The following is a 72,089-nucleotide window of genomic DNA, read 5'->3' as shown; positions in this document are numbered from 1 at the left end:
ATGTAACATCGGGACGGGATGTTTTATTTGTTGAATAAATGTTATTTTAAGATATTACAGATGTTGAATGTTTCTATCCGCTGCGAATTTTTAAAGAAGTGTTTATGTTGGATTAAATAATGAGCATGACTGATTTTTACGGTGAATTATGTGAAGTATTATGTGACACCCTTGGTGCATGATTACTCTGAGATTGATTTATATGCTGTTGTTTTAATTAAATAATTGGGGTATTTAGAAGGGTGTTACATTAGTGGTATCAGAGCAGGTTGGTCTGTCCGGCCAGTTGTCGTGTCGTTACTGTCTAACAATTGTGTAATTGTTACTAGTCTAACTTTTAAGTTGTGTTGTAGTGATAAGTTGAAATGGCTGGAAGGAATGACGCTGCAATGGCTGCCGCAATGCAAGCAATGGCACAAGCGGTGCAGAACTTGCCAAATGCTGGTGGTGATGCTGGGTCACGTAGCTTGGCGACTTTTCAGAGAGAGAATCCGCCGTTGTTTAAAGGGAAGCATGATCCAGATGCAGCCTTGGGATGGTTGAAAGAGATTGAGAGAATCTTCCGTGTTATGGATTGCACTCCAGCTCAGAAGGTTCGGTATGGTACTCACATGCTAGCAGTCGAAGCTGATGACTGGTGGCTAGAGACTCACGAGAGGTTGACCGTGGCAGGTGAAGACATTACTTGGGATGTATTCCGTAGGGAATTTCTGAGAAAGTATTATCCGGAAGATGTCCGTGGTAAGAAGGAAATTGAGTTCCTTGAGCTGAAGCAAGGAAACATGTCTGTCACGGATTATGCTGCGAAATTTGTGGAGCTGTCCAAATTTTATCCTCATTACACTGGTGCTGGTGCTGAATTTTCAAAGTGCATCAAGTTTGAAAATGGACTGCGCTCTGAAATTAAGAAGGCTGTTGGGTATCAAAAGATACGCATTTTTACTGAATTGGTTGATAGCTGCAGGATATTTGAGGAAGACAATAATGCTCATTACAAGATTGTCAGTGACCGCAGAGGCAAGCAACATCAAAACCGTGGCAAGCCGTATGATGTTCCAGCTGGAAAAGGGAGACAAAGAGCTGCTCCGGCTCAGAGAGCTAGTGGGGGAGGTGCTCCTACTGGTATAGTTTGCTTCAAGTGTGGTCAGGCTGGTCATAAGAGTAATGTATGCACTGCTGAAGTAAAGAGGTGTTTTCGCTGTGGTAAGATTGGCCATGCAGTAGCTGATTGCAAGCACAAAGAAGTGATTTGTTTTAATTGTGGCGAAGAAGGGCATATTGGAAGTCAGTGTCAGAAGCCGAAGAAAGGGAATCAGTCAGGAGGCAAGGTCTTTGCTTTATCGGGTTCCGAGACTTCTGCAGATGATCGTTTGATCCGAGGTACGTGTTATATTAATGGCTTTCCTCTTGTAGCTATTATTGACACAGGTGCTACTCATTCCTTTATATCTTTGGATTGTGCTGTGAAACTTAAGTTAGAGATATCTGAGATGTTTGGTAGTATGGTAATTGATACTCCTGCGAAGGGTTCAGTGACTACTACTTCGGTTTGTTTAAATTGTCCTTTGAGTATTTTTGGTAGGGACTTTGGAATGGACCTAGTGTGTCTTCCACTAGTGCAGATTGATGTTATTCTGGGTATGAACTGGTTGGTGTTTAACCGAGTTTCTATCAATTGTTTTGATAAGACTGTGATATTTCCTGAGAGTGAGGAAGGAAAGAGTTTGTTTCTATCAGCGAGACAAGTGGATGAGGAAGTAGCTGATGGGGCAGAGTTGTTTATGCTGTTAGCGACTTTGGAGGCTAAAGATAAACTGATGATTTGCGACCTAGCTGTGGTGTGTGATTTTCCTGATGTGTTTCCGGAAGAAGTGAATGAATTGCCGCCAGAGCGTGAAGTGGAGTTCTCTATTGACTTGGTACCTGGTACTAGGCCGATATCGATGGCTCCGTACCGTATGTCTGCTGTTGAGTTAACTGAATTGAAGAGTCAGTTGGAAGATCTATTGGATAAGAAATTTATTCGTCCGAGTGTGTCACCGTGGGGTGCACCAGTGCTATTGGTTAAGAAGAAAGAAGGTACTATGAGGTTGTGTGTGGACTACAGGCAACTGAATAAAGTGACGATCAAGAATCGGTATCCTTTGCCGAGGATCGATGATTTGATGGATCAGTTGGTTGGTGCAAGTGTGTTCAGTAAAATAGATTTGAGATCTGGGTATCATCAGATCCGTGTGAAAACAGAGGATATTCAGAAGACTGCTTTCAGAACAAGGTATGGACATTATGAGTATTCTGTAATGCCTTTTGGTGTGACTAATGCACCTGGAGCATTTATGGAGTATATGAATAGGATTTTCCATCCGTACCTAGACAAGTTTGTTGTGGTGTTTATTGATGATATTTTGGTGTATTCGAAATCTGAAGAAGAGCATGCTGAACATTTGAGAGTGGTTTTAGAAGTCCTACGAGAAAAGAAGTTATTTGCTAAATTGTCCAAGTGCGAATTTTGGTTAGGAGAGGTAAGTTTTCTTGGTCATGTGATTTCAAGAGGTGGTGTGGCTGTTGATCCTTCTAAGATAGAAGCGGTATCTAAGTGGGAAGCTCCGAAGTCTGTTGCTGAGATTCGAAGTTTTCTTGGTTTGGCTGGTTATTATAGGAAGTTCATTGAGGGATTTTCTAAGTTGGCGTTACCGTTGACGATGTTGACTAGAAAGGGGCAAGCGTTTGTTTGGGACTCAAAATGTGAAGAAGGTTTCCAAGAGCTAAAGAGAAGGTTGACTACTGCTCCTATTCTGATATTACCGAGTTCGTCGGAATCATTTGAAGTTTATTGCGATGCTTCATTGTTGGGTTTGGGTGGCGTGTTGATGCAGAATAAGCAGGTTATAGCTTATGCTTCAAGACAGCTGAGGGTTCATGAGAGGAACTATCCGACGCACGATTTAGAGTTGGCAGCTGTGGTGTTTGTTCTGAAGTTATGGAGACATTACTTGTACGGGTCAAGATTTGAGGTTTTCAGTGACCACAAAAGTTTAAAGTATTTGTTTGATCAGAAAGAGCTGAATATGAGGCAGAGAAGATGGTTAGAGTTTCTGAAGGATTATGACTTTGGGTTGAATTACCATCCGGGTAAAGCAAACGTAGTGGCTGATGCATTGAGTCGGAAATCATTACATATGTCTATGTTAATGGTTAAGGAATTGGATTTAATTGAACAGTTTAGAGACTTGAGTTTGGTGTGTGAGAGTACTCACAATAGTGTTAAATTGGGAATGTTGAAGTTGACAAGTGGTATTCTGGATGAGATCAGAGAGGGTCAGAAATCTGATATGCTTTTGGTTGATAAGTTGACTCTAGTGAATCAAGGTCAAGGTGGCGAATTCAGAGTTGATGAGAATGGTATTTTGAAGTTTGGTAGTCGGGTGTGTATTCCGGATTGTTACCGAGCTTAAGAAGAGTATTCTTGAGGAAGGACATCGTAGTGGTCTGAGTATTCATCCTGGAGCTACGAAGATGTATCATGATTTGAAGAAGTTATTTTGGTGGCCGGGAATGAAAAGAGAAATTGCGAGTTTTGTCTATTCTTGTTTGACTTGTCAGAAGTCAAAGATTGAGCATCAAAAGCCGTCTGGGCTAATGCAACCGTTGGCTATTCCAGAGTGGAAGTGGGATAGTATCAGTATGGATTTTGTTTCTGGTTTACCGAGGACAAGTAAGAATTTTGAAGCTATTTGGGTGATTGTTGACAGATTAACAAAGTCGGCTCATTTCATTCCGATTAGAATGGATTATCCGTTAGAAAAATTGGCTGAGTTGTATATTGAGAAGATTGTAAGTTTGCATGGTATTCCGTCGAGTATTGTTTCGGACAGAGATCCTAGATTTACATCGAAGTTCTGGGAAGGTTTGCAGAGAGCTTTGGGAACTAAGCTGAGATTGAGCTCTGCATATCACCCGCAGACTGATGGTCAGACTGAGAGGACGATTCAGTCATTAGAAGATCTTTTGAGAGCTTGTGTTTTGGAAAAAGGAGGTGGTTGGGATTGTTATTTACCGTTGATTGAGTTTACCTACAACAATAGTTTTCATTCGAGCATTGGTAAGGCGCCGTTTGAAGCTTTGTATGGTAGGAGATGTCGGACACCGTTATGTTGGTGTGAGTCCGGTGAGAGTGCTGTGGTCGGACCGGAAATTGTTCAACAGACTACAGAAAAGATTAAGATGATTCAGGAGAAGATGAGGATTGCTCAGAGTCGTCAGAAGAGTTATCATGATAAGAGGAGGAAGTCACTTGAGTTTCAAGAGGGAGATCATGTGTTTCTTCGTGTTACTCCGATAACAGGTGTTGGTCGGGCTTTGAAGTCGAAGAAGTTGACACCTCGATTTATTGGTCCTTATCAGATTTTAGAGAGGATAGGAGAGGTAGCCTATCGTATCACTTTACCGCCGTCACTTGCGAATTTGCATGAGGTTTTTCATGTGTCTCAGTTGAGGAGGTACATTCATGATCCGTCGCATGTAGTCCAAGTGGATGATGTACAGGTGAGAGATAACCTGACTGTTGAAACATCGCCTATGAGGATCGAGGATCGAGAGTTGAAGCAGTTGCGGGGTAAAGAGATTGCCTTAGTGAAGGTAGCTTGGGGAGGACCAGCAGGTGGCAATGTGACTTGGGAACTGGAGAGTCAGATGAAGGAGTCCTATCCAGAGTTATTTGTTTGAGGTATGTTTTCGAGGACGAAAACTCTTTTAGTGGGGGAGAGTTGTAACACCCCAAATAAAGTAAAAGAATTATTTAATTAAGTTAATAATACATTTAATAATTTAATTAAATAAATTGAATTATTGGATTATTATTATTATTATTTTGGAATAATAATTATTATTGGAAAATATATAAGTGGAATAAGAGAAAAGGTTTTCACTTTTTGGAAAAGGTTTTTACGTGAAAGTTGAGAAGCTGCAGAGAAGAGGAAAAAGGGCAAGAGAAAAACTGAAGAGCACGGTTGAAGAACGCAAAAGCTAAAGCTTAGAGATTTGCCGGATTATCTCAGGTAAGGGGGGTTTATCGTCATTTAATGGGTATTATCGATTAACATGTAATGGGTAGTGATAAGCCGTCAATTGACCCTAATTGGGATTTAGAATGCTGAGAAATTATGTTGAATAAGTTGTATTAAAGCTGAAATTGAATTTGTGTTTGAGTGTATTGTGAAATTCTGAACGTATCGCTTTTTACGGATTTGGAATCGGAGGTCCGGAAGTCCTCCCACGGCGGAAAATGCGGAAACTCTGCATTCTGCCTTGTGTTAGCGCAGGAACTGCTGTTTCGTCTGCGTTAACCGGTTAACCCAGGGTGTTAACCGGTTAACACTGTTATAATTGAGAAAATGTGGAGTTTTGCCTGCGTTAACCGGTTAACCTATAGCGTTAACCGGTTAACACTGTTGCGTTTTGCCTGGAAGTGTAATTTTCCTGCGTTAACCGGTTAACCTATAGCGTTAACCGGTTAACACTGTTGCAGTATGTAAAAATGGTTGATTTTTATGATGTAAGTGTAATTGGTGATTGGCCTATTGTATCCAATTGTGATAAATAAATTCGTGGAGTCTATGTTGCGAAATGTTGATGCAAATATGTTGATAAGTTGTTTTGTGGAAAATATTAAGTTGTAGGCTGATAAGCCAAAGTTGAATATAAGTTGTTTTGTTGAAAATGCTGAGTTGTAGGCTGATGAGCCAAAGTTGATTTTTAAGTTGTTGTTGCTGAAAAAGCTGTTATGTTGTCGTTGTTATTATGTTGTGGAACTTTCAAGTCGTACATGCCATATACATTCATATGCATTAAGTCGGGGCTTTTGCTCACACCACGTTGGCCTGGATTGGCAAAAATTATGGGGCTTTTGCTCACACCACGTTGGCCTGGATTGGCAAAAATTTTAAGTTGAAAGTTGAAGGCTTATGCCTTGATGCCCACTAAACTGGCAATGATTTTAAGTTGGGAGTTTTACTCCAAATGGTACCACATGCATGAAGAGTCGAGTCTCATTTGAGTTGCATTTACGTTGTGTTTGAATATGATGTTGAGTTGAATATGCTGCTACCGAATGCATGATATGATGTGGGTGATTAACGTGTAAAGTTACTTAACATAACATGATGATTTATAATATTTGTTATATCGATTGAGGAACTCACCCTTACAGTTATATTTTTCAGGTAACGAGCAGTGAGTTGAGTAGAAGCTAATGCTTGAAGTCTAGAGTGGTTTTAGTGGGTCATGCTCTGATAGATGTAACATCGGGACGGGATGTTTTATTTGTTGAATAAATGTTAATTTTAAGATATTACAGATGTTGAATGTTTCTATCCGCTGCGAATTTTTAAAGAAGTGTTTATGTTGGATTAAATAATGAGCATGACTGATTTTTACGGTGAATTATGTGAAGTATTATGTGACACCCTTGGTGCATGATTACTCTGATATTGATTTATATGCTGTTGTTTTAATTAAATAATTGGGGTATTTAGAAGGGTGTTACAGGGAAGCTGCTGTTGGAGAAGAAAACGAAGTCTTCAACAACATCTCTGCTTGGGGAACAACCCCACCAACAAATCTGCTTGCGGAACAACCCCAACAACAAAGCAGGAGAAAGAGGATACAACCAATGCCAGGAATATGAACAAATGTCTTACCTGTAGGAAATCATGCCACCCTTGGGAGAGCACTGAGAAATTCTTGAGTATCCTTTCATCATTGTGAATATTCACTTTGTTTAAAACAACAATTTGAAAATTTTTATTTGTTTAAAACAATGACATTTTATCAATTAAAACATGCAAAAAATTTGTTGAATTGAAACAAATAAGAGTGCAAATAATTGGATAAAAGCTCAAATTGATTTGATGGAATGGTAGCCTGCAAATGGCAAGACTCCATAGATCTGTACAAATTTGAAATCAGTGATATATATTGGAAGAGGGCTACATTGAACATAATGATCCTTTCTCTACCAATTTGAATCTCGATGTATTCGAAGCTTCAGTCGACGATGAATCGAGAACCTCTGACGAAAAGACGATTGCGGAACAGAAAGTCTTGTCAGGATGCAGTTACTTGGCAAATCCCTAATTTTTTGGCTAGATTGCCCCAGAGTGAGGTACTCAATCTAGCGGGATGCAAATATACTCTTTTTTCAAGTCTCTAATTTTTGCCTGGATTACCCTTGCGGGTTCTCCACCGAGACGCTCATTTTTGCCTAAGCCGCCCTTTCGGGTTTTCAACTTAGCGAGCTATTCTGTTTTTCATTTGCATATACTTTTTTTTAGGCAAAGTATTTCTTGACTGCATATGAATTCACAGGACGAGTGAAATCCTCCCCATCCATTGTTGTAAGCATCAAAGCACCGCCTGAAAAGGCTCTCTTGACAACATATGGACCTTCATAGTTTGGAGTCCACTTGCCCCTGGAATCGGGCACGAAAGACAAAACTTTCTTGAGCACGAGGTCACCTTCTCGGAACACACGAGGCTTGACCTTCTTATCGAATGCTTTCTTCATTCTCTGCTGATATAACTGACCATGGCACATGGCAGTCAATCGCTTCTCTTCAATCAGATTCAACTGGTCATAACGACTCTGAATCCATTCAGCATCAGTCAACTTGGCTTCCATCAAGACTCTCATTGATGGGATCTCCACCTCTACTGGGAGAACAACCTCCATGCCATAAACAAGAGAGAAAGGGGTTGCCCCTGTTGAAGTGCGGACGGATGTACGATACCCATGGAAAGCAAATGGCAGCATCTCATGCCAATTTTTGTACGTAACTGTCATCTTCTGGATAATCTTCTTGATTTTTTTATTAGCAGCTTCAACAACCCCATTCATCTTAGGTTTGTAGGGAGAGGAATTATGGTGTGCAATCTTGAATTCAGCGCACAACTCATCCATCATCTTATTATTCAGATTAGATCCATTATCAGTAATGATCTTATCTGGACCACCATAACGGCAAATCAGCTGGTTCTTGATAAACTTCACAACCACCTGCCTGGTCACATTAGCGTACGAAGCGGCTTCAACCCATTTGGTGAAGTAATCAATTGCTACGAGAATAAACCTGTGTCCATTGGACGCCTTCGGTTCAATCATGCCGATCATGTCAATTCCCCACATAGAGAAAGGCCATGGTGATGAAATTACATTCAGAAGTGTCGGAGGAATATGAATCTTATCCGCATAAATCTGACACTTGTGGCATTTCTTCACATATTTGCAGCAGTCAGACTCCATTGTCAACCAATAGTAGCTTGCTCTCAACATCTTTCTAGCCATGGCATGTCCATTGGAATGAGTACCAAATGAACCCTCATGGACCTCAGTCATCAACAGGTTTGCTTCGTGTCTATCCACGCATCTGAGCAAAACCATGTCAAAATTTCTCTTATACAACACTTCACCACTGAGGTAGAAACTGCCTGACAACCTTCTCAAAGTTTTCCTATCTTTCACAGACGCCCTAGGCGGGTAGACCTGGTTCTGGAGGAAATTCTTGATATCAAAATACCAAGGCTTGTCATCATTGACTTCTTCAACTGCAAACACGTGAGCTGGTCTATCCAAGCGCATCACGGCAATGTTGGGAACTTCATTCCAATATTTGACCACAATCATTGAGGCAAGCGTAGCAAGAGCATCTGCCATCCGATTATCCTCTCGAGGAATATGATGAAAATCAACTTCTGTAAAGAATGTTGAAATCCTTCTTGCATAATCTCTGTATGGAATGAGACCAGGCTGATTCGTCTCTCACTCACCCTTGATCTGATTAACAACTAGGGCCGAATCACCATACACATCAAGATGCTTGATTCTCAAATCAATACACTCTTCCAGTCCCATAATACAGGCCTCAAACTCAGCCATATTATTCGTGCATTTGAAAGTTAGCCTTGCTGTAAGCGGAATATGTGTGCCATGAGGAGTAATGATTACTGCCCCAATTCCATTTCCGTACTGATTTACAGCGCCATCGAACACCATCGTCCATCTGGAACCAGGTTCCGGACCTTCATCAAGTGTAGGCTCATCACAATCTTTCATTTTCAAATACAGAATCTCCTCATCTGGGAAGTCATACTGAACAGGCTGATGATCTTCAATCGGCTGGTGCGCTAAATGGTCAGCCAAGATACTACCTTTGATAGCTTTCTGAGCTCGATACTCGATATCATACTCAGACAACAGCATCTGCCAACGGACAATCCTCCCAGTTAAAGCAGGCTTCTCAAAAATATACTTAATTGGATCCATTCGGGATATCAACTAAGTAGTATGATTTATCATGTACTGGCGCAAACGCTTAGCAGCCCAAGCCAAAGCACAGCACGTCTTCTCAAGCATAGAGTACCGAGACTCACAATCAGTAAACTTCTTACTGAGGTAGTATATAGCAGATTCTTTCTTCCCTGATTCATCTTGTTGACCGAGTACACAACCCATCGAGTCTTCAAGAACAGTCAAATACATAATCAGAGGTCTTCCTTCCACAGGAGGAGTCAAGATCGGAGGTTCAGACAGATATTCCTTGATACTGTCGAAAGCTTTCTGGCAATCTTCGGTCCAATCATGAGACTGATCTTTCCGAAGGAGCTTGAATATCGGCGCACATGTGGCAGTCATATGGGATATAAATCTGGAAATGTAGTTCAAGCGGCCAAGAAAACCTCGGACTTGCTTCTTAGTTTTGGGTGCAGGCATCTCTTGTATTGCTTTGACCTTGGCAGGATCAACTTCAATACCTCTCTCGCTGACTACAAAACCCAACAACTTGCCAGAACGGACTCCAAATGTACATTTGTTCGGATTCAGGCGAAGTCTAAACTTCCTCAAACGCTGAAAAAGCTTCAACAAATGCTCAACATGTTCAACTTCCGTTCGGGACTTAGCAATCATATCATCAACATAGACCTATATCTCCTTGTGTATCATATCATGAAACAAGGTAGTCATAGCACGTTGATACGTGGCTCCGGCATTCTTCAAACCGAAGGGCATCACTCGATAACAGAATGTTCCCCAAGGCGTGATGAATGTTGTCTTCTCCATATCCTCGGGTGCCATCTTGATCTGGTTATATCCGGAAAATCCGTCCATAAAGGAAAAGACTTTGAATTTAGCTATATTGTCTACCAACATATCAATGTGTGGTAGAGGAAAATCATCTTTGGGACTAGCCTTATTCAAATCTCTGTAATCAACACACATACGGACTTTTCCGTCCTTCTTAGGCACATGCACAATATTGGCCACCCATTGCGGATATGTAGAAGTCACCAGAAACCCCGCATCAATTTGCTTCTGAACTTCCTCTTTGATCTTCACTGCCATATCTGGATGAGTTCTTCTGAGCTTCTGCTTCACAGGCACGCACTCAGGCTTCAAAGGCAGGAAATGTTGCACAATATCTGTATCTAGACCCGACATGTCTTCATATGACCAAGCGAAGATATCGGAATATTCTCGTAGCAACTCAATCAATCTCTTCTTGACAGACTCTTCAAGAAGTGCCCCAATCTTCACCATACGAACACAATCTTCAGACCCCAAGTTGACTGTTTCCAGATCTTCAAGGTGCGGCTGAATGATCTTCTTCTCGTGCTCAAGGAGACGGGTAATCTCATCAGGAATCCCTTCAACATCATCTTCCTCTGCCTTAAATACAGGGAATTCAAAATTGGGAGATGGCGTTGGATCATTATGTTCAATGGCTTTTAAAATCAACCTGCATAATGATTTTGGTTAATGAAAAACTTTAGAATTTAAACAAACAAATCATTATGCAGATGAAAAATGTTGCTTTTATTCTTGTTTTTATGGGTTTTTTGTGATCACTGATTTCATGCAAAAAGCAAAAAGTGAAAACAAATGGAAAACAAATGTTTAACAATGCATTAATTGAATGAAAATCATTGTATTAAATGCTGCCAACAATGTCATCACTTCTCCTTTTGGCATGGGATAAGGGTTTTAAACAAAGTGAACCATTACTCTGATCTATGGATGATCGTAGGAACATCTACAGCGACCCAATTGTGGCAGACACCACCAGGTATGATGAAGTTGTTCAGATCTTCTGCATCCTCTTCCAAGATAGCAGCAACCTCTTCAGGTTGATCAGCATGGATGAATCCTCCACTCTTGAACAGCCCAAGCTCGTTAAATGCCCCAGAACAATAGCCAATGCCAGCCCGGGATTTATTGTCTTCAAGCTCAATCATCTTCCCCAAACCAGCAACTGCACCACATTCAATGGCCAGCTTCGCATCACGATAGGAAGTAAATGAAGAAGACCTCTTCTCAATTGGTTCATCAATAGATAAAGCTTGGAACGGAGTTCCAACTTCATCCTCAGCGTCAATATATGAGAAAGAAGACAAGTGGCTAACCAGGAGAGCCTTTTCTCCCCTACCACAACCAGTTTCTTGTTCTTGACAAATTTCAGCTTCTGGTGTAGGGTGGATGTCACGGCGCCAGCCTCGTGAATCCATGGTCTACCAAGGAGACAGCTATATGATGGGTGGATATCCATAACCTGGAAGGTAACTTGGAAATCACTTGGTCCAATCTTGATTGGGAGATCAACTTCCCCAATCACAGTCTTACGCGACCCATCAAAAGCCTTCACGACAACCCCACTTTGCCTCATAGGAGGACCTTGATATGACAATCGAGAGAGTGTGGTCTTTGGCAATACATTCAAAGATGATCCAGTGTCCACCAGCACGTTGGACATGGCATCAGATTTGCAGTTCATGGAAATGTGTAAAGCCATGTTGTGGTCTCTTCCCTCCTCAGGGAGATCAGCGTCACAGAAACTCAAGGTGTTGCAAGCAATGATGTTTGCAACTATACTGTCAAACTGTTCTATGGTGACATCATGATCAACATATGCTAGATCCAAAACTTTCTACAGAGCCTCCCTATGGGGTTCTGAATTCAAAAGCAGAGATAATACGGAGATTTTGGACGGTGTTTGTAGGAGCTGGTCTACAACATTGTACTCACTCTTTTTGATGAGCCTCAGCATCTCATCACATTCTTCATTCACAGTGCCACTCGGGCCAACGGAAGAATCAGGAGTCTTTTGTACAGAGGAGGGTTTGGCAACAGCAAGTGCCGGGTTCTGACCATTCACAGTAGTCCCAACTGGATGCTCGGCAGAATCAGAAGTAACAGCTCTAGCCTGAGGCTTAGGAGCAGAAAACACACGACCAACGTCGATCATATCCTGAATCTTATTCTTCAACAACCAGCAATCGTTTGTATCGTGCCCGGGGCTATCGGAGTGATATGCACACCTGGCATTGGGATTATACGGAGGAGAAGTAGTGTCGGGATTCGCAGGAGGGTCTCTGAGGGTGATTAAATTTGCCTTTAGCATACCCTGTAATGCTTGTGCTAAGGTCATGTCGATCTTGGTAAACTGCCTTCTCGGCCTGTCTTGTCTGTGCTGGAAGTTTTGAGATGGCGGTGCTGCAATCGTAACTGCTCCAATGGTATGGCCACGGTTTTTCTTGTTATGACCCCTTTCACTGTACACAACATTTGATTCATTCTTTCCCTGATAGGACTTTTTGGCGCTTGCAGAGGTAGTCGCCTGTATCTTTCCACTTTGAATGCCGCTTTCAACACGTTCACCTATCAATATAAGCTCAGTGAAACCCGATGAGGAACTTCCCAACAGATGGCTATAGAGTGGGCCAGTCAGTGTACCCATGAACATGTCCACTAATTCTCGATCAGTCATAGGGGGTTTGACTCTGCCAGCCAAATCTCTCCATTTTTAAGCATATTCTTTGAAGCTTTCTTTAGAGCCCATAGTCATATTCTGCAGCTGTAGTCGAGTAGGCGCCAATTCAGAATTATACTGGTAGTGCTTGTAGAAAGCTGTCGCTGAATCAGTCCAGGTGCGGATGTCAGAGCTCTCGAGCTGATAATACCACTCTAACTGTGTGCCAGACAGACTCTCTTGGAAGAAATGGATCCATAGCTTCCTATCAGTGGTATACGGCTGAATCTTTCTCACATAAGCTCTCAGATGCATCTGAGGACAAGACGCACCATCATACTTAGTGAAAGCGGGGCCTTGAATTTGCGGGGAATGACCACATCAGAGACCAGACCTAAGCTTTCGAAATCCAGACCGGGCACCTTCTGACCCTCCATAGCTAGCATACGTTCTTCCAGCAACTTATACTTGTCATCTTTTGGAGAGTACTGTTCGTTTTCATAATGGTCATCGTCGTCCTCAGGGTTGAAGGGATCAACATTCTCATCTTCCGAATCATTTTCTGTCTCATCTTCTTTATCCTTCGGAATTCCAATCTTGACTCCTGCGGCCTGTCCTTTAAGTCTTCTTCCCGGGTTAATATAACTCACAGCTTTCTTGTCTTTCTTCTTCTCGAGCAAGAGAGCCTTCAGCTCCTCCTGCCCCTTGGATAAGTTCAAGATCATCTCCTGGAATTGAGCATTCTGAGCCTGGAGATCTTTGACAGTTTGTTCGAGAGCCATATTTCTGTTTAGAAGGAAGACCGTGAGAACATTGATCTTTTAGAGTACCTGCTTATGCGATGTTATGTTATGAAGTGCAATGTATGAAATGTTTTCAAGGACTTTTGGAATTTAACTTTGTGTAAACCACCAAAAAAAAGGGAAACTTTTATTAATAATTTCTTTAATCAATGTTCATTACAAAAAAAAATAAAAATACAATGAAAGTTCAAGTATCCTAGGGACGGCTTCTTTTTGGGCGGAGATATGCATTGAGTCTTCGTTCCTCATTAAGCTGGCTGGTAAGTTCTAACACTTTCTTCCTTTCAGCACTGAACTGAGTTTCAAAAGTATCCCTTTCCTCTCTAAACTGGATCCAGGATTTCTTCAATTCTTCAACATTGGTAGGCATATCTGGATAAGGAATGATCTGAGGGGCACCTCCTTCAACTTTTGGCCCGACAATCAGAGGTCCAATTGCAAGATATGGCATGACAAATTCACGAGCTCTTGCGCGTACCCATCTGAGATAAGGTTCCATAGGAATAGAGTTTTTCTATCCTAAAGTGCTTCTTTTCACCATGCTCTAAGCTCGTACAAATCTTTGACGAAGACCTTGGGAATCGTTGTCATAGTCAAACACAGTGCCTTGGATAATTATCTCATGTGGACCATCTCTTCGAGCATAACCAAACTGACGTAGGGCTAAAGCTGGGTTATAAGTAATACCTCCTCTTATCCCCAGGAGTGGTACGTTAGAGAATTCTCCGCAACGGTCAATGATGATAACGTTTTCTTCGAGATGAGGACACCAACGGATGTCTGAATGGGAGAGCGACATTATCCTTTGAGACCATTTCAAATTTTGCTCACTCTTCAAGACTGATTGAGGAAGGTGCGAAATAAACCACCTGGATAATAAAGGTACGCAGCACATAAGAGTCCCTTGCCTTTTCATAGTACGAGTGTGAAGGGAATGCAAAATGTCTCCAAGCAAGGTAGGCACAGGGTTATGAGTGAGAAATATCCTAATAGCATTCATGTCTATGAATTGATCCGGATTAGGAAATAGCACCAAACCATAGATTAGTAGTGCTAAGAAATCTTCGAAAGCATGAATATTCATAACTTTTAGGAATTCTCGGGCCTTATTTATTAGAAATTTGGCAAGTAAACCCTTAACTCCACTTCTTGTTACCAAATTAGCTTCAATGTCGGACTTTGGCATGTGTAAAGTCGCGACAACTTCTTCAGACTTCGGAATCTTTTCTAAACCACTGAAAGGTGTTTGATCAAGGATAGGTATCCCGAGCAGCCTGGAGAATTCTTCTAATGTGGGTACCAACTGATAATCTGGGAAGGTGAAGCAATGATGTTTAGGATCGAAGAACTGGAATAGAACTCTCATCATATCTTCTTTGAAACCGGTGGTAACTAAATTGAGGAGAGAACCGTGTTTCTTGATGAACTGAGCATGATTGGGCAGTTCTGACATTAAATCCTTGAGTTGAGGAGAGATCGCTACAAGATTGATCCGGATAGTCTTCCTGGAAGCCATAGCCTGTTTAACAGAGCAAAGCTAAATCCCTAAGTCCTTGAAATGGTTAGTACAATGTCATGATGTCATGATGTCATGATGTTATGATGTTATGATGTTATGATGTTATGATGTCAACTAAGTAACAGACACAAACAAGTCACACCGCAATCATTCCTAGGTTTTAAGGCTTGCATGAGTTCCATAGGTAAGTACCCTCCCCACTGAAGTTTGATTGGTTCCACCTGTCCTAGAATAGTAACCGGGTTCTAGAAGGGTCTCAAATCATCGACCTTTCCTTAAGTCCACTTCAGTGCAACACCAAGCGGTTGACCAAAATTTCCCTAAAGTCCAATCTCAAAGAGTGTAGTATCGAGTATCAACCAACCCTAGTCGGAACCGAAGTCAGTTATCTCACTACTTTCTAATGGCTAGGATGAGTCAATTAGGGTTCTAAAGGTCTGGTTAATGCTTTGATGACACCACGCAGACGCCAAATTTTTCCTCAAGTAAACATGAGGAGCATCAGGACATCTAAAGTGTCACATTAACCGTAGTCATCATTTTAACCATTCCAGTATACGTCGGATAGTCGCGATGATCTCTTGCTACTTACCTAAGGTACACTAGATCCGGGTGTAGGATCTTTCACTCAAGCATAAAATACCCGGGAAATCCCTTAAATGTAAATCAGACAATTCAAATAAGTGATCTTATTTTTTTTAAGGCAACCTCTCTTTTTAACTCCCCAGCAGAGTCGCCAGTTCTGTCATACGGTGAACTGACTTTGTGTGTTTTTGCTTTGGAAGGCAAATGTCGCGGATAGCAAGAGTCGCCACCGACTTTTCTTTTATCCAATAAGGAAAGGTGGAAAAGAACAGGAAAGACCTTAATTAGATTTTGGGTTCGGGAGGTATATTATACAAAGGGAAGGTGTTAGCACCCTTTGTATCCATGGTTATCCATGAGCTCTTAATTGCTGGATCACTTATATTTTTCTTGTCTGAAAAAGTGTTTGTGAACTACTTAGAAAATGTTTTGAAAAGAGAGTTTAGCTTTGTAATGATTCTTGTATGAATGTATACAAAGTATTTATCTCGTTTAATTTTGAAAGCTATTTAGAAAAATATAACTTGGCAATGATTCTAGTATGAATGTATACCAAGTGGTGATTTTCTAGTAGATGTTTTAAAAGTGTGATGTATGAAAAATGTTTTAGGTTGTGAGTCAGCATTTAAGAGTTATACCTACCCAAGGTCTTTATGGGCATTTCCTATCCTTATGAGGGTAAAACTGTCCTTACTATTGAGAAGTAGGTAGTTTTATCCTTTGGATGTAAAAGGGGCATCGTAGGGTCATCGATTGGTCATTGAAGGCAACATTTGTGAGGATACCTTAGCATTCGAAGGTACGATCATCATTTAACCGTTGGCTACAACGACGGGCCATCGAGGGACAAAAACCATATATTCGCAGGCAACATCCGAGTGACTATGATTTATTTTATAGGGACATGATGATTTAACCGAAGGGTCTTTGCTAAATGCATCCCCACATTCGCGGGACATGACCGTAATACCGTAAGGCAACAAAAAGAGGTCCAAGATCACATATTCAAAGGCAATATTTTATAATCAATTAGGTAATTAGGATGAATCTCCACATTATAATCAATTAGGTAATTAGGATGAATCTCCACATTATAATCAATTAGGTAATTAGGATGAATCTCCACAGGGGTATCCCACAAATAAAATGGAATACCTAGCGAGCTACCTTTTCCAGGAGTATGTGAGCCCTTACAATATTCAGCACACAGGTCAGAATACCAAATCAGGGTGCAATCGAGAGTTGCACCAAACCAAAAGGAATCACAACAGTAATAATGTCAGGTAAACCATGCATGGTTACAATAACACATGTCAGATTAGCAAAAATCAGAACAAAAAAAATCAGCGACTATCATGTTCGCTGCTGCCTCGCCTAGCGAGGGCCTGGCGAACCCTCGCTACATGTTCGCTTAGCGATGTGCTAGCGAACGGCTGCGGGTTTTGAATTTAAGAACAATACGATTTCAGCAAGCTCCACACCCTATGGCATCCATTACAGAAATTTTATGGTTAAACATTCAAGATATCCATACATATTCAAATCCACATGCAAAACCTAAGATATATTTATAAATTCAATCATAATACCACATGTAAATTGGAAGTATAAAGCGGTAGTGGTAGTGCAAACCTGTTGGCAATTGAATTGCAACGTTGAATTGGCAGATCACTCTTAGGATTGGTGCCAGATTGAGTTGGGCGGAGATAACCTTTGTGCAGATGAGTTTCCTTCAGGGTTTCCTTTAGGGTTGCTCTGAATTCTCTTGGTTAGCCCCCAGGGTTTGCTGTCTGTCTCCTTGCTAGGGTTTCTGTCCGTCTTCTTCTGTCCCTCTTTGTGAATGAAGCTCTGCTATTTATAATAATTTTTGTGACCTGATGGGCTCAGAATGAAGCCCAAAATTTCTGGTATTCGCAAGCTTCGCTAGACGAGTGGTGCAGCGAAGGATTCGCTAGGCGAATGATTTTGCTCGTCTAGCGAGCAAGCCATTTTAAGTCATTTTTTAGATTTGGCCACCTGTGTGCTGGGTCTTTGTTCCCTTAAGATCAATGTCTTGAAAAATGTCTTGCAAGATTAACGGGATAAGAAAGTTGACGGCTGATAATGGTGTAAGTGCATATTTTTTCTTATATCTATTTTTTTACTTATCTCTTTTTTCGATAACTTTTTAACCAACTTTTTTTTCATAGGGATTCTTCTTTTATCATTTTAAAGGTCTTTATGAAATCCTCAATATTAATGCGAAGGAAGATCATATGCCTAATACGCCACTATTGGCATATTTGATAAAAGATCTTTTCAAACTCGGCCTGCATGATCAGATTCAATACCGTACTATCGTCGCCCCATTGTTTTGCTACAACTATGTGGAGCCTCAATATCCAAATGTTGTAGCAAAACAGTTTGAGGAACTTGATGGTATTAACTTGACCGATGTTGGATTTGATATGGGAGTGATTATTTCAAAGGGAAATAAAGTCAATAATCCCATCAATTTTAAAGCACATTTTAAAAAAGAGCTGAGACAATGGGAGGATATCGATAGGCGATTTGCACAAAACTTCCAAACTATTGAAACATCCACTTTCGAGACGGCAAGTGATATTGAAGCATCTTCCGAGACGGCAAGTGATCACCAATCACCCAATATTGAGAATAGCACTAGTGGAGGTAAAATATTTAATTATGTTATGGTTTTGATTATGAATAATGATAAGTAATCAGCGGTGCATGTTATCTTATGAATATATAATTACGTTTATAATTAAGAAAATTTGTTTTTGATTTGCCAAATTTTAACAATGTGATAGATGCATGTGAGATGTTGACGGTTGATTTTGAAGCATATGGGATTTCGGTGGTTAATTTTGAGGAAACAAATAGTCAACTTGAGGAGAATGAGGTTGGGTTGAATGACAACGTGGAAGATAATGCTGAGGATATTGGGGATGAAAATGTGGGTGGGATGGGGGGGGATGGTTCCAAAAAGGTGCCTCGGCGCGGCATAGCGACTCCTCCACCACCTCTTACAAGTGACAGAAGAAAAAGGAGTTATAATAACTAGTGATATAAGAAAAAGGTCTTATTTTAAAAGAAAGTTGAGCAACTTTACCACAAATGATTGAGAAGCCACATCGAGCAAGAAGTACTGTGAAGGTTGTCAGCTCTACCCAACCTTCACAGTACCTCTTGCTCGATGTGGCTTCTCAATAGTTTGTGGTAAACTTGCTCAACTTTCTTTTAAAATACGACTTTTTTTCTTATATCATTGGTTATTGTAACTCATTTTTCTTCTGTCACTTGTAAGAGGTGGTGGAGGAGTCGTTATGCCGCACCAACGCACTTTTTTGGAACTATCCCCCCCACACATTTTCATCCCCAATGTCCTCAACATTGTCATTCAACCCAACCTCATTCTCCTCGAGTTGAGTATTTGTTTCCTTAAAATTAACCAGCGGAATCTCATATGCTTCAAAATCAACCGCCATCATCTCACATGCATCTATCACATTGTTAAAATTTGGCAAATCAAAAACAACATTTCCTTAATTAAAAACATAATTATATATTCATAAGATAACATGCACCGTTGATTACTTATCATTATTCATAACTAAAACCAAAACATAATTAACTATTTTACCTCCACTAGTGTTATTCTCAATATTGGGTGATTGGTGATCACTTCTCGTCTCGGAAGTGGATGCTTCAATATCACCTGCCGTCTCGGAAGTGGATGCTTCAATAGTCTGGAAGTTTTGTGCAAAACGCCTATCGATATCCTCCCATTGTCTCAGCTCTTTTTTAAAATGCACTTTAAAATTGATGGGATTATTGCCTTAATTTCCCTTTGAAATAATCACTCACATATCAAATCCAACACCGGTCAAGTTAATATCATCAAGTTCCTCGAACTGTTTTGCTATAACATTTGGATATTAAGGCTCCACATAGTTGTAACAAAAGAATGGGGCGACGATAGTACGGTATCGAATCTGATCATGCAGGTCGGGAGGCAACATTTGTTCAGTATAGGGATGCCAAGTAATAGGGAAATTTCCTATATCCCGTGTTATACAAAAAATAAAAAATAAAGAATAAAGATCACAAACTAAAAATTAACCAACCATTATCCCACAAAATCACAACCTACATAAGCTATAGAAATCATTTCTTACCTCATGATCCATATCCAAGAAGTTACGTATCAACCGAGTCCTAATTGATGATGGGGTTTTGTGCGGCGGTTTTGGCCGAGTTTGAAAAGATCTTTGATCAAATATGCCAATAGGGGCGTATTAGGCATATGATCTTCCTCCGCATTAATAACATTAATATTGAGGATTTCATCAAGACCTTTAAACTGATAAAAGAATCTCTATGAAAAAAAAGTTGATTAAAAAGTTATCAAACTAAGAGATAAGAAAAAATATGCACTTACCATTATCAGCCGTCAACTTTCTTATTCCGTAAATTATTCTCCTTCAGACCTTGATATACATAGGACAATATTGTCGCTCCCAAGGCATAGGAGTCAACTTCGTCCAATTTTTCAATAAATTGGACGTAGGTGGTTTTGTAATTTTGTCCATCCCCACTTGAAATGATCAGACATGACACAATCATAAGGAGGACGAACTTGATCTTATCATCATCATTTTTATTTATATCGCAGCAAAAAAAATTCAACATTGTTAACTTAAGTTTATCAGTGGCAGATAAAGAAAAAACTCTGTTAAAAGCCATAGGGTCTTTATTGCTTTCAGATATAAGTGTTCGGCCCGTAATGGGCAACTTGGTCAAAAACATAACGTCCTCCAATGTGACGTTCATGTTTTGACCACAAACATGAAAACAATAATAATTTTCTTGGAGTCTATAATAACTCATGAACAATCTAAACAATGATGTTGAAAATTCAGATGAGTTATATTGGACAAGCCTTAAAACTCTTAATAATGTATAACTTTCACCATAATTTTCTATTATATTGTTAATCCGTGCTTTAAAAGGTTCATCTAAATCTTTGCACGGTGTGCACAAAGTCTTTAGTTTAGATGATTCTTTTGTTGACATTTCCTGCAAAAGCAAAATCCCTTGTATAAATAAAATAGAATTTGTGCAAAATCGCTTAATAATGTATCTCTCTAACCTGATTATCTCTAACCTAAATCCGGGCACTCACAATTTATCTTTAGTTACATCATACAAACCAAATTTCCTACACATACAGTTAACAATTCAAAAAGGGAAAGTTTAATTTCAACTTACCTCAGGATTCGGCCGAGTGAGAAGGGAGAAGACGAGGGAGTGCGAGCGGCGCGAATGGAGAGAGAATAGAGAAATAATTCTTGCGTTTGATTATTGAAAGGTTGTGTCTGACTGTGAATGGAGAGGGAATAGAGAAATAATTCTTGCGTTTGATCATTGAAAGGTTGTGTCAAACTTCCTTGTACTGAACAATCCATCCAATGTCGTCGGATTCCTCCGAAATTGATATGATCCGAAACTAACAATGGCTTCTGTTTTGATTTTTGTTGGATGGATTGTTCAGTACAAGGAAGTTTTAGGGTGATACCGATACTGAGTTCGTCGAAATTGATCCAACCGGTCGATATGGCCGGGTGCGCTGTCCTTGTACTTTTTTGTTGTTATCATTTTTTATTAGCTTTGTTATCTGACTTGATCTGATCCAAAACTAACTATGGCTTCGTTCAGTACAAGGAAGTTTGACACAACCTTTCAATAATCAAACGCAAGAATTATTTCTCTATTCCCTCTTCATTCTCAGTCAGACACAACCTTTAAATAATCAAACACAAGAATTATTTCTCTATTCTCTCTCCATTGGCGCCGCTCGCACTCTATCGTCTTCTCCCTTCTCACTCGGCCGAATCCTGAGGTAAGTTGAAATTAAACTTTCCCTTTTTGAACTATTAACTGTATGTGTAGGAAATTTGGTTTGTATGATGTAACTAAAGATAAATTGTGAGTGCCCTGATTTAGGTTAGAGAGATACATTATTAAGCGATTTTGCACAAATTCTATTTTATTTATACAAGGGATTTTGCTTTTGCAGGAAATGTCAACAAAAGGATCATCTAAACTAAAGACTTTGTGCACACTGTGGAAAGATTTAGATGAACCTTTTAAAGCACGGATTAACAATAGAATAGAAAATTATGGTGAAGGTTATACACTGTTAAGAGTTTTAAGGCTTGTCCAATATAACTCATCTGAATTTTCAACATCATTGTTTGAATTGTTCATGAGTTATTATGGACTCCAAGAAAATTATTATTGTTTTCATGTTTGTGGTCAAAACATGAACGTCACATTGGAGGACGTTATGTTTTTGACCAACTTGCTCATTACGGGCCGAGCACTTATATCTGAAAGCAATAAAGACCCTATGGCTTTTAACAAAGTTTTTTCTTTACCTGCCATTGATAAGTGTTGAAAATTTTTTGCTGCGATATAAATAAAAATGATGATGATAAGATTAAGGTCGTCCTCCTCATGACCGTGTCATGTTTGATCTTTCCAAGTGGGGATGGACAAAATTGCAAAACCACCTATGTCCAATTTATTGAAAAATTGGACGAAGTTGACTCCTATGCTTAGGGAGCGGCAATATTGTCCTATCTATATCAAGGTATGAAGGAGAATAATTTACGGAATAAGAAAGTTGACGGTTGATAATGGTGTAAATGCATATTTTTTCTTATATCTATTTTTTTACTTATCTCTTTGTTTGATAACTTTTTAACCAACTTTTTTTCATAGGGATTCTTCTTTTATCATTTTAACGTTCTTTATGAAATCCTCAATATTAATACGGAGGAAGATCATATGCCTAATACGCCACTATTGGCATATTTGATAAAAGATCTTTTCAAACTTGGCCAAAACCGCCACACAAAACCCCATCATCAATTAGGACAAAAGTTTCAGTTGATACGTAACTTCCTGGATATGGATCATGAGGTAAGAAATGATTTCTATAGCTTATGTAGGTTGTGATTTTATGGGATAATGATTGGTTAGTTTTTAGTTTGTGATATTTAGCTTTTGTATAACACACGATATAGAAAATTTCCCTATTACTTGGCATCCCTATACTGAACAAATGTTGTCTCCCGACCTGCATGATCAGATTCGATACCGTTCTATCGTCGCCCCATTGTTTTGCTACAACTATGTAGAGCCTCAATATCCAAATGTTGTAGCAAAATAGTTTGAGGAACTTGATGATATTAACTTGACCGATGTTGGATCTGATATGGGAGTGATTATTTCAAAGGGAAATAAAGTCAATAATCCCATCAATTTTAAAGCACATTTTAAAAAAGAGCTGAGACAATGGAAGGATATCGATAGGCGGTTTGCACAAAACTTCCAGACTATTGAAACATCCACTTCCGAGACGGCAAGTGATATTGAAAGCATTCACTTCCGAGACGGCAAGTGATCACCAATCACACAATATTGAGAATAACACTAGTGGAGGTAAAATATTTAATCATGTTATGGTTTTGATTATGAATAATGATAAGTAATCAGCGGTGCATGTTATCTTATGAATATATAATTACGTTTTTAATTAAGAAAATGTTGTTTTTGATTTGCCAAATTTTAACAATGTGATAGATGCATGTGAGATGTTGGCGGTTGATTTTGAAGCATATGAGATTCTGGTGGTTAATTTTGAGGAAATAAATACTCAACTTGAGGAGAATGAGGTTGGGTTGAATGACAATGTGGAAGACAATGCTGAGGACATTGGGGATGAAAATGAGGGTGGGGGGGGATGGTTCCAAAAAGGTGCGTCGGCGCGGCATAGCGACTCCTCCACCACCTCATACAAGTGACAGAAGAAAAATGAGTTATAATAACTAGTGATATAAGAAAAAAGGTCGAGGTACTGTGAAGGTTGTCAGCTCTACCCAACCTTCATAATACCTCTTACTCGATGTGGCTTCTCAATAGTTTGTGGTAAACTTGCTCAACTTTCTTTTAAAATACGATCTTTTTTCTTATATCACTAGTTATTGTAACTCATTTTTCTTCTGTCACTTGTAAGAGGTGGTGGAGGAGTCGCTATGCCGCGCCGACGCATCGTTTTGGAACTATCCCCCCCCACACATTTTCATCCCCAATGTCCTCAACATTGTCATTCAACCCAACCTCATTCTCCTCGAGTTGAGTATTTGTTTCCTTAAAATTAACCACCGGAATCTCATATGCTTCAAAATCAACTGCCATCATCTCACATGCATCTATCACATTATTAAAATTTGGCAAATCAAAAACAACATTTTCTTAATTAAAAACGTAATTATATATTCATAAGATAACATGCACCGCTGATTACTTATCATTATTCATAATCAAAACCATAACATAATTAAATATTTTACCTCCACTAGTGCTATTCTCAATATTGGGTGATTGGTGATCACTTGCCGTCTCGGAAGTGGATGCTTCAATATCACCTGCCGTCTCGGAAGTGGATGCTTCAATAGTCTGGAAGTTTTGTGCAAAACGCCTATCGATATCCTCCCATTGTCTCAGCTCTTTTTTAAAATGCACTTTAAAATTGATGGGATTATTGCCTTAATTTCCCTTTGAAATAATCACTCCCATATCAAATCCAACACCGGTCAAGTTAATATCATCAAGTTCCTCGAACTGTTTTGCTATAACATTTGGATATTAAGGCTCCACATAGTTGTAACAAAAGAATGGGGCGACGATAGTACGGTATCGAATCTGATCATGCAGGTCGGGAGGCAACATTTGTTCAGTATAGGGATGCCAAGTAATAGGGAAATTTCCTATATCCCGTGTTATACAAAAAATAAAAAATAAAGAATAAAGATCACAAACTAAAAATTAACCAACCATTATCCCACAAAATCACAACCTACATAAGCTATAGAAATCATTTCTTACCTCATGATCCATATCCAAGAAGTTACGTATCAACTGAAACTTTTGTCCTAATTGATGATGGGGTTTTGTGCGGCGGTTTTGGCCGAGTTTGAAAAGATCTTTGATCAAATATGCCAATAGGGGCGTATTAGGCATATGATCTTCCTCCGCATTAATAACATTAATATTGAGGATTTCATCAAGACCTTTAAACTGATAAAAGAATCTCTATGAAAAAAAAGTTGATTAAAAAATTATCAAACTAAGAGATAAGAAAAAATATGCACTTACCATTATCAGCCGTCAACTTTCTTATTCCGTAAATTATTCTCCTTCAGACCTTGATATACATAGGACAATATTGTCGCTCCCCAGGCATAGGAGTCAACTTCGTCCAATTTTTCAATAAATTGGACGTTGGTGGTTTTGTAATTTTGTCCATCCCCACTTGAAATGATCAGACATGACACAATCATAAGGAGGACGAACTTGATCTTATCATCATCATTTTTATTTATATCGCAGCAAAAAAAATTCAACATTGTTAACTTAAGTTTATCAGTGGCAGGTAAAGAAAAAACTCTGTTAAAAGCCATAGGGTCTTTATTGCTTTCAGATATAAGTGTTCGGCCCGTAATGGGCAAGTTGGTCAAAAACATAACGTCCTCCAATGTGACGTTCATGTTTTGACCACAAACATGAAAACAATAATAATTTTCTTGGAGTCTATAATAACTCATGAACAATCTAAACAATGATGTTGAAAATTCAGATGAGTTATATTGGACAAGCCTTAAAACTCTTAACAATGTATAACTTTCACCATAATTTTCTATTATATTGTTAATCCGTGCTTTAAAAGGTTCATCTAAATCTTTGCACGGTGTGCACAAAGTCTTTAGTTTAGATGATTCTTTTGTTGACATTTCCTGCAAAAGCAAAATCCCTTGTATAAATAAAATAGAATTTGTGCAAAATCGCTTAATAATGTATCTCTCTAACCTGATTATCTCTAACCTAAATCCGGGCACTCACAATTTATCTTTAGTTACATCATACAAACCAAATTTCCTACACATACAGTTAACAACTCAAAAAGGGAAAGTTTAATTTCAACTTACCTCAGGATTCGGCCGAGTGAGAAGGGAGAAGACGAGGGAGTGCGAGCGGCGCGAATGGAGAGAGAATAGAGAAATAATTCTTGCGTTTGATTATTGAAAGGTTGTGTCTGACTGTGAATGGAAAGGGAATAAAGAAATAATTCTTGCGTTTGATCATTGAAAGGTTGTGTCAAACTTCCTTGTACTGAACAATCCATCCAATGTCGTCGGATTCCTCCGAAATTGATATGATCCGAAACTAACAATGGCTTCTGTTTTGATTTTTGTTGGATGGATTGTTCAGTACAAGGAAGTTTTAGGGTGATACCGATACTGAGTTCGTCGAAATTGATCCAACCGGTCGATATGGCCGGGTGCGTTGTCCTTGTACTTTTTTGTTGTTATCATTTTTTATTAGCTTTGTTATCTGACTTGATCTGATCCAAAACTAATTATGGCTTCGTTCAGTACAAGAAAGTTTGACACAACCTTTCAATAATCAAACGCAAGAATTATTTCTCTATTCCCTCTTCATTCTCAGTCAGACACAACCTTTAAATAATCAAACACAAGAATTATTTCTCTATTCTCTCTCCATTGGCGCCGCTCGCACTCTATCGTCTTCTCCCTTCTCACTCGGCCGAATCCTGAGGTAAGTTGAAATTAAACTTTCCCTTTTTGAACTATTAACTGTATGTGTAGGAAATTTGGTTTGTATGATGTAACTAAAGATAAATTGTGAGTGCCCTGATTTAGGTTAGAGAGATACATTATTAAGCGATTTTGCACAATGCGATTTCGCACAAAGCGATTTTGCACAAATTCTATTTTATTTATACAAGGGATTTTGCTTTTGCAGGAAATGTCAACAAAAGGATCATCTAAACTAAAGACTTTGTGCACACTGTGGAAAGATTTAGATGAACCTTTTAAAGCACGAATTAACAATATAATAGAAAATTATGGTGAAGGTTATACACTGTTAAGAGTTTTAAGGCTTGTCCAATATAACTCATCTGAATTTTCAACATTATTGTTTGAATTGTTCATGAGTTATTATGGACTCCAAGAAAATTATTATTGTTTTCATGTTTGTGGTCAAAACATGAACGTCACATTGGAGGACGTTATGTTTTTGACCAACTTGCTCATTACGGGCCGAGCACTTATATCTGAAAGCAATAAAGACCCTATGGCTTTTAACAAAGTTTTTTCTTTACCTGCCACTGATAAGTGTTGAAAATTTTTTGCTGCGATATAAATAAAAATGATGATGATAACATTTAGGTCGTCCTCCTCATGACCGTGTCATGTCTGATCTTTCCAAGTGGGGATGGACAAAATTGCAAAACCACCTATGTCCAATTTATTGAAAAATTGGACGAAGTTGACTCCTATGCTTAGGGAGCGGCAATATTGTCCTATCTATATCAAGGTATGAAGGAGAATAATTTACGGAATAAGAAAGTTGACGGTTGATAATGGTGTAAATGCATATTTTTTCTTATATCTATTTTTTTACTTATCTCTTTGTTTGATAACTTTTTAACCAACTTTTTTTCATAGGGATTCTTCTTTTATCATTTTAACGTTCTTTATGAAATCCTCAATATTAATGCGGAGGAAGATCATATGGCTAATACGCCACTATTGGCATATTTGATAAAAGATCTTTTCAAACTCGGCCAAAACCGCCACACAAAACCCCATCATCAATTAGGACAAAAGTTTCAGTTGATACGTAACTTCTTGGATATGGATCATGAGGTAAGAAATGATTTCTATAGCTTATGTAGGTTGTGATTTTATGGGATAATGATTGGTTAGTTTTTAGTTTGTGATATTTAGCTTTTGAATAACACACGATATAGAAAATTTCCCTATTACTTGGCCTCCCTATACTGAACAAATGTTGTCTCCCGACCTGCATGATCAGATTCGATACCGTACTATCGTCGCCCCATTGTTTTGCTACAACTATGTAGAGCCTCAATATCCAAATGTTGTAGCAAAACAGTTTGAGGAACTTGATGATATTAACTTGACCGATGTTGGATCTGATATGGGAGTGATTATTTCAAAGGGAAATAAAGTCAATAATCCCATCAATTTTAAAGCACATTTTAAAAAAGAGCTGAGACAATGGAAGGATATCGATAGGCGGTTTGCACAAAACTTCCAGACTATTGAAACATCCACTTCCGAGACGGCAAGTGATATTGAAGCATTCACTTCCGAGACGGCAAGTGATCACCAATCACACAATATTGAGAATAGCACTAGTGGAGGTAAAATATTTAATCATGTTATGGTTTTGATTATGAATAATGATAAGTAATCAGCGGTGCATGTTATCTTATGAATATATAATTACGTTTTTAATTAAGAAAATGTTGTTTTTGATTTGCCAAATTTTAACAATGTGATAGATGCATGTGAGATGTTGGCGGTTGATTTTGAAGCATATGAGATTCTGGTGGTTAATTTTGAGGAAATAAATACTCAACTTGAGGAGAATGAGGTTGGGTTGAATGACAATGTGGAAGACAATGCTGAGGACATTGGGGATGAAAATGAGGGTGGGGGGGGATGGTTCCAAAAAGGTGCGTCGGCGCGGCATAGCGACTCCTCCACCACCTCATACAAATAAATGACAGAAGAAAAATGAGTTACAATAACTAGTGATATAAGAAAAAAGGTCGAGGTACTGTGAAGGTTGTCAGCTCTACCCAACCTTCATAATACCTCTTGCTCGATGTGGCTTCTCAATAGTTTGTGGTAAACTTGCTCAACTTTCTTTTAAAATACGATCTTTTTTCTTATATCACTAGTTATTGTAACTCATTTTTCTTCTGTCACTTGTAAGAGGTGGTGGAGGAGTCGCTATGCCGCGCCGACGCATCTTTTTGGAACTATCCCCCCCCCACACATTTTCATCCCCAATGTCCTCAACATTGTCATTCAACCCAACCTCATTCTCCTCGAGTTGAGTATTTGTTTCCTTAAAATTAACCACCGGAATCTCATATGCTTCAAAATCAACTGCCATCATCTCACATGCATCTATCACATTATTAAAATTTGGCAAATCAAAAACAACATTTTCTTAATTAAAAACGTAATTATATATTCATAAGATAACATGCACCGCTGATTACTTATCATTATTCATAATCAAAACCATAACATAATTAAATATTTTACCTCCACTAGTGCTATTCTCAATATTGGGTGATTGGTGATCACTTGCCGTCTCGGAAGTGGATGCTTCAATATCACCTGCCGTCTCGGAAGTGGATACTTCAATAGTCTGGAAGTTTTGTGCAAAACGCCTATCGATATCCTCCCATTGTCTCAGCTCTTTTTTAAAATGCACTTTAAAATTGATGGGATTATTGCCTTAATTTCCCTTTGAAATAATCACTCCCATATCAAATCCAACACCGGTCAAGTTAATATCATCAAGTTCCTCGAACTGTTTTGCTATAACATTTGGATATTAAGGCTCCACATAGTTGTAACAAAAGAATGGGGCGACGATAGTACGGTATCGAATCTGATCATGCAGGTCGGGAGGCAACATTTGTTCAGTATAGGGATGCCAAGTAATAGGGAAATTTCCTATATCCCGTGTTATACAAAAAATAAAGAATAAAGATCACAAACTAAAAATTAACCAACCATTATCCCACAAAATCACAACCTACATAAGCTATAGAAATCATTTCTTACCTCATGATCCATATCCAAGAAGTTACGTATCAACTGAAACTTTTGTCCTAATTGATGATGGGGTTTTGTGCGGCGGTTTTGGCCGAGTTTGAAAAGATCTTTGATCAAATATGCCAATAGGGGCGTATTAGGCATATGATCTTCCTCCGCATTAATAACATTAATATTGAGGATTTCATCAAGACCTTTAAACTGATAAAAGAATCTCTATGAAAAAAAAGTTGATTAAAAAGTTATCAAACTAAGAGATAAGAAAAAATATGCACTTACCATTATCAGCCGTCAACTTTCTTATTCCGTAAATTATTCTCCTTCAAACCTTGATACACATAGGACAATATTGTCGCTCCCCAAGCATAGGAGTCAACTTCGTCCAATTTTTCAATAAATTGGACGTAGGTGGTTTTGTAAATTTGTCCATCCCCACTTGAAATGATCAGACATGACACAATCATAAGGAGGACGAACTTGATCTTATCATCATCATTTTTATTTATATCGCAGCAAAAAAAATTCAACATTGTTAACTTAAGTTTATCAGTGGCAGGTAAAGAAAAAACTCTGTTAAAAGCCATAGGGTCTTTATTGCTTTCAGATATAAGTGTTCGGCCCGTAATGGGCAAGTTGGTCAAAAACATAACGTCCTCCAATGTGACGTTCATGTTTTGACCACAAACATGAAAACAATAATAATTTTCTTGGAGTCTATAATAACTCATGAACAATCTAAACAATGATGTTGAAAATTCAGATGAGTTATATTGGACAAGCCTTAAAACTCTTAACAATGTATAACTTTCACCATAATTTTCTATTATATTGTTAATCTGTGCTTTAAAAGGTTCATCTAAATCTTTGCACGGTGTGCACAAAGTCTTTAGTTTAGATGATTCTTTTGTTGACATTTCCTGCAAAAGCAAAATCCCTTGTATAAATAAAATAGAATTTGTGCAAAATCGCTTAATAATGTATCTCTCTAACCTGATTATCTCTAACCTAAATCCGGGCACTCACAATTTATCTTTAGTTACATCATACAAACCAAATTTCCTACACATACAGTTAACAATTCAAAAAGGGAAAGTTTAATTTCAACTTACCTCAGGATTCGGCCGAGTGAGAAGGGAGAAGACGAGGGAGTGCGAGCGGCGCGAATGGAGAGAGAATAGAGAAATAATTCTTGCATTTGATTATTGAAAGGTTGTGTCTGACTGTGAATGGAAAGGGAATAGAGAAATAATTCTTGCGTTTGATCATTGAAAGGTTGTGTTAAACTTCCTTGTACTGAACAACCCATCCAATGTCGTCGGATTCCTCCGAAATTGATATGATCAAAAACTAACAATGGCTTCTGTTTTGATTTTTGTTGGATGGATTGTTCAGTACAAGGAAGTTTTAGGGTGATACCGATACTGAGTTCGTCGAAATTGATCCAACCGGTCGATATGGCCGGGTGCGTTGTCCTTGTACTTTTTTGTTGTTATCATTTTTTATTAGCTTTGTTATCTGACTTGATCTGATCCAAAACTAACTATGGCTTCGTTCAGTACAAGGAAGTTTGACACAACCTTTCAATAATCAAACGCAAGAATTATTTATCTATTCCCTCTTCATTCTCAGTCAGACACAACCTTTAAATAATCAAACACAAGAATTATTTCTCTATTCTCTCTCCATTGGCGCCACTCGCACTCTATCGTCTTCTCCCTTCTCACTCGGCCGAATCCTAAGGTAAGTTGAAATTAAACTTTCCCTTTTTGAACTATTAACTGTATGTGTAGGAAATTTGGTTTGTATGATGTAACTAAAGATAAATTGTAAGTGCCCTGATTTAGGTTAGAGAGATACATTATTAAGCGATTTTGCACAAAGCGATTTCGCACGAAACGATTTTGCATAAATTCTATTTTATTTATACAAGGGATTTTGCTTTTGCAGGAAATGTCAACAAAAGGATCATCTAAACTAAAGACTTTGTGCACACTGTGGAAAGATTTAGATGAACCTTTTAAAGCACGGATTAACAATAGAATAGAAAATTATGGTGAAGGTTATACACTGTTAAGAGTTTTAAGGCTTGTCCAATATAACTCATCTGAATTTTCAACATCATTGTTTGAATTGTTCATGAGTTATTATGGACTCCAAGAAAATTATTATTGTTTTCATGTTTGTGGTCAAAACATGAACGTCACATTGGAGGACGTTATGTTTTTGACCAACTTGCTCATTACGGGCCGAGCACTTATATCTGAAAGCAATAAAGACCATATGGCTTTTAACAGAGTTTTTTCTTTACCTGCCACTGATAAGTGTTGAAAATTTTTTGCTGCGATATAAATAAAAATAATGATGATAAGATTAAGGTCGTCCTCCTCATGACCGTGTCATGTCTGATCTTTCCAAGTGGGAATGGACAAAATTGCAAAACCACCTATGTCCAATTTATTGAAAAATTGGACAAGTTGACTCTTATGCTTAGGGAGCGGCAATATTGTCCTATCTATATCAGGGTATGAAGGAGAATAATTTACGGAATAAGAAAGTTGACGGCTGATAATGGTGTAAATGCATATTTTTTCTTATATCTATTTTTTTACTTATCTCTTTGTTTGATAACTATTGGCATATTTGATAAAAGATCTCTTCAAACTCGGCCAAAACCGCCACACAAAACCCCATCATCAATTAGGACAAAAGTTTCAGTTGATACGTAACTTCTTGGATATGGATCATGAGGTAAGAAATGATTTCTATAGCTTATGTAGGTTGTGATTTTATGGGATAATGATTGGTTAGTTTTTAGTTTGTGATATTTAGCTTTTGAATAACACACGATATAGAAAATTTCCCTATTACTTGGCCTCCCTATACTGAACAAATGTTGTCTCCCGACCTGCATGATCAGATTCGATACCGTACTATCGTCGCCCCATTGTTTTGCTACAACTATGTAGAGCCTCAATATCCAAATGTTGTAGCAAAACAGTTTGAGGAACTTGATGATATTAACTTGACCGATGTTGGATCTGATATGGGAGTGATTATTTCAAAGGGAAATAAAGTCAATAATCCCATCAATTTTAAAGCACATTTTAAAAAAGAGCTGAGACAATGGAAGGATATCGATAGGCGGTTTGCACAAAACTTCCAGACTATTGAAACATCCACTTCCGAGACGGCAAGTGATATTGAAGCATTCACTTCCGAGACGGCAAGTGATCACCAATCACACAATATTGAGAATAGCACTAGTGGAGGTAAAATATTTAATCATGTTATGGTTTTGATTATGAATAATGATAAGTAATCAGCGGTGCATGTTATCTTATGAATATATAATTACAGTTGTCAGTGATGAAAAACACCTTCTTTGCTATGCTTTACTCCACATAATCGGTTCTAGCAAGTAAATCAATTCTTCCTAAACAGAAAATAGTAATGGTGTAGTAACACTCACTGTGGGCTGGTTTCTACTAATATTGAGAGTAAAGGAACAAGTGCACAACCGATATTATCAGTTTAGGATTGTCCCCATTTATAAACACAACACAAGTCATATCTCTAAAAAGGTGTTAGGGACTGAAATGATACAAGCCATAGAGCCACAATTAAGGCGACTAGGGGCGGGCCGCAATTAAGGCGAAAGTCTAACACACCCCCTCACGATTGGGCCTCAATGAGGTCAAAGCATGGACGATGCAGGAAACCCAACAATAAATCTAAGATAGGCTCTGATATCATCTCAGAATTTGGGTTTGACCTAACTCGTCCCTACAAAAGCAACTTGTAAGGTGCGAATTACCCTAATTTAGAAACACAACACAAGCCATATCTCTAAGTAATGTGGGACTAAATTCTTCCCTTCAAAGCTAACACAACGAAGGTGTTAGGGGCTGCAATTAGACAAGCCAAAGAGTCACAATTAAGGAGACTAGGGACGGAGCACAATTAAGGCTGTTAAGAATATGTTATCAATCAATTAGTATTGATTGATATTCAATTAGTCATAACTATAATTGATATTATTTCCTATTGTATATTCCCTATTTGCATATAAATATACACCATGTGTGATCATATTAGACACACAGAGAAACAATTACAAAATGTGTCTTTTAGTTCACTTTGATATTTGGGGTCCTAGTCGTGCGAAGTCTACTTAAAGATACTATTACTTTGTCACGTTCATCGACGATTACTCACGATGCACTTGGTTATTTCTAATGAAAAATCGTTCAGATATTTTCCGTATATTCCAAGAGTTTCATGCTGAAATTAAAAACCAGTTTAATACTACCATTAAAATTTTACGCACAGATAATGCTAGTGAATATATGTCAACCCAGTTTCAATCTTTTTTAACATTACAGGGAATTATTCACCAATCATCATGTGCTCATACACCACAACAGAACAGTGTTGTTGAACGGAAGAATCGTCATTTAGTTGAAACTGCACGGACTCTTCTTCTTCACCACAATGTACCCTCTCGTTTTTGGGGTGATGCTCTCCTCACCGCATGTCACCTTATCAACCGAATGCCTTCCTCGATCCTTCAAGATCAGATTCCATACTCTATCTTGAATCCGGAACACGATCTCTACCCCATTCCCCTTCGTGTGTTTGGTTGCACATGCTTTGTTCATGATCTTAATCCAGATAAAGACAAACTTTCCGCTAAATCTCTCAAATGCATTTTTCTAGGCTACTCACATATACAAAAGGGGTATTGTTGTTTTTGTCCTCAACTTCAACGGTACATTGTCTCTTCCGATGTAACATTTTTTGAAGGTTCTCCTTTTTTCTCTGCCTCTTCGTCCTCCCAGGAGATTTGTAATTTAGATGATCAAGATATCCCTTCTGTCATCCCCACACTCATTAAACCTCCTTTGCATGTATATCAGCGACGCACAACGCGTCCATCGGCAGTTAGAGATGATATTGATCCACCAACAGCATCTCCTACTCCAATTGTTCCTCCAGCTACATCACCTGAACTTGACCTTCCAATAGCATTACGAAAAGGTATTCGATCTCATAATCCAAATCCTAAATATGTCTGCGCTTTAAATTATGACCGTCTATCTACTTCCTATGTTTCTTTTGTGTCTGCTTTGGATTCTGTGTCTATTCATAAGTCTACAGGTGAAGCTATGATTGACCCCAATTGGCGTCAGGCGATGGTGGAAGAAATGACTGCATTGCATTCAAATAACACTTGGGACATTGTTCCTTTACCTCCAGACAAAACTACAGTGGGCTGTCGATGGGTTTATACAGTGAAAATTGGACCAGATGGTCAGATTGATCGCTTTAAAGCTCGTTTGGTAGCCAAGGGATACACACAAATATTTGGCCTTAATTATGGTGACACCTTTTCTCCAGTGGCCAAGATTAGTTCAGTCCGTCTCTTCCTTGCATTAGTTGATATTAATCATTGGTCGCTTCATCAGTTGGATATTAAAAATGCATTCTTACACGGAGAAATAGAGGAGGAAGTGTATATGGATCAACCTCCAGGTTTTACTATTCCTGGTAATTCGAGATTTGTTTGTCGGCTCAATCGATCTCTTTATGGGCTAAAACAATCTCCACGTGCTTCTTCCTTCACTCTTCCAACGGACAACACATCTTTCTTGTGGTTTATGTTGATGACATTGTTATCACTGGAGACGATACAGACGGTATTCAGCGACTCAACTCATCTTTTCAAAAACTTTCAGACAAAAGATTTGGGTCCACTCAGATACTTCTTAGGTATTGAGGTTGCACAGTCCTCATCAGGCATTGCAATTAACCAACGTAATTATGCATTAGACATCCTAACTGAAACTGGTATGCTTGATTGTCGTCCGATTGATACTCCTATGGATCCCAATGTCAAGCTTCTTTCGGGTCAGGGGGAGTTGTTGAAAGACCCGGGAAGATATCGACGTCTAGTGGGTAGACTCAATTATCTTACCGTCACCAGACCGGATATTACTTTTGCAGTGAGTATTGTGAGTCAATTCCTTAATGCTCCTTGTGATACTCATTGGAATGTCGGTATTCGGATTCTCAGATATATAAAGAATGCACCAGGAAAAGGCCTATTATATGAAGATAAGGGTGATGCTAAAATCACTTGTTACTCAGATGCAGATTGGGCCGGATCACCGTCGAATAGGAGATCCACTTCTGGATATTGTGTTCTTATTGGAAGAAATATGATCTCATGGAGAAGCAAGAAACAAAACACAGTTGCATTATCTAGTGCTGAAGCTGAATATCGGGCTATGGCAGCAGCCTCAAAAGAACTTGCTTGGCTTAAGAATTTGCTCTCAGAACTTAGGTTCGGTGACCTTCAGAACACAAAACTCATATGCGACAATCAAGCAGCACTCCACATTGCGTCCAATCCGTTTTTCCATGAACGGACGGACCAAGCACATAGAAATAGATTGTCACTATGTAAGAGACAAGGTACTATCGGGAGAAATAACCACGAAATTCGTAAAATTTGAAGATCAATTGGCTGATATGTTTACCAAGTCTCTCAAGGGTTCTCGAGTGAATTATATTTGTAACAAGCTCGGATCATACAATATATACGATCCGGCTTGAGGGGGAGTGTTAAGAATATGTTATCAATCAATTAGTATTGATTGATATTCAATTAGTCATAACTGTAATTGATATTATTTCCTATTGTATATTCCTTATTTGCATATAAATATACATCATGTGTGATCATATTAGACACACAGAGATACAATTACAATAAAGGCGAAAGTCCAACAAACTGCTTAGAAGTAAAGCATTGAGGTGTATATGCTACATTATGTGACGCTTTAGATTTAACATGATATAATAGATAAAGGTCAGAAAAAGCCAAGAGGATAGGAAAGAAACCTGTGCTATGCTGAGCTAAGATTATCGATAACCATGTGGAAACTTCCTATTCCAATCAAAAGTGATCTCAAGGAAAGATTTGAGATTTGTGGTGCATGTGATGTTTCCACTTTATAAAATCTAACACCATATTGATCATCAAGAATTCTGTGTAACTCTCGAGTAAGTTGAATCTTTGAGCAGAATCGTACCCCAATTATTCTCAGTTGTAAAAGGCTGCTAACCGTTGGTGATAGAAAGCCCAACTTATTTTTCTGTACATCAATAGAAACAAATAAAGAGTCTTATAATTTTTGGGTGATACTAGTAATGAGAATTGGTTTAAACTACTGTATACTGTAGTAATATATAAAGTTGAAGTTAATGAATGTGATTGGTTATGGTACCCATGCAAAGTCATGTATTCACAAAAGTATGATAAGAAACTCTAACATGCACCATAGGGTAATAACCAAGATCGATTAATTCTCTGGCATAATGATATCCCAAAAGTATAAAAAAGCCTAATCGAGAAAAATCATCAACATAGATAAATGAAACCAATGCATATAGGAACCTAATAGGAAACAAGATTCTACCTATCTCTATAGTCTCTTGAAACAATCAAAATGCGGCTCATATAATCACTTGAACTGTGTCAGTGTTTTTGTTTTGAATGAATAATGAATATACCTTGGAGTTTCTAGAGAGGAAATGGTAGGTAAATTTTCCTTCAAGTCGATATTCATGCATAACCCAGTTACTCTTTTCACCTTTTGGTGCTCTTCCTCTGTAGAAAACAAGGGTTTTCTTCATACCAACAAGAGAGTAGGTTTTTGAACTGTAAATCTCTCTATCTTTCCCTGTTGCTTTCCAATAACCAGCTTCTGTAGCTCGATTTGTACGTAACCCAGTTGGGTACTTCCTGTCACGTAAACTGAAGAAGTACCATTCTTTCTCACCCATCTTAGCTTTCTCTGTAAAAAGGTTCAAGTTAACATGGACTCATTCGGAGAGAAAAAAATGAGGAAAATGATTAATATAGTTAGTTAGTACCTGGTAGCTCCCATGGTTCACATTTGTTGAGATCAACTTCAGCTATGGCTCTTGCAGTGAAAGTGTTGTCAAGAACTTTCTTGAGAAGGTAGAAAGTGATGAGTTCTTCATCAGTAGGGTGGAAACGAAAACCAGGTGGTAAATGAGCATGTTGTTGTTCATGTGGTGGTAGAAGCCCTCCATTTGAGAAAATGAAAAGCTTCTCTGCAGAAGAGAGAAATGAGAGAGAGAGAGTAGAGCCGTTAGGTATAAAGAAGAGTGACACAAATCTTAATGGGTTTTCATTATATAGTGAAAGGAAATAATGAGAAAGGGTTCCACTTTTTCTTCTTTGGTTGGAATAGTGTTGAAGCCTTAATAAAGAGTTTTGTTTTTGAATGGTTGAATCAAGTGGCACAGAGAAAAAGGTAAAATAGTATAATAATAATAATATAATAAATAATAATAATATATGTGTGTTGTTTTATTTTCTCTGCAGTGTCCTGTTCTGTCCTGCTTCTTGATTGATTAGGCCTGGATCTCGAAGAGATGGTTGATGCGTGGCGTAAAGAATTTGCTTAGTACGCTGGAAAATGAAACTCAAAATATGAGTTGATTTTAGGTTTATATTTGATCTCGGAGAGAGAGAGAGAGAGTTGTAGCTAGGTTTGGACTTTGGAGTATGCGTGCGCGTGGGTGAAGAAATATTGTGCAGGTATTCCTCTGTCAGTAAAGAAATGGTAACAGAGAGGTAACAGAAAGTAACTAGTTTAACAAAATAAAAGAGATAAAAACCTTTTTCTTAAACACAAAACAAAAGCTCTCTCTCTCCTCTATCACCCTTTAGTTCAAATCAAATCAAATCATCTCTTAAATCTGCATCACATCAAATCATCTCTTCAATATCTTCTGTGTCAGCACACTAGTACTACTACATAGTAGTATTAGTTATATTTAGTTTTATAATCAAACGCCAACTATTTTTTATTACACCTGCTATCTTTTATGTCAAATATCTTTTGCTTCAACTTCATAATTCTAATCTCAACTACTCTTTAAATTATTGCACTTCTGTCATTCTATATATAAGTAATATTTTTGTTAATTTAATGTTACTTATAACTCAATTAAATTTAAATTTAAGATCATTAATTAATTTTAAAAAAATATATATGTTTATCTATTTTTTTTTTTAAATTTAGATAATATGAAAAATTGTTTTTCCTTTTCACTTTTTCTTATCAGAGTTATTAAAGTTCTTACAGGTGGTCAAAATATGACGTACATCCTCATGAAACGACAACCGACTACACTTCCCAGGCTCTCTAGGTGAACTTTCGCGGACAATTTCTCTTCCCATGTCTCTTATTAAATCATGCATTACAAGCTTGTTATTCTTCTCAATTTTTACAAGGCTTCGCTCTACGAGGACGGCTATCCCAATATCAGCATGAAATCCGCAACCATTTAGTAGTTCTGTAACATAGGCTCTGTCCTTACCTATAAAGAAACAACATATATCAAGAAATATATCCTTTTCCGTATCATCCATTAAAGCATCATAACTTATTCTCATTTTCTGTTGCACTTGATCATTGGGAATCCTCTTTAGTTTTGAGAGGACAGTTATCCATTCTTCTTTTGTCCTCTCAAATAAGTAGGAACCAAGGACTTCAAGAGCCAATGGTAATCCTCCGCAATAAGCAACTACATTCCTCGAGAGTTTATTAAATTTTTTCATTGGAATAGGTTGTCTAAAAGCATACCAGCTGAAAAGCTCAAGGGACTCATTTTCCTCCAATTCCTTCATTGTGCAGACATAGTCAGCCCTAACTAGCTTAAGCAGGTGTACATCTCTAGTTGTAACAATGAATACACTTCCTGGACCAAACAATCTAGGATTTGCACATAGCGCTTTTAACTGATAAAATGCGGTCACATCATCTAGTATAACAAGTATACTACAACAAAAATGGGTTTAGGCAACAACGAAAAACCGCCCCTTAAAAGTATAAAACCGTTGCTTAATGCTTTAGGGGACGGTTTATCAAGCATGGAATAAACAGCCGTTGCTTATTCCATTAGAGCGCGGTTTTTTTATTTCTACCCACGGATTCTGAACACCATCGCCTAAAATATCAAAGTCCACGGTTTTAGATGAACTTTTAAGCTGCGATTTTCAAGTAGCAACGTAAAATAACTGTCCCCAAAACATGTGAAAAGGCAACGGTTATTAATAACCAACAGATGTAAACCGTAGCTTAATCTATAATTTCATTTACACAACACACATAATCGCGCCTAAAACAAAGGAATATACTACGGTTTTTGATAAGCAACGCATAAAAAGCGTTGTCTATAGATTGAAAAACAAATCACATTCATATATAACGTTAGACTTTGAAAGATATAATTAGTATAGAATTTCCCTGTTGTGCACTTTAGACTTTGAAAGATATAATTAGTATAGAATTTTTCTATTCATTTATATGGTGATACATTTGTGATCATATACCTTCACATTATTCTAATAGATTATTTTTCAATATTATTAGAAGAAGCACATTTATAAATTGAAAACATTTATGGTGATACATTTGTAATGAATCAGCTTTTAGGAAATTATAAGAAAAAAATACGAACATTAAATTATAAATAAATTTTCAAAGAAAAACGTTCAAATGAAATGAAACTGGCCTAGTGGTAATATATGTTTTCTTTGAAAGTAAAACGTTCAAATGAAATGAAACTGGCCTTGATTGTTATGTTTTAATAAATTTACCTTTTACCATTTAAATATAATATAATAAATTAATATAACTCTAATTTAAAAATCTTTTAAGGATCAAAATATGTTGATTAAATGTTAGTAATCCAGTGGTAATGATCTTTAACCATTTTAGTTGCACACTTCGGTTCGAAACTTTTGTTTCATTTTTTAAAAAATATTGTTTTTTTTATTTTTATATTTTAAGAAAAATAACTGAAGTTCAAAATAATAATAAAAACTGTAGCCTTTTAACAATAGGCCATGCTTTTTAGTTGTTGTTTTTAAATAAGAAACAACCACATATCTTAACCGTGGCATAAAAGGAATAAACTACGGTTATGTTATATCTACGATTTCATAAGCGTCGCTTATAGTAAATAGACGACGTTTATGTTATGCCCGCATTTTATGAACCATAGCATAAAGTAAATAAGGGACGGTTTTTCACGCTTTGCCAAGAAACTCGTCCACGCATAAAAAAGTGCGGTCTATGATACCTTTAGGTGACGTTTTTTCAATCGTTGCCTATTCTTCTGTTGCCTAAAGTATAAAATGTTGTAGTGGTACTTTAGTGCCATAAAGATTATTGATCATCATTTCCCTTGATGCAATGCTATGTATCATCACATTTGTGTTTGTGATATCTAAAAGTAGTTGTTGTTGTAACTGAATAATCTCGTTATTTTCTTCACAAACTTCTCTAACATTTCCAATGAAACTTTTGTTCATATAATTCCAATGAATTTGATTGTAGATGGATTTGGCTGTGGTTGTTTTACCAGATTCACCCATTCCACATATCCCTATCAAGCAAACTTTGTTTGATTGATATTCTATGAAGTCAGTCACTTCTTGCACATAGGACTCAAGTCCAACCGGAAACAAGGCAATAAACAGAGATTCTTTTTTTAGCTTTCTCATAACACTTTCAACAATTTGCTGCACTAGTTCATCTTGATACCTTGGATTGTAATAATAACTATACAAGGTCAAAAATATGTTCAGGAAAGAAAAAAACCCTAACAAACTAAAAAGTGCAGATTTACCTGTAATTGCTGACATGCAAACCAGACAAATTAGCAGCTTGGGTGAGTGCATTGCTCCAATTTGACAACACATTTTTCATCTTCTCTTTTCCTTGTGAACGAAAGTATGCTTCTTTTGCAGTAGCCCTCAAAACCTTTCCAAAATCACCCTTCTGGTGACGAACATCGGAAGCGTTAACATCATAAAACACAGGGACAACAAATTGGCCAAGAGTTCCGCGGCATTCCATAACTCTTTCCAACTCGTTAAGACACCAACTAGATTCTGCATAGTTTTTGGAGAAAACAATTATAGAAATACGAGCCTCTTCTATTGCTTCCAATAGTTCTGGATCCAGATCGGTTCCATTATGGCGGTGATAATCGATGTAAGATTCGATTCCGGCTTTGGAGAGGGCAACGTCGAGATCAGAAACGAAAGTCTTGCTAGTGTCTTCTCGTTTAAAATTGATGAACACGTCGTGCATGAATCGAGAAATGGAGGATAAAGAAGAAGGAGAAGGAGAAGAAAGAGAGAAAGAAAAAGAAGGAGAATCCATCAACTCCTTGAACTGAAGTCAACGCTGAGAAGAAAATGTACAGCAAAGAGTAACAGGTTTTTTGGGATTAAAACACTCTTGAATGAATTTATATATTATGGCATCTACTTTGGGCAAGTAGTTTAAGTTAGTAAATGTTTTCATTCTCATAATATTCAAATAATGGATTAAGTATTTTTTTTTTTAAATATATATCATCAGTGTTTTGGTTCAGATAAAGAGTCCAATAAAAATCGGTTTGACATTAAAGGCATAATTCATAATATTATTGTGGGAAAATGATGAGCAAATAGATCCTTAAAAAGACATCACAATAGATTTGGGATACTCGCCCATTATCGATCATTAAATTTAATCATGAGGTATTCTGTTTTGCATGTTAGGCTAAACGAAAACGATTTAAATTGTCCATCGTATATAAGTTTGCCTACGCATCATAACAAATACTTTTTTATTCACTCTGGCAAAGTTACACCTCTCTAACCTGAGGTTTCGCATAACCCTGTAGGAGGAGTCGATCCAGTCCTAGTAACTTCTCAAACAGTCTCATTTACTCAGATTATGTATCCTCTACCTATTAGCTGAAGCACTTCAATATCTTGTCGTCTTTCCAACCTTTTTAGAAATTATTTCAAAGCAAAACTTCTAAGAAACCTTTATTGCAAGCACGAGTTTCTGAACCAAAAACGTCATGGTTCTGAAGACGAAAACAGAAGCCACGAGCTCCCAAGCTCATGCCTTTTCTGACCACATGAGGAACATGTTCTTTAAACACATTATTGACAGTAAGATCACCAAGTCATTTGAAAATTTCTAATGTTGGATAGTTACTACCTGATCGGGGATCCAAACAATCATAGTAACATGTGGACATCATGCTCGACTATCGCCACACTAGAAGCATGATGAAATGTAAAATGTTTGTCTTAATCTTTAAGGGAGCGGACATGATGTAGTTTAAAAATCATACTTGATGGCTCTGTCAACTCTTGGAAGAAATTATGTGATAAATTTATGACTCAATTCATAACTCGAAAGTGACAGCCTGAGACAGTAGTCGTCTTTAATAGGATCCATCAAAAAAAGAAAGAGATCTTATGGGAATATACCGGCAGTTCACAAAAATGGAAGTAGATGTAGGTGGATCAAATGAGGGGCTAAATGCTTAGTGATTAAGGACATAGTGGATTGAACCTTTAAAGAAACTCAATGACAAGCAAGAAGACCCAATGTGGAAAATGCAATGATAAAGGTTAGCATGTTCGATTCAGACGAGCAAGAGGACGAAAAAGAAATATCAGTACAACTAAGAATAAGTTGTACTCTACTCCAGATGATTAATGTATTTCGCTTTATTTTAATTTAGAATTTTTGTTTAAGTATTTCTAAAGGTTGGCTATTTATTTCCATTTCATTTGAATGTAAGATTTTAGAATGTACGAATATTAAATATGCGATCAATGAGTCTACGGTTTATTTTGGAGATTTCTAAATGTATGAACATGTTTTAGTGTTCATTTTGTGTTTATGTGCCATTTATGGTTGTTAATGAGTATTTATCAATGATGATCATGTTGTCTTTAGTGCATCAATAGAGGGAAGTCTTCTTGTTTTAATTTCTTAGTATGAAAGGGAACTATTATAGTTGAATTATGATACTAATAAATGGAGCTCTTTAGATGGTAGGCTTTGTTAAGGAAGTTAGAACTATATGATACAAGGATCATATATTTGGTATGTGCATATTGGTGCTAGAGGTAAACCCATAGTTACCATGGTAGAAGAAGTCATAACATTCATAATGGAAAATGGGCAACAAATATAATGAGGAAGAACTAGGACTATATTATTGTGATTTACAAAAAAACATACAAAAGGTTCGGTATTAGGCGGTCTACAACCTTGTAATTTTTTTTAATGGTTCTAATCAATGGGTCAAAACAAATTATCCTAATATGTCGCTACCAATTACAAAAAGATGTCAAGAATACCAAAAAAGAAAAGAAATAAGAAGATGGATATGATCATAAAAGAAGGAAGACAAGATAACAAGTTAGATGCATTAGATGAAAAAAAATCGTCATAACAAGTCAATATGCAAGGCGTTACTATCTACTAAACCAACTAATAACATAAAGTCACATCGCACATACACACAAGGTCAATTTCAAGTTATAGCGTTTACAAATGGTACATTATCACAACTACAGTCTAAGAGTCATATTCCTACTACAAAAGTGAAAAAAAAATGAATATTAAAGGAGCAACAACAAGTTTTAGACACATAGGTCCAACAATAATATTAAGGTCGCAAAAATAAATAGGTTAAATACGAGACATATAATCATATTAAGTGCATTATTGTCATTTCATCAAACATCAACCATGAGACTTCAACCAAGAAGAACACTTCAAATAAAAAGAAAATTTAATTTTCTATTAGTTTTAGCTTAGAATATAGTGTAATAAGGATCAACTAGTTAAATATACTTGGAACGGGAGTGTGTGATTCAAATCATGGCTATCACATAAGTTGTCATAATAACCAAAGCGCTATGTTGTATTACTTTATAATTATTTAAATTAAAAAGTCAAATATTTTTAAAGATCAAAAAATTAATTGACAATATAAAATAATTAAAAATATATAAGTTAGATTTTTATAATTATATATTAATAATAAATTATTAATGTTTATTATTTTAATAATATTTTTTATTGTTAAATGGGTGCGACGCTATTGGTCCATGGTTCAACTTCTAAGAGCAACATTTCTTTGTATTTGGTGATACTTATAAATCATCAATATTTATATTTAAAATTATTTAAATTTTAATATATTATCTAAATTGTATCCTACTTTTTTTTATTAAAATAAAACACATTTATTCACTCAAACTGATAAAATATATATATATATATATATATAATATATATATATATATATATATATATATAATATATATATATATATATATATATATAGATATATAATATATATATATAATATATATATAATATATTATTATATATATATATATATACTATATATATATAAGATTATATATATATATAATATATAATATATATAATTATATATATATATATATATATTATATATATATAATATATATATATATAATATATATATATATATAGATATATATATATATATATATATTATAATATAATATATTATATATATATATATATATATATATAATCTATATTATATATATATATATATATATAATATATATTATAATATATATATATATCAATCAAGCATAATACTACTTCTTTAAAATATAAAAGAAAAATTAAAACAAGCAAACTCACGACACTTATATTAATCGCATTACATTATTTAGAATTAAAGGTTTTAACCTATACCACTCCGGATATACTTGGCACTCTCTATTTTGTGTGTTTTTATTAATATATTCTTCAATAAAGCTATCAATTTTTTTACAATATGTGAGTACATGTCGAAAATTTCAAAAATATATAAATTTTTTTAATTGAACAAAAAATACCGAAAATTTCACTAATAATACATGCAATTTTATTTTTGTTATGCCGAAATATCAGAAGTTTTATAGTTTTCAGTATATTCTGGAATTGCAATTCAGAAATTTGAAAATTTTGATATGCACCAAAAAATTTTTAAAATAATGAAAATTCCGGTATAACTGAGGTATTTAATTTTTTTTTTGTTTTTTGCATTAATTTATTAAGTAAATAACCAAATAAAATAACTACCTGATAAAATAGATACATAAAATTCCAAAGTATGCTACATATATAAATACAAAACAAACTATAATAACTTTATAACTTAGTCTTCCAAGTGCCTAATATGTCCCACAAATGTCGTTTCCCATGGTCTTGCCTCTTTAGTAGAGTTCTCTCTCCAACAAGAAACATTATTTTGTATCATTGAAAATTTTGTAGAAAGATGAAAATTCTATTATCACGAAAATTTGACAATTTTCGATAAATTTTAAAATTTTCTAGAAATTATCAGAATATTCGGTATTATCTTGGTGATGTACATAAAATTTCACAAATTTTGGTATAATTGCATATTTTTTCAAGAATATATAAGAAATTCTAATATTCGGTTGGAAATGATCCTTTCGTGATGAAGACATGTGAATTGTGGTATGAGTAGTTGATGGTTGACCTCCAACTGTCCGATTTGTGAAATTTTTGAATTTCTATGGGAGTTAGTTCGTGTTAGGCGTTGTGGACGATCCAATATGAAAATTTTGGTTAGGTGTTTCTCGAGTGAGGGAAATATTTAGTTGGGAAGGATTCTTTCGTTGGGAAGACATGTGAATTACGATATGGGTAGTTGATGGTTGACCTCCAAGTGTCTGATTTGTGAAATTTTTGAATTTCCACGCGAGTTAGTCTTTGTTAGGTGTCGTGGATGGTCCAATGTTGAAAAGTCGATTCAGTGTCTCTCTAGTGAGGGAAATAGTTAGTCTTGAAGGACCATTTCGTGTGGAAGACATGTGAATTATGGTCTGAGTAGTTGATGGTTGAACTTTAGCTGTCCACTTTGTGGAAAATTTGAATTTCCACGTGAGTTAGTCTATGTTTGGCGTTGTGGATGGTTCAATATGGAAAATTTGATCCGATGTTTCTTCAATGAGGAAAATAGACAATTAGAAGGATCATTTTATGTCGAAAACATGTGAATTGTGATCTAGGTAGTTTATGGTTGACCTTTGTGCGTCCGATTTGTAAATTTTTTGAATTTTCACGTGAGTTAGTCCATGTTAGATTTTGTGGATACTCCATTAATGAAAATTATATTATGTGTTTTTTCAATGAGGGAAATTTTCAGTTGGAAATAACCCTTTCATGTGGAAGACATGTGAATTGTGCCATGAGTAATTGATAATTGACCTCCGGATGTTCAATTTGTGAAACTCTTGAATTTCCACATGAGTTAGTCCATACTAAGCCTTGTGGTAATTCCCCGCCCATAATTAGTCTTTTGAAAAATCAAATTTATAAAAAAATTAAAAATATTTGTTCCGACTAAACTTTTTCAAGGACTCTAGTAATTGAAAAGTTGACTTTTCCTTAAAAAAAAGTCATTTTCTTATAAAATTAATCTTGATAAAATAACTTTTTTAGTGTATTAAATTCTAAAATAAATAAGTGTTTTTTTAAATATAATAATATTGAGTTATTAGTGAGATTTGTTTAATTATTATTTCTGTGAAGTGCTTAATTAAAAAAGTTGAGTGTTTATTAAATATTATAATATTAAAAGATTATTAGAAAATAATTTTTAGTTGTAAGATCTACTTATTAAGTCAACTAAAAAACTTACATGGAAAATGTTTTAAGAGTAATTGTTAAAATTCTCTTAAAATTAATACATGAAAATTATAACACAGAGTTTGCTTTTAAAAAAAATTGTGTACGTTAGTTTAAAATTATTTTCTCCCAAATGAGTTTGATAATAGCTTCTAGCACATGAGTTCAATTCAACCCAATTTTCTTAATTTATTATAAAATGCAATTACTTATTTTTAACTAATTTTAGAATGTGAAATGAAATCTAACAAGTTTACGAGGTAATCCGACATGAAAGTATGTGAACATGAACCAATTTTTAGAAAATGTAACTTAAAATTAAATAATATGCTAAATAATAATTAATGTAAAGGACAGAATTACAAATATATAAATTAAATACCTAAAATTTAAAACTACAATTTTTAATAACAACAATAAATAGGATACACATGGACCACTCAACTTTTAGCATTTAAATAGGGTAATCCAATTTTCTTTTATGTGGAGAGAATCTTTCTAGGTTTGAAATGAGGGACTTCTAAATATGTCTAAAAGGCAAATTAGGAATTTCGGTCAATTTAGCCTATAACAATTCGTCTAGGATCAGGGAAGGTAGGTCAGAGAGGGATTTTAAATGAGCTCTCTATTATTTGGAAGAGTTGGACACCTTTTAAAGTATGGGTGTTCTCTTGGTTGTTTAAGGATAGGTTGTAACTAGGCAAAATCTTCTAAGGCATAAAATTTTGCCGGAATGCGGCATGCAAGTAGAGTCGACAAATCATCTCTTTATTTTCTGTGAGGTGACTTCATATATTTAGTGTAGAGTCTTTAGGTAAGTTAGGAGACCGGGGTCTCTACCTTGCTTGAGCTTAGAGTTTTTTGAGGTAGTTTAAGGTTTTGGTTTTGGGAAACAAAACGTCTTTAGGTTTGATCTCGATCTAGCATTATGTGGTTTGAATAATATAAAAATGCAAAGTAATTTTTTTTTTGCCAAGAAAGCTTAATGGTTAATCACTTGATGGCTTTCATTATTAGTTTGGCGTGAAAGTGGATCCGAGCTCATGCTTTAGATTTTGACATTTCTCTGATCCATGGGAACAAAACATGCTTAAATGATTGGAGAGTCACCTGCATTCCTTTTGTTTTGTGTAAGTATCTACATTCCTTTTGTTTTGTGTAAGTATCTACATTCCTTTTGTTTTGTGTAAGTATTTCATGTTGTCATCTCGCAATTTATTCTCTTTAAAAATTTGTCCTATCGAAGAAGGATGTTCTTTTTTCAATTATTCTTTTGATTTGTTTGTTTGTGGTTTGTCAATGGTTTGGCTATTTGTCGAGATTGTTGTCCTTGCGAACTTTTATTACTTTTAACTACTTTTGTATTTTTGACAAAAAAAACTACTTCCGCTAATTTTTTTCTTTTCCTATTAAAAAAAATCAGTATATCTATTTCTTTAAATAAATAGTATTGTTGTATTAAAAATAGAATCATTTCCTAATCCCTTATTATTATAAAAGCTTTCTCCGATCTCAAGATTGACACCAACGTTAGAATTTATCTTATGAATTTGAATTTGATTATTAATACCCCAATAGTTATAGAGTTTGATTGAAAATATATTTATCATTTTCATGAAATATGATGTCACTTTTTATAATAATTTATGAATTTAATTGAAATACTCTGATAGTGTAAAATGATTTTACATCGTCAGTTAATCATAGACGTTGAATATTGAAAAACGTTTAATTTTTATTCTAAAAATCTATAAAATAATTAAAATGGATGATGGTGATAATTCGACTATGTAAAATAAATCAAAATTTTAAATACATTTTTGCCTAAAATTAGCACTACTGAAATAAAATTTATGGGTATGTAATAACTTACCAAATTTTAAATACTCTCTCAGCCTAAAGTTAATTAATTTAAATAAAAGAGTGGATAGTAATATTTTTATAATAATAAAAATTTACAATAAGGACAAAAAAAACTTTTGTTTGAGGACATACGATTATGATTATGAGTGTGTGGTTCTGGTTCATGATTCTGGTCAAGTCGTCTTCAATAATCATGTTGAAAATGAATAATTGAAGGAATCGTGTTACAAATTCAACACAACCTGTTACTCTTTCTTCACCTTTTCTTCTTAATCTCAACTTGATCCACTCTAATAGATCTAATTAATGGAATATATACACGACGTGTTCATCAACTTCAGAGGGAAAGACACACGACACAGTTTCGTTTCACATCTCAATGCCGGCCTCACAAATGCAGGAATCAAGACCTACATCGACAACCAGCTTCACAAAGGAACCGAACTGGGACCAGAACTGTCACGAGCAATAGAATGCTCTCGTATATCTATCCTTGTTTTCTCCAAAAACTACGCTGAATCTTGTTGGTGTCTCAATGAACTTCAAAAAGTTATTGAATGCCACTTAACTCGTAACCAATTGGTTGTTCCTGTATTTTATGATGTTGAACCTTCGGTTGTGCGCCACCAGAAGGGTGCTTTTGGACAAGTTTTAAGAGCTACTGCCAAGTTGCACTCACCCAAACTGCTAATTTGGAGGAGTGCACTCACTCAAGCAGCTCATTTCTCTGGTTGGCATGTCAAAAATTACAGGTAAATCTACGTCAACACTTTCTACTTTCTTGTTTTCAAAATTTATTTTACACAATATATCAATATTTTTCTATGAAACATTGACATCAACCAAATGCTCACTCCGTGTTTTTGTACTTATTACCATATAAGGAGTGAAGGTGAACTAGTGCAGCAAATTGTTGAGGATGTTTTGGTAAAACTTGACAGCTCGTTCTTGTCTATTACTGCATATCCGGTTGGATTGGAATCCCGTGTTCGAAAAGTGATTGACTTTATTGAAAATCAATCAAAAAAAGTTTGTATGATAGGGATATGGGGAATGGGTGGATCTGGTAAAACAACCACAGCCAAAGCTATCTACAATCGAATTCATCGTAAATTCGTTGATAGAAGTTTCGTTGAAAATGTTAGAGAAGTCTGTGAAAAGGAAAATAGAGGGATTATTCGTTTACAAGAACAACTACTTTTAGATATATTGAACACAAAGGAGAAGATACATAGTATTGCGTTAGGGACCACGAAGATTGAGAAAAGATTTAGAGGGAAAAAGACATTAGTTGTACTTGATGATGTGACCACATTTGAACAGTTGAAATCACTATGTGGGAATCCTAAGTTGTTTTGTCCGGGAAGTGTATTAATTGTTACAACGAGAGATATACGCGTACTTAATTTATTAAAGGTTGATTATGTGGATACAATGAAGGAAATGGACGAAATTGAGTCCCTTGAGCTTTTCAGTTGGCATGCTTTTAGACAACCTATTCCAATAAAAGACTTATGTGAACTCTCAAGGAATGTAGTGGCTTATTGTGGAGGATTACCAGTTGCTCTTGAAGTCCTTGGTTCTTACTTGTATGAGAGGACAAAAGAAGAATGGATAAGCGTCCTCTCAAAACTAAAGAGGATTCCTAATGATCAAGTGCAAGAGAAACTGAGAATAAGCTACGATGGTTTAAAAGATGATATGGCAAAGGATATATTTCTTGACATATGTTGTTTCTTCATTGGCAAGGGTAGAGCCGATGTTACTAAGATCCTAAATGGCTGCGGACTTTATGCAGATATTGGAATAACTGTCCTGGTAGAGCGGAGCCTTGTAAAAATTGAAAAGAATAACAAGCTTGGAATGCACGATTTAATAAGAGATATGGGAAGAGAAATTGTTCGAGAAAGTTCAGCAAAAGAGCCTGGAAAGCGTAGTAGATTGTGGTTTCGTGAGGATGTGCATGATATTTTGACAAAACAGACTGTAAGTACTTTCTCTTTATAAATGTGAAACTTTTGATCATCCTTCATAATCTTATCAAGACCATAGAGTCTTTTCTTGTTTTTGAATCATTTTTCTAGGGTGGATGATTTTGTTGTGTTTGCATTGGCATGCTCATTACAATGTTATCAAGATCTTAGAATCTTTGCTCATTTTTTCTCTTCACGTGTAGGGAATAGAAACTGTAGAGGGATTGGTTTTGCAGGTGCAAAGAGCCAATAGAGTTGTGTTAAGTACTGATTCTTTCAAGGAGATGAAGAAACTGAGACTTTTACAACTTGATCATGCCGTGCTCATTGGAGATTATCGGTATCTCTCGAAAGAACTGAGATGGATTCATTGGCAAGGATTTACCTTCAACTATATACCCGATGACTTTTATCAGGGAAATCTAGTTGTTATTGATGTAAAATACAGTAGTATGAAACAAGTGTGGAGTGAAACCAAGGTATGCTATTTTCTTTCCGAACTCAAAGTTTGATGACACTAGTATTTGCTCCAACCTCTCTAATTTTTCTTTTGAACATTTATCTTCGCGCAGTTGTTGGATAAACTAAAAATTCTCAATGTTAGTTATTCTAAGTACTTGAAAAACACCCCTGATTTTTCAAAATTACCGAATCTAGAAAAGCTTATTATGAAGAATTGTCCAAATTTGTCCGAGGTACACAAGTCTATTGGAGATCTTAGCAATCTACTCCTGTTGAATTTGAAGGACTGTACAAGTCTTGGCAATCTCCCAAAGAAGATCTATCAATTGAAATCATTGAAAACTCTTACACTTTCTGGTTGTTCAAAGATTGACAAGTTGGAAGAAGACATGGGGCAGATGGAATCCTTGACAACACTGAATGCAAAAGATACAGCTGTGACTGAAGTTCCTCATTCAATACTAAGATTAAAAAGCATTGGATTTATATCCTTATGTGGATATGAAGGATTATCACATGATGTTTTTCCTCGTCTCATTTGGTCTTGGATGACGCCAACCATGAATTCCCTACCCTGTATATCTCCATTCGGGGGCAGTTCATTGTCACTAGTTTCCTTGGATGTATCGAGTAATAATATGGCAGATCAACCGCCAATGCTTAGAAACCTTTCAAAACATAGAAGTGTTTGGATTCAATGCCGGTCAGTGATTCAACTGACCCAAGAATTAAGAAATTTTTTAGATGGTCTATATGATGTAAGTTTTACCAAGTTGGAAACAACATCACATGCATCACTAATCTTAGACATTTCGTTGAAATCGCTTCTGATTGAGATGGGAAATTGTCACATGCTCATTAACACTCTTGGCAAGAGCATATCACAGGTTCCTTCTCAATCCTCTATGATTTTTTTTATATTTAAGAGAACATTGATATTATGATTAATTAAATGCACTAGTAACTATGAAATTAACTAAGCATATGCTCATGATACAGGGATTTGCAAACAATGATTCAAGCAATTTTTTCCTTCCAGATGGCAATTATCCTTCTTGGTTAGCCTATGCATGTGAAGGACCTTCGGTACTATTTCAAGTTCCTGAGGATATTCATTGTCACATGAACGGAATAGTTTTATCTGTTGTTTATTCATCAACATCTGAAAACATGGCAACTGAATGTCTTACTAATGTCTTGATCATTAACTACACAAAATGCACAATCCAAATATACAAGGGAGACACAGTAATGTCTTTTAACGATGAAGATTGGAAGGGTTTAACATCAAATCTAGGACCCGGTGACAATGTGGAGATTTTTGTAGCTTTTAGGCATGGATTGATTGTTAAAGAGACTGTTGTATATCTAATATATAACCACTCAGTTACTGTGGAAACTGATTCGTCAATTAATGTGGAAATGAAGCTATCGCCGGAAGTGAACTTGCAGCCATCATCCGTTGTGAAAATGGAGCCATTACTTGATGTGAAAACGGAACCATCACGGAATCGGAATGAGAAAATATTTTCAAGACTTGCAAAGAGAATTGGAGAGTGCTTATGCATAGAACGGAATAGAGGTCTGAACAATTTTTGATTGAGAATGCCATTGTCATCATAATATGAGGTTGTTCCATCTGTTAAGTAGAATTCATTTGGTTAATGTCTTGTTTCAGTTGATCAGGTTCTGAAAGTCTGTGTAAGAATTCATTTCTCATTAGGTTTTGAAGAGTAGTGAATGACTCGATTTCTAAGGTTCGATGTATTGAATATTTATGTTGATCTATTAGTCCTAATAGGATTATTAAGTGAATATCAAGTTTTTAGGCTTAACTATATTTTCGGTCATTTAGTTTGAGTTGTGTTTGTGTGTGACATTGGGGTTCCTTGAAGTATTGTTTTCCAGTGATTATAATCATCTATTTTTACAATTGTTTGTGGAATGAAGGAAGAGAATTATTCGGATTTTGTTTTCTCATAGCCATTTATTTTATTTTGGGGAGTTCTCAATACACCCACTTATTTTTCACAGACTATGTAAAAATTCAATTTTGTCTATGTTTGGAAGGAGGTTTCTTGACGTCCAATTTGGAAGTGTCCTTCGTACGTACATACATATATATATATATATTATATATAATATATATATATATATATATATATATATATATATATATAATATATATATATATATATATATATATATATATATATATATATCAACACTCTATATGTTCAGTTTCGTAATCAAAAATGTGGAGAATCGGCGGAGAGGAGTTTCCGCCACGAAGAAACAGGGTGTATCTATGAGGTTAACACTCTGTCTCTCAAGTTAGTATGTGAATGATGAGAGATTATTCCAATTGTGTTTGAAACTTATTACTTGAAATGACGCCATTTGCATATATAGAGAAGCAGAATAACTACCTCGCTAACTTTCTAGCGTAAAATATGGAGGATCGTTGGATGCACTCCTGCTTCTAGATTACTGAAGGTTCAGTGGTTAGGAGAATATTCTAGAAGTTTTAGTAAATATTTGAGTTGGATCCAAGATGTTATGCCTTGTGGTGATCAGGTCAGAAAATGAACATGTTTGGCTCGAAGCAATCCGTGGAGTTCTTTTCTTATGGTGACCGAATTATGCTTGGTCTAGAACAGTTGTCCCCCCAAGCCCTCGCGTTTAGGGAATAGGTGTGTGGGTTTGAAGGATTCTCATACATCGGTTACTAACCATACTTTATTTGTTTCAATTACTTTGTAACTTCAAATGTTTTTGGAGGAACAATTATGATCTTTCTAGGGAACTGGAATTCTCAAGTATTACGTTCAAGAGAAGTGATTGCATGATAAGACACCAATCGTTTCATAAGGTCAATTCATAAATGTGAAAAGAACTATAGTCACTTTTTTTAACCCATATTTGCTCATCCTTTCAAAGGAATGTCGAAGGTGGTCTAAGTGACCGTTTTTCGAAGAGGATTTGATGACTATGTCATCTATGTAAACCTGCATAAAATTTTCTATGAAGTCATGAAACATGGAGTTCATTACCCTCTGGTATGTCGCACTAACATTCTCCATGCCGAAAGGCATTACTATCCATTCATAAGACCCCAAGGCCCCAGGGCATTGAAATTCCGTTTTCGACACATCCTCATTTGCAATAAAAACTTGATTATATCCAAAATAACCATCTAAAATAATTAAATACTCAAAATCATCCGTTAAATCGACTAGCATTTCTGTCACGGACATTGCGTATTCGTCATTTAGCGTAGGAACATTTAAGTCTCTAAAGTCAATATAGACTCTAAGAGCCTAATTCTTTTAAATTATAGGGACAATGTTTGCTAACCATTCAACATACTTGGAGGTTCTTATGAATTTAGTTTTGAGAAGCCTTTTGATCTCTACTTTAATATTTTACAAGACCTCTGGCGTAAACCTTATTGGCATTTGCTTTATTGGCTTCTTATCAGACATAATTGGCAGTTTTAACTCCACCAAATCCCGACTAAGTCCTGACATCTTGTCATAATTCCAGGAAAAACAATCTTTGGACTCCTTTAACACTTTAATTATTTGAGTTCTCAGGCTTGGGTCGATTTGGCACTTATATATGTTGGCATTTTGGTCGTCTCATCCCCTAAGTCTATCTCTTCTAGAGGATCCTGTGCTTGCATCCTTTTGGTTAAGGTTATTGGGTCTTTCTCAAACCCCAAAGGCGTCATCATATATGCAGTTGAGCCTGTGACTTTCTGGAGCTGTTGGTTGGCCATTTTGATTAGTTTCAACTGTTGTGGCTTCGACATCCATTTTTGTTGAGCTCTGGCTTCTAAAGTCATTCTCATTTTATTTTCAGCCACTTACGCCGAAATCCGAGCCAGTGCTTCTAACTCAGTCATCGTTCTCTTCGGTCGACCATCCTGTAGCATTGGTCAAACTTTCTCCCATAATTTCATATTCCGAAATGAATTCATGAGTTGGATGTAGTTTATGGAATGAAATATGTCCTTTTCTAGAGCAAATGGTTCTCCAGACACTACGTCGTGGATCCATTCCCGACCCAGCAACAAATTATAATTTGCTTTGGTTGAGATAACCACGAACGATGTTGACCTGACTATAGTTTCTACCATGACGTCAACCTGAATAATACCCAAGACAGCACCTGTATTTCCTTCATAGTTCGAAAGAACCATCTTGTGAGGTCTGAGGTCGATATCAAATTTACGAATCTTCCTTAACATTGAGTGTGACATTATGTTGAATGTCTCTCCTCCATGATCCCCACATTTTCCACCTTTGCCCAAATGAAGTGAGGCTTAAGGTGTTGTTGCATCCCATAGTCAGGCCTTTAAAAAATGGCCTTATCTTTGCCTATAACACCATTTTTTTTCACGTAGCATAGGGGTTTGTGGTTTGCCAATTCGTAGGCTAATCTATTTTCATCTTCTGTCACCTCAGTGAGTTAATCATATTCCACTGGTAACACTGATATCATGTTATAAATTATGTCTAGCTCTTCTCCGGAATCAGAATCCAAACTTTCCGTTGCCATATCTTCATCCTTTTTTACACGAATTTCCCATCTTTTGACTTTCCTAGGGGAGACAAGTGTGGAGTAATCTTTGTTTGACAGGCCTTTTGTTCGCATGGCCTTGCTTCACAGCTTTGATGCTGTAATTTCTGTTTGAACTCTCTAAGGCAACCTTTTTCTTTCTCTAGTGCCTCTTTCACTGAGTCCTGGCCATTGGATTTTTTCCCAAATAGTTCTTTGAAGTAGATGGTTTTGTGTTGAAAGCGAAAATGTTGATAATCCTTCTGTCATATTAATCCATGGCTTCCCTTCACATGTAAGTTTCATTTTTTTTTGAACCGTAAATGAACACCTCTAGGTTTTTGTTTCACACAAACTTTGTTTTCAATGAAATCAAAATGATGACAGTATCTTGAGTTTGTTTTGGTGTTGCTTGTAACATTTGATTTGTTAGGTAAGAAAGACTAGAATGGGGCAACTTGGCTACTGTAATGATGGTGTTGGTTTTTAAAGCACCTACATGAAAATCAGCTACGATGGTTTAGAAGATTATAAGGAAAAGGATATATTTCTTGACATATGTTGTTTCTTCATTGGAAAGAACAAAGTTGATGTTACCGAGATACTGAATGGCTGAGGACTACATGCTGATATTGGAATAGCTATCCTCATGGAGCGCAGCCTCGTAAAAGTTGAAAAGAATAACAAGCTTCAAATGCATGATTTGCTACGAGACATGGGAAGAGCAATTGTTGGCGAATGTTCAGAAAAAGAGCCTGCAAAGCATAGTCGATTGTGGTTTCATGAGGATGTGCTGGATGTTTTGTTAAATAATACTGTAAGAACTTTTGAGCATCCTCTATAATCTTATCAAGATAGCACAACTCTTTGTTTGTTTCTGGACTAGTTTTGCTCTCCATAACTGTTGGCTGAAATTATTTGGCTGCATGATTTTCACTCTCATCTCAGGTGCATTACAAATATGCCAAGGCTACTGCCCCTTTGCGGTTATATACTTATGTGTATTAATTTCTAGTTATGAAGCACCGACACAACCACAGCATTTTACACTAACACGTCCACCACGTTAATAAATTGTGAAAATAAATAAATTGAATTTAATCATATATGTTTATATTGTCTGACACCGACGTGTGTATGATACATAACACAATGCTTACCATCCTTTCAAAACTTAGATGTGTTTGGGTTCAATGCCACTCAAAGAATCAACTTACTAAAGAGTTAGATATATTTATTGATGATCTATATGATGTGAATTCGACTGAGTTGGAAACAACATCACAGGGACCAAAAGCCTCAAATCATTCCTTGAGATCACTTGTGATTGGAATCGGAAGTTCCCAAGTAGTCATGGATATGCTTGGGAAGAGCTTATCACAGGTTCCTTCTCTATCCTTTCACATATACTAATATTTATTAGTTAAGAGAACATGGAATGGTTTTCTTTCTTTATTTAAATGGTAGTATAAAAGTTTCCATCTACAATCTAATAAGAAAAGAAGCTAAAATCTATCAAGAACTAGGTAACTACTGACTAGGTAATTGTTTTTACAAGTAATGAGCTTTAAAAGCTTTAGTATATGTTGTTTATTTCCTCTCTATGTTAGTAGGAATCCATAAAGGTAGGGTAAATGTTGCTATAATGTAACCCTTCATTAGAATCAATTGTGTGTGAAAAACAAATTATTAATTGACAGCAGTACCATTGCTAATGTTCTAAAGAGAAAGTGTTTGATTGAAATAAAATAAAGGTATTTTCTAAAACATTGGTAAGATCATAGAACCAAGAGAGAACTTGTAGACAAACATATATCTGTTACGGCTGTTTTTCTGAAAGCTGACTTGTTGGAAAGCACAAAGGAACTATATTGCCTGGTTTCATTGGATCAGTTTCTTTGTATACACTTATCCGTGCAGTACACTATTTTGGCCATAAAAATGCCACAAAATTTCCATTTGCTTAGCATAATTAGACTTACATATATAACTAACCATATGTTCATAATACAGGGATTGGCAGCCAATTCTAGCGATTCTTTTCTTCCGGGCGACAATTATCCTTTGTGGTTAGCCTATACATGTGAAGGACCTTCGTAATTTTTCAAGTGCCTGAGAATAATGATTTCTACTTGAAGGGAATAACTTTATGTGCTCTTTATTCATCAATACCTGAAAACCTGACAACTGAATGTTTCACTAGTATCCCGATCATTAATTACACAACATTTACTATCCAGATATACAAGCGAGACACACTAACGTCTTTTAATGATGAAGATTGGCAAGGTCTGGTATCAAATTTAGGATTTGGTGACAATATGCAGATTTTTGTAGTTTTGGGGCATGAATTGACTGTTAAACATATTTGATAAGATTCTGTGACAAAGTGAAGATTTCCAACATTGGTGCAGAAGCAGTCTAAGATCATAGATAGAGTTACTAACATCCTAATGCATTGATAACATGATGCTGAGGTCCATAACTTCAACTTTTATGAAGCTACTGTAACCAAATTCAGACCTCAAAATAGTGAAAAACTCAATCAAAATACAAGCATCAAATGTTATATGCTTGAGCGCATTTAACCAATTTCCTCACTGCCAGAGTTGCTCCGGGGTGCACATGACATGCGTGTGCATTTACTTCATTCATCGGACGTGTTCAAATTTTCAATTTTCATACTTTGGACGGATCTATGGCTGTTTTTACAGAAAACACAGTTGATATACAAGAGTGTGGTGCAAGGGTTTCATCCTACATCATTTCATTGGTTATTCAAGCCAGGAAACAAAACTTTGAAGATTAAATGGCCTCCTTCCATATGTTGTTTGGTTTTTCCTTCCTTTCATCTTTAAGAGTAGCTAATCTCTTTTGTTGAGGATGACAAAATGTTTATTTAAATATTATGTATATGATTTGAACCATGTTCTTATCTCTTTGCTTAATGAATGAAGTTTAATCTTTGAATGTTTGAGTTTAAGAATATGTGTCTTTAGTCTAGAAATAATGATTGGTGCTTGAAAACAGTATATACTAACTATTCTTAATGCTTATTCTTAATTTTGGTTGCCTAAGTAATTAGGAATTTAAATAAGATTAAAAATTTTGCAAGTCACATTAATGCCCAAGCAAGCATTGTACATCCTCCCTAGTCTCTCCCTAAAATATATTACAAAACATACAAGAGAGTTCCATATATAATAAAGTGCATGTCCAATATAAAATCGGTAAGATCTCAATTCTGGTTCAGCATAAACATTTTCTCACTCTTTTTGCAAGTCTTGTAAAAGAAATTCTTTTTGTCTTCGGTAATGGTTTATTCTTGACAAAAAGTGATGGTTCTGCTTTCACATCAGGTGATGGTTGTGCTTCCACTTGAATTGTTGGCTCAACTTCCATTCCATATATTAGATACACAGCTGTCTCCTTAACAGTCAATATGTGCCCAATAGCTACAAATATCTCCACATTGTCACCAACTCCTAAATTTGATTTCACGCTTTGCCAATCTTCATCGTTAAACGATATTACTGTGTCTCCTTTGTAAATATGGAAAGTGAATTTTGTGTAATTAATAATCAAGACACTAGTCAAACATTCCGATCTTAGTTTTTCAGATGATGATGAATGAAGAACACACAGAGTTATGCCCTTCATTACAGAATCAGTATCCTCGGGAACTTGAAATCTTACCGAAGCTCCTTCACCTCTATAGACTAACCAAGAAGGATAATTGTCTTCCGGAAAGAAAGAATTGCTACAATTGGTTGCCAATCTCTGTATCATGAGCATTTGCTTAGTTATTTAAATAATTCCAATTATGCTATGCAATGGACATTTTCTGACATTTATTGTGTCAAAGTACTATACTGAAAAAGATTTTTCATTAACTAGCTCTACTTGCACATTACTATTACTTGTATTTCCTTCATTGATGAATGTCTCATAATATACAAGGCCTAGTATACATTACATCATTCATATCAACAAAAATATAATTTTGTTATTTTGTTCCTATTTCTATTTCTAGATCTTAAGGACTAAACCCATGTATAACTTCGAATAAATGTAATGAAGATAAAGTTAAAGAATAATGATATGTAGAAAAAGAAGAAAAAAAATAACATAATAATGTTTTAAATTTTACTTCTTCTCTATTTTAAACGTATGAACTTATCATTTATATTAGTTTCTCTTATTGATAACTTGAATAGATTTGTATATTTAGGAGTCTTTTATCAGTTGAAGAAAAAAAGAAAATGGAAGGTAATTCCATGTTCTCTTAAGTAATGATAAATATCAGTAAAGGTGGGAGAATAGAGAAGGAACCTGTGATAAGATCTTCTCAAGAGTATCGATGACAATGTGGCAACTTCCAATTCCAATCAAAACAGATCTCAAGGAAAGATCCGAAACTTGTGATGCATGTGATGTTCTCAGTTCAGTAAGACCTGCACCATATAGATCATCAAGAAATCTTTTGAACTCTTGTTTCAGTTGAATCTCTGAGTCACATTGTACCGAAACACTTCTTAGTTTTGAACAACTCCTAAGTATTTTTGATTGATAGACCAAACCCAAACTATTAGTCTCTATGTTCAGGGAAACAAGAGACATTGACATACCACCGAAAGGAGGAATGTGTGATAAGGGATTCGTTGTTGGTGACATCCAAGACCTAATGAGAGATGGAAAAATATCATGCGGTAATCCTTCATATCCACATAAGGATATATATCCAATACTTTTTAATCTTAGTATTGAATAGGGAACTTCTTTTACAGATGTATCTTTTGCAATCAGTGTAGCCAAGGATTCCATCTGCCCCATGTCTTCTTCCAACTTGTCAATCTTTGAACAGCCGGAGAGGATGAGAGTTTTCACTGATGTCAATTGATATATCTCTCTTGGGAGATTGCTAAGGCTTGTACAATCCTTCAAATTTATTAGAAGAAGATTCTTGAGATCTCCAATGGATGAGTGCACCTCAGACAAACTTTGACAATCCTTCATAACGAGTTTTTCTAGGTTCGGTAATTTTGAAAAGTCAGGGGTGCTTTTTAAGCATTTGGAATGACTGAGATTGATAATTTTTAGCTTCTGCAACAACTGCAAGAAAATAATTGTTTAAAAGAAAAATTAGATCTTCAAGATTTGCTACCATTGAAAAGTCACGGGTGTTTGTCAAATACATTGAATGACTGAGATTTATAAATGTTCAGTCCCTCTATCAACTACAATAAGAAAATAAATGTTTTAAATAAAAATTAGAGGATAAGATGCAAAATGAAATAGTGGCAAAAATAACCATGATTATAAATGGAAAATATCTAGTGATATATGTACCTGAGGCTTCTTCCAAACTTGTGTAAGATTATTGTATTTTAAGTCCATAGCGACTAGATTGTTCTGATAAAAGTTTTCTGGCGTGTATTTTAAAGGAAATCCTTGCCAAGAAAGCCATTTCAGGTTCTTTGGAAAACACCCATAATCTCCTATGAATTGTACATGATCAAGTTGCAATAATCTCAACCTCTTCATTTTCTCAAAAGCAATAGTATCGAAGTAAACACTACTGGTCCCTTGCAACTTCACAACCAATCCTTCAATGGCGTTTGTTCCCTGCAACACAAAGAAAGACCATAGAAAAGTAAATTAAAAAGGAAATCATAATTTGTTGTTTGGTAACCAAAAAGCAACAAGTATAACTTGAGTTGTTACATGAAGCAACAAATACAATCATATATAAAATGACATGATTCCATGAACGAACTTCTCCGAAAAATTGAGATGCTACATGAAGACACATGAATGGAAACTTTTAAGATTTTTAACATGGACAAAAAAACCTAATGTACAAAGAAATAGATAGGAACACCTAAGCCTAAGCTGTTTTCTATATTGCATCTTTAACAAGGACAAACACTTGCGAAATAATGAACCCCGCTACATTTCGACTATTGATGGGAAAAGTAAAAAAACATTTTAAAAAAACCATAGTTTTTATATCTTTAAAGATCGTGAAAGATGATAAAAAAAAATCAAGATGCAGTGTAAAGAAATTCTTACGGTATGGTCATTTAATACATTAACTACATCCTCATGACACCACAGTCGACTACGTTTCTCGGGCTCCTCAGGTGAACTTTCACGAACAATTTCTCTTCCCATGTCTCGTAGCAAAGCATGCATTCCAAGCTTATTATTCATTTCAAGTTTGATGAGGCTTCTTTCTATCAGCACTGTTATTCCAATATCAGCATGAAATCCACAACCATTTAGTATCTCTGTAACATAAGCTTTGTCTTTACCGATAAAGAAACAACATACATCAAGAAATATATCCTTTTCCATACGATCCTCTAAACCATCAAAGCTTATTTTTAGTTTCTCATGTATTTGATCATTTGGTATCTTTTCTAGCTTTGATAATACACTCTGCCAGTCTTGTTTTCTCCTCTTGCACAAGTAAGATCCAAGGACTTCAAGGGCTAGTGGCAGTCCACCACAATAGGAAACTACATCTCCTGAGAGGCTAAGAAAACCTTCAGTTGGATGCCCCTCCCTAAACGCATGCCAACTGAAAAGCTCAAGGGACTCGCACGCATTCAATTCCTCCGCTTCATAAATAAAGTCAACTCCAAGGATATCAAGTAGATGCACATCTCTTGTTGTGATGATTATTATACTTCCTGAACCAATCCCATTTCGACTCCCACATAGTGCCTTTAGTTGCTCCAGCGTACTCACATCATCAAGTACAACAAGTGCACGTTTTGTGGAGAGTCGTTCATTGATCATAGCTTTTCCCAACTCAACGCTATGCACCTTTATCTTTCTTGTTAGGATATCTGAAAGAAGTTGTTCTTGTAAATCCTTTTGGCCTCTATCTTTCGCCCAAACTTCTCTAATATTAGCAAGGAAGCTTCGATCTTCAAATTCATAACAAAGATTATTGTAGATGACCTTGGCAATGGTGCTTTTGCCAATCCCCCCCATTCCCCAAATCCCTACTAAACAAACTTCTCTTGTGTTATGTCTTAAAAACCGAATCAACTGTTCTGCACGGGATTCTAGCCCAACTGGAAAATCTGGGATAGGTAAGCATTTTTTGTCTACTTTTTTCAAAACTTGGCCAACAACCTCCTTCACAACACTGCTTTCCTTACTGCAATAATAAATATTTTTCAAAAGACAAAGAAGGTCATAAATAATGAAAGATTAGAAGCTTAAAACATAGTACTGCTAATCATGAACTGACATTTGACTCGATTTCCAATCATCTAAACTAACACCACTAATCAAGTTCAAATACTTTGAACTTTGTATGAACACTTCCAAGTTGCAAGTAACCTATTAGAAATGAAGTTATAAAACTAAAAAGACATTTACCTGTAATTATTCATATCCCAACCAGCCAAATTCGAAGCATCAATGAGTGCTTTCTTTCGTGGATTTTCCTTCACATCACTCCTTTGACTATTTCAACAAAAAAAAATTCAAAAAACAAAAATGAAAGATTATAAGGTTAAAATCATTAAACCAATTTGCAATCGAGTCAACTTAGCACCATTAGGCTTGGTTTGGCATAGCCATTTTTTAAGCTTATAACTTAAGTCTTATAGCTTATAATTTCATATGTTTATAAAAGATTTGTTCAGTAACTGTCATTTTCTCACGAGGTTATAACTTATTGTACCAAGCTTATAATATATCGGCTTATAGCTTATAGATTTAAAGGGAAAATTTTATTGGATTGCAGTAAGACCTACCATGTTGTATGAAAAAGAATGTTGTGCAGTTAAAAATCAACATAGGAATAAAATAGTTGTAAAAGAGATGAGGATGTTGCGCTGTATGTGTGATAAGACTAGAAATGATAAGATTATAAATGATAAGTAACACCTATAATAGAAAAGATGGTGTTGGTTTTGAGCATGTAAAGACAAGATCCATAAATTCTTTGATAAGGAGAGTATATCAAACAATTAGAGGTAGAGGAAGACCTAGAAAAACTATAAGAGAAGTTATTAAAAATGATCTTGAGATTAACGATTTGGATAAAAACATATTCTTGAAGAGAAGTTGATCTATTTAGCCGGCAGCATATAATGGGGATAAGGTTTGATTGTTGTTTTATAATTTATTTGATAGTTTCAAGTAGCTTCATTTTTTCTCTGAAATTTATCATTGTTACCTTAATTGAAAAAATTAAAAATTAATAAAACTTTTTTTAATGGCATTCCATCTTAATAAACTAGTTCAATTGTCATTAGAATTTATTTTGATGAATAAATAGAATGTTGCACGTTCAAATCCGCGTTCTACATCTGATTTCCATGCAAAACTACCAACTCAACTGCCGTCTACTATTTTTTATACCAAATATAGCCTTAATCAAGTTCAAATACTCTCTTATGTATCTTGCAAGTAACCTTGATAATTGGAATGCTCAATTATGTTTAATAAATCTTGTAATGACACAATAACAGCAAAATCATAAATTGCAGTACGAGTAACCAAAACAGAATAGAAAAATTTACCTGAAATTACTCATATCCCATTTCGAAGAATTGTTGAGTGTTCTCCTAGGTGGATTTTCCAAATTATTTCTGTCGCTACTTCTAGTGAGAGCTTCTCCGAAAGTTTGCTTAGCATATTCACGTATATAAGAAGGGGTAATACCACCGTGAAATACAGGCATAATAACTCGATTCTTATCTGTGTCAAATTTCATGATTTGTTGGAGTTCATCAAGACACCAACTAGAGTGGACATAGTTTTCCGAGAAAACAACGATGAATATCTGAGAACCATCGATTGCTCGCAGTAACTCTGGTCCAAGTTCCTTTCCCTTTTGAAGATTTTCATCGTCGAGAAAAGTGTTGATTCCAGCATTTGATAGTGCAGCATAGAGATGAGAGACGAAATTGCTACGAGTGTCTTTTCCCCTGAAATTGATGAACACGTCGTAGATCCATTGGGGTCTGGATGATGATGAAGAAAACATGGATTTGTTATTAGAGATGAGAGAAGATGAGTGGTTGCACAAGACTCACTCTATAGATATGAATCAGTAAAGTACTATTTAAGGTCAACGCTCCACACAGTTCAAAATGGTTTATAGAAATGGGTAGCGCGCAATTTTGATTAATTACTTGATTAATTTAAAAGAAAATATTTGAGACTTCTAACGACTGCTCCAGAAATGGGATTTTTTACCAATATACCCCACATTTTCAATTAATTTCCCAAAATAACCCAGGTTTCAAAAAATTTCCCAATCTACCCCAGTTTTAGGAGGAGGCGCCAATTGGATTGGCGACCCCTCTTAAAAATTACAAGGAGGCGCCAATCCAATTGGCGACTCCCTTAAAAAAGCCTCAAATGAAAAAACCTTCAACATGAAAGTTGTAGATCTTTTCAAGACAATGAATTTGGATATAAATTTTGCATCATTTGGATTTTTTTTGAGAAAGTTATGGGCAGTTGAAGTTGGACTTCTGAGTTTTTCAACTGTAATCTGACCTATAATGTCTTGCATTATTTCATGTGTTTCTTTTAGAGTTATGAAATTTTGTCCAACATAACATTTGAAGTAGACATATTAAATTTTCCAATGCACTTGGTCCCACCTCAAAATAATTAAAAATGAGTGAGGTAGGTCCTTGCGAACTTGACCCAAAATTAGGGTTTCAACTGTAATCTGACCTATAATGTCTTGCATTATTTCATGTGTTTCTTTTAGAGTTATGAAATTTTGTCCAACATAACATTTGAAGTAGACATCTTAAATTTTCTAATGCACTTGGTCCCACCTCAAAATAATAAAAAATGAGTGAGTTAGGTCCCTGCGAAGTTGACCTAAAATTAGGGTTTCTGTCAAAATGATCTATAATGTTTTGAAATGAATGATGAGCTTCCAAGTTTCAAATGGATTTTTGATGAACATGAAAGTTGCTCATATGACGACTGTTGTTAAAACTTGAATGGAGGCGCCAGTTGGATTGGCTAGGGCAGGTGCCCTAGGCTAGGGCAGGTGCCCTAGGCTAGGGTAGGTGCCCTAGCCAATCCAATTGGCGCCTATGTGTATGTTTTAAAAGGAGGCGCCAACTCAATTGGCGAGTCCCTCATAAAATGCCTTTTTTGTCTTATAAATAGATGCGTTGTGTGACCTATTGTTCCACAACTCATATAATCATTTGCCTATCATGTTTGGTGTTCGTCGCCGATACGGTAAGGTGATTTATGCGAGAGACAAACCTCAATTGCTTATGCTGTTTTGGAACATCACCACGTTAGATCAACTGAAGAGGGAGCTGGTTCGATGGTTAGACGGGAAAATACCAGAAGGGGAAAAAATCAGAAGTATTGAGAGACTTGACAGTATCTTTAGTTGGGTGCGAATGAAGACTGATAAGGATGCTAGGGAAATGATGTTTGGTCGAGACGACATTAATTTGATTGTTGTAATCAGTTAGAATTATTTATGTTTTCAGATGTTTTGTACTGATGTTGGTTATGAAACTCGTTGTAACAAGAACTTAATGATATATATTGATTGATTGTTACAGAAATACAATGTTTTAAAAAGCATAAGAGCAAGATAAAATGTTACAAAAAGCTTAAGGTCTAGATAAAATGTTACAAAAATCTTAAGATCTAGATGATGCTCCTTGATTGGGACAGTTATTTTTGTTGTGTCCTGGTTGACGACAGATACTACATAATCTTATCATTTTATCTGTGGAATCCATCTCTGTTCTGATACGTGTGCTGTTTGGCCTTCCTTTCTTCTTTCTACGCATCTCTTCATTGTGCCAAACAATATCTCCTTCATATGGAGGCCAGTAATCCTCCATTGGTAGTACTGAAAAGCTTTGACTATATACGTTCACGATGGTGTTTGCCTTGTACACATCAGATAAATGGGTGTAAGCGTCTTGACGAGTATAAGCGCATGCTGCAATGACATGGGAGCAAGGTATGCGGAAGGCCTGAAATTTTCCACAATCGCACCAACTTCTGTGTAGTTTAACCGCGTAGGCTAAGTTTGGTCTCCCGTCACTGTTGCCCATTGTTTCCTGGACGCTGAAATTTTGTCTTTGACGGTCAAACACTGTTACAGCGTGTGTCGTAGCTTTGATGCTCTCCTCTTTCATGACCTTCATGCAACACTCACTGAATACTTGTCCAGACATTAACACTGCACTCCATCTTTCACCTCTGGTTGCGAACATAGAAGCCAACCTATAATAGGTTGATCTTACCAAGGCGGTTATCGGCAGGTTTCGAATTCCTTTGAAAACCCCGTTCATGCATTCCACAATGTTTGTTGTCATGTGGCCCCATCGACGACCACCGTCAAATGCTCTTGTCCACTGCTCAACTGGGATGTTATTTATCCATCTCCCCGCGTCTTCATTAGACAGACGAATCTCATCACGATAATATTGAAAAGACGGTTGAGTTAAAGCATACCCAACATTCACCACCTTCTTGCGAAGATTCTTATCTTTTATAGCACGCATGAAGTTTTGTGCAATGTGTCTGATACAGTAGACATGTGTAGAAGGAGGATCATGCCATCCGTTGTCATGGTTGTTGTAGGCACTTTCGATGGCAGCATGTCTATCAGAAATCAAACATAGATTGGCTTGTGGAGCGACATGCGTTCTGAGATGTCGAAGAAAGAAACCCCATCCACCAGCCGTTTCACCTTCAACAAGAGCAAAGGCAATGGGAAATACATTGTTGTTACCGTCTTGTGCAACTGCCATGAGCAACGTACCCTTATATTTTCCGTATAACCAAGTGCCATCAATTTGTAGGAGAGGTTTGCAGAAAGCGAAACCTCTGATGCACGGGTCAAATGCCCAAAAGAGACGGTGAAATATTCTATTACCTGTAGCACAGGTTCCGTCTGGCATCATTGCTGGCACTGTCTCCAGAATTGCCACAGTTCCTGGGACATAAGTTTTTAGTGCCCATAAAAACCGTGGTAATTCCTTGAATGAGTCCTCCCAGTTTCCGAAAACCTGCTCAACAGCCTTTGTCCTCGCAATCCATGCTTTCTTGTAAGATGGAGTATAATTATATGTTGTTCGGATATGGGATATAATTATACTCACCTTCACTGATGGGTCTTTATTTACCAATGGCAGAATGTCTCGACATATCAAAGTTGTGCTCAGTTTACGGTGATCTTGTTCAACCGTTGTTGCGACGCAACTGTGTGGTGGGTCTATTGATGCGATCTCCCAAGAGTCATTTTTCTTCTTGTAAGATGCAGCCAAACGAAATTTACAAAGCATGTTACGACATTCGATAACATACCTTCTAGAATCAGTGCGTTTCACCGTAAAGTCAGCAAAGTTGTTCATGTGGTATTTTTTGATTGCCAAGACACATTCCTCTTTGGTACGAAACATGTCTCCCACCTTTAATTCGCCTACTGGTCTCGGATACGGATTATAGAAGACACTGTCGGACATTTCATCGTCGTTAAGAGCCATATTTGTCATATGTTGAGGAGGAATATAGGCATGAGTAGGAGGTATTGGTGGTGGTTGAGCCTCATCTTCATCGTCGTTATTCAGGATGTGATCAACCTGTATCTCAGTCTCCTCTTCTTCTTCATCAATAACGTTGACCTCTACTTCTGCTTCTGGGTTGAGTTCATCTGACCATTGTGCATCATCTGCAGCATCTCCACCAGCTGGATCCTGATCTGTTAGTTGAGACTGTTGAGACGGTATACATGGCTGTAGAGTAATGTACAACTCGATACAATCCATGCCTGAATGTTCATGACTAAGAAACATGCTTTCAACATCTTCATCGTCTCGTATCTTTAGGGGGAAAAACTTGCATTGACCATTCTCAAAAATATAGGATTCTGATATGTCATCTTTGACACATTACCTGATGCTATGAAGGATTGTATTCTTTTTTTGAAATGCAAAAAGGTTGCATTTCTCTTCATCGTCACTCTAATGGTATCAGTGTTTTTAAAACAAAAACCATGAATCTCAGACTCAAAAGTTTCACCGTTGCAGTGAACGTTGATACTGTATAATGATGAAGATGACATTTTGGAGATGAAAACTATTTTGCAAGTGCAGATGAATGTGAGTGAAGATGCTAGGTATTTTGCAGATGATAAGTATTAATGTGAGTGAAGATGAATGTGAGTGAAGATGAAAAGGATTTTGCAAGTGCAGATGAATATGATAGTAAGACACTTAAATATATGGTATCATTGTCTCACACTGAAGCAAGTCTGAGATACCGTGTCAAGCATGCAAGTAATTTCATAGATGAGGTGTCTGTCATGCAATACAGTGTGACTTGATGTGTCAAGCATGCTAGGTAGTCAAGAGTTGATGTGTCTGTCATGCAAGACAGAAGTGAGTATTCAGCATGCAGGATAGTAGAGAGCCACGTGTCTGAGATGATGTGTCAATCCTGCAAGACAGTGTGAGTTGATGTGTCAGCCAGGCAAGCTATCAAGAAGGTAGTCATCAGCATACAGGAGATAAGACAGACACGTGTCGGACACCTAAGATGGTCAGAGATGAGGTGTCAATCATGCAAGCCAACCATAAGTGTTTTGTTAAGCATGCAGGAGACAACAATGCCACGTGTCAGACATGCAGAAGGTGGCGCCAATTGGTTTGGCGCCTACCTTTATGGCTTGTACATGGTCGCCAATTTGAATGGCGCCCCCATGTAGTCAGTCCTCGAAACCATGCATTCAGAACTAGCCTTGCATGCATGTACCCTATGGTGTCGCCAATTTGAATGGCGCCCCCTCCTTAAAATTGTACATGGTCGCCAAATGAGGTGGAGACACCATGCAAACACATTTTTCATGCACTCCTCCATTTGCCTATAAATTGATCCACTCCTTCATCAATTCTTCCACACAAACATTCTCACTACCTCATCTACATTTCTCACTACTTCATCTACATTACTTCTTTTCCATTTTCATCTACACAACTCCCCAACAATATGTCTTTACTCACAATGGGCGAAGCACACAGAGGAACAGTTGCAAACATCGCGACATACGTAAGTTTTTTCGTGTACTTCTTTTTTATGTTTCATCTCCACCAACCCCATTTTATTTTGAAATACCGACTTAGTCAAGTGTTACATTATTTCTATTATAGGATGTCTCAAGGTTTCGCACTCGAGTCCACGAATTTGTCCCAATGGACCCGATGATTCAACCTTATGTTGAACTCGCCGGTTTTGGTCACCTTAGCAAAATTATGTCTTGGTCTATAGATAACAAATTCATTCTAGCCTTATGCGAAAGATGGAGGCCAGAGACACACACATTTTGGTTTCCAACCGGTGAGTGTACCGTGACGTTAGAAGACGTCTACATGCTTTTAGGACTACGAATTGAAGGCAAAGCTGTTAATGGTAAGACCAACTTTCCAAATTCAATTTGCATGGAGCTTTTAAACGTTGATTTGTTAGATGATAATGCTAGGGGACAAGGTATACTACTATCACGCCTAAAGTCATATTATAATAGTTTTTATTTAGATGAGCATTCTACCGAAGATGCTCGAATCATCAAAACTAGGTGTTACATTATGTTGTTACTAGGATCCTTTTTATTTCACGAAGGTAGTGGTTCTAGCATGCATATTATGTACTTACCTTTACTTAGACATATAGATAGAATAGGTAGTTATAGTTGGGGATCCGCATGTCTAGCCTATCTGTATAGTTCTTTGTGCAAAAACTGCCACAAAGATACTTCTACATTTTCTGGATGTGCTGTTTTGCTACAAGCATGGGGATGGTCAAGACTACCATCTCTAGCACCGGTCAATAGCAACCCCTTCACTTTTCCATATGCAAAAAAGTAAGTTGTTTAAATTGCTATATCTTTACATCCTTCCTTACATTTTATTACCCATAACTAATTTATTTTAACTTTTTGGTGTAGATGGTCGGCACGCGGTATGAATTACAGTAGATGTCCGAGACACTGTATTACTCAATATCGCAACCTTTTGGATCACCTTCGACCGGCAGACGTAAGCAAAATAATTACATTATTTCTTCATATTATATTGACTTTTTCTACATTCATTTAAATCCTATTATCTTTAACATTTCAGTTCATTTGGCGTCCATACCTTAATATGGATCATGAGCATCAGATCAACCCTGAAGACGCAGCCGTATGGACAACATGCACACCAATAATACGGTTCACAACAGTGGAGCTGCACAACACCGATCGTGTGAAGCTGCAGTTTGGTATGGTCCAGAATATCCCAGATCCCCCAGCTAGCCTAGGAGAATGGCATATGCGTAAAGTGAACGACCAATGGAACTACAACCCTTGGCAATAATTCGCAAGATCAGAGTGTCGCAAGTGGAAGCACCGTCATGACCATGTCTTAACTGACGCAGTCATGCCAAATGAGGTAAAACCAAGTCGTACTTATATGGCTTGGTATAGATCAGTTGGATTTCAATTCATCGCCGATGATATGTACCTCTACGACCCACGCCAGACAAGTTACACACAAGAAGGCTCAACATCTAACCCCCAACAACATTCTCAGCCCGATTACTCACAACCACCTATCCGACAAACTTTCCGTTCCACAAACACACAAACATACAACCAAAACATGCCATTCACCCAACCCCAAAACCAAGAACATCCCCCATACCACCACCAACAAATGGACCATCAACCTTCGACCGAACATCGCTTCGCACCCACACCATCACCCTACCAAAGTCGCCTTACCCAAAACACTAACCGCCCCATCACCTACCGTAGCCAAGAACCCCAAACATCACAATACCAAAACATCCCACAACCATATCTCTTCCAAACACCCCAACAACCTTTCCAACCTTTCCTAGACCCATCATTGTCACCCATGTCCCCCTTCAACCGTCCTGGTCGCCCATCCATGACTCAACCACACCCCAACTTCTCTGGCATGGGTCATGAGCTCAGCTACGCCGGTACACCATCATTGAATACTGAAGACTATGCTGAGTTGGCTGAATACCTCAACGGACCTTCTCCTGTAGGCGGTAATGACGCTCCTGGACCATCAGATGAACAAAACCGGTGCAGAATCGTCAACGTGGGTTAGGGCCAAG

At 36.5% G+C, this 72,089-nt stretch overlaps 5 protein-coding genes across 5 annotated transcripts; 2 read left to right on the top strand and 3 right to left on the bottom strand.

Moving 5' to 3' along the window:
* Window positions 1-608: 608 nt before the first annotated feature.
* LOC127076562 (uncharacterized) lies at window positions 609-2,510 on the top strand (the record flags this gene model as incomplete). Its single annotated transcript, XM_051018245.1, has 1 exon — window positions 609-2,510. A coding segment is annotated over exon 1 (1,899 nt), but the record flags the coding sequence as incomplete, so codon positions are not given.
* Window positions 2,511-36,346: 33,836 nt separating this feature from the next.
* On the bottom strand, window positions 36,347-38,412 carry LOC127138160 (NAC domain-containing protein 100). The gene is made up of 4 exons (XM_051064555.1): window positions 38,372-38,412; window positions 37,400-37,752; window positions 37,037-37,320; window positions 36,347-36,618 (listed from the first exon to the last, which is right to left on the bottom strand). The coding sequence occupies exons 1-4, from the start codon at window positions 38,410-38,412 to the stop codon at window positions 36,370-36,372; spliced, it is 927 nt and encodes a 308-aa protein (XP_050920512.1). The 3' UTR covers window positions 36,347-36,369.
* Window positions 38,413-38,606: 194 nt separating this feature from the next.
* Window positions 38,607-41,780, bottom strand: LOC127138159 (disease resistance protein RUN1). The gene is made up of 4 exons (XM_051064554.1): window positions 41,195-41,780; window positions 40,716-41,109; window positions 40,597-40,610; window positions 38,607-39,339 (listed from the first exon to the last, which is right to left on the bottom strand). The coding sequence occupies exons 1-4, from the start codon at window positions 41,731-41,733 to the stop codon at window positions 38,607-38,609; spliced, it is 1,680 nt and encodes a 559-aa protein (XP_050920511.1). The 5' UTR covers window positions 41,734-41,780.
* A 7,286-nt stretch (window positions 41,781-49,066) lies between these two features.
* Window positions 49,067-53,245, top strand: LOC127076559 (disease resistance protein RUN1). Its single transcript, XM_051018244.1, has 5 exons — window positions 49,067-49,685; window positions 49,818-50,919; window positions 51,110-51,385; window positions 51,479-52,255; window positions 52,368-53,245. Exons 1-5 carry the CDS (start codon window positions 49,240-49,242, stop codon window positions 52,965-52,967), a joined length of 3,201 nt encoding a protein of 1,066 aa, XP_050874201.1. The 5' UTR covers window positions 49,067-49,239; the 3' UTR covers window positions 52,968-53,245.
* Window positions 53,246-59,025: 5,780 nt separating this feature from the next.
* LOC127076557 (disease resistance protein RPV1) lies at window positions 59,026-65,066 on the bottom strand. The gene is made up of 6 exons (XM_051018242.1): window positions 64,478-65,066; window positions 63,327-63,413; window positions 62,004-63,102; window positions 61,281-61,556; window positions 60,264-61,043; window positions 59,026-59,711 (listed from the first exon to the last, which is right to left on the bottom strand). Exons 1-6 carry the CDS (start codon window positions 64,942-64,944, stop codon window positions 59,181-59,183), a joined length of 3,240 nt encoding a protein of 1,079 aa, XP_050874199.1. The 5' UTR covers window positions 64,945-65,066; the 3' UTR covers window positions 59,026-59,180.
* Window positions 65,067-72,089: the final 7,023 nt, after the last annotated feature.

Source organism: Lathyrus oleraceus, chromosome 4 (genome assembly GCF_024323335.1).
Source record: "Lathyrus oleraceus cultivar Zhongwan6 chromosome 4, CAAS_Psat_ZW6_1.0, whole genome shotgun sequence".
Lineage (NCBI taxonomy): Eukaryota > Viridiplantae > Streptophyta > Magnoliopsida > Fabales > Fabaceae > Lathyrus > Lathyrus oleraceus.
The sequence above is the reverse complement of the archived record's forward strand: the minus strand, read 5'-3'. Positions and strand labels throughout refer to the sequence as shown.

What these genes read in the sequence shown, in the direction of transcription:
- LOC127138160 (XM_051064555.1), bottom strand. Translation starts at nt 38,412, where the DNA reads ATGAAGTTGAAGCAAAAGATATTTGACATAAAAGATAGCAG. An exon ending in TTTGACATAAAAGATAGCAG is followed by an intron (nt 37,753 to 38,371) that starts GTGTAATAAAAA and finishes CTCTTTATTAAG; the next exon opens with GCTTCAACACTATTCCAACC. An exon ending in TCCTCTCTAGAAACTCCAAG is followed by an intron (nt 36,619 to 37,036) that starts GTATATTCATTA and finishes ATTGATGTACAG; the next exon opens with AAAAATAAGTTGGGCTTTCT.
- LOC127138159 (XM_051064554.1), bottom strand. Translation starts at nt 41,733, where the DNA reads ATGGATTCTCCTTCTTTTTCTTTCTCTCTTTCTTCTCCTTCTCCTTCT. An exon ending in TTGCATGTCAGCAATTACAG is followed by an intron (nt 41,110 to 41,194) that starts GTAAATCTGCAC and finishes TTACAATCCAAG; the next exon opens with GTATCAAGATGAACTAGTGC.
- LOC127076559 (XM_051018244.1), top strand. Translation starts at nt 49,240, where the DNA reads ATGGAATATATACACGACGTGTTCATCAACTTCAGAGGGAAAGACACA. An exon ending in ATATTTTGACAAAACAGACT is followed by an intron (nt 50,920 to 51,109) that starts GTAAGTACTTTC and finishes CTTCACGTGTAG; the next exon opens with GGAATAGAAACTGTAGAGGG. An exon ending in AAGTGTGGAGTGAAACCAAG is followed by an intron (nt 51,386 to 51,478) that starts GTATGCTATTTT and finishes ATCTTCGCGCAG; the next exon opens with TTGTTGGATAAACTAAAAAT.
- LOC127076557 (XM_051018242.1), bottom strand. Translation starts at nt 64,944, where the DNA reads ATGTTTTCTTCATCATCATCCAGACCCCAATGGATCTACGACGTGTTC. An exon ending in TGGGATATGAATAATTACAG is followed by an intron (nt 63,103 to 63,326) that starts GTAAATGTCTTT and finishes TTATTATTGCAG; the next exon opens with TAAGGAAAGCAGTGTTGTGA. An exon ending in ATGTATTAAATGACCATACC is followed by an intron (nt 61,557 to 62,003) that starts GTAAGAATTTCT and finishes TTTGTGTTGCAG; the next exon opens with GGAACAAACGCCATTGAAGG.